This window comes from Triticum aestivum, chromosome 2B, assembly GCF_018294505.1.
Source record: "Triticum aestivum cultivar Chinese Spring chromosome 2B, IWGSC CS RefSeq v2.1, whole genome shotgun sequence".
Classification (NCBI taxonomy): Eukaryota; Viridiplantae; Streptophyta; class Magnoliopsida; order Poales; family Poaceae; genus Triticum; species Triticum aestivum.
Window position 1 is genome coordinate 646,783,776 of NC_057798.1, and position 72,089 is coordinate 646,855,864.

The following is a 72,089-nucleotide window of genomic DNA, read 5'->3' on the forward strand; positions in this document are numbered from 1 at the left end:
GAAGGGCTGCCTGGACGCGAGCATGCCACGTTATGAAGATCGTGCAATGCGATCGTGGGATGCCATCGTGGGAGCGGCCACTTCCTTTCTTTATTCTATTTCTTTTAATCGCTAGTCAACTGGCAACTTGCTTCTCGTTAGTTGATGTGGGCTTGGATTATTTTAAATCACTGTATGGGCCTTGGCATCACTAATCGCATGCATGCTGCCTTGTGAGAAGTACGGCCATGCATATGTGGCCATATTTTTTAATGGGTTAAGCATGATTAGCTATTAAATGGCTCATTAAGGCCTAGGGTCAGGGTGTGCATGTTAATTATTTTTGCATGCAACTCAAGGTTATGAGATGAATATTTGAACAAATACATCGCCTGTATATTTCATCGGGGTGATATTTTTTATCTGCCATTTAATTATTTCATTTTGTTGATGGAACAAAGTCGAACATTTATCATATAGTCGCCATTTTTGTGATAATAACGTCCCTCACGAAACAACTTTTTTTATTTTCGCCGTCTGTAGCGGCGCACATGCATGTGAGCCATGTGCCCTCTGTATTTTCTTCATAACAAAACCTGATGAGTTTCGTCGTATTTTAAAATTTTCAGTTTAATGTGTGCACTATCGACATTCAAAAATATATCATACGCCTATTTTGTCGGTCGTCACTTTGAGCAATTGATTATATTATTTCTTAATTGCTTCTTTTCGTTATAAAATGGATTTTTGACGTTTTGTAATTATATTTTATGTGTTTTATACAATTATTTTATCTTGGTCAAAATCTATGTCAACAAATATATCTCTCTCGTGTTCTTGAGATGGCACGATCTTGATGTATCACGGCCTTTGTTAATATAGTTGGATCATATGGGGTTTGTCCCTCTCTATTTTGTTGTGATGAATTGAGTTTTTCCTTTGTGATTTCTTTCTTATCGGATTGAATACTTTTATGGATTTGAGGGCACTTTATATATGTCTTGCATATGAATACCTGAGATGACATTGCGGTAATGTATGCATAAGAGTTGATGCATGTTTTCATCTTTTGTTTCTCCGGTAGAAATCTTGGGGCACTCTTTGAGGTTCTTTGTGTTGGATTGAGTATTATAAATCTGAAATTGCTTTGGTGTTATTTTAGTACGAACTCTTGATAGATCGATCGGAAAGAATAACTTGGTGTTATTTTAGTATGAACTCTTGATAGATCGACCGGAAAGAATAACTTCGTGTTATTTTAGTACGAACTCTTGGATAGATCGATCGGGAAGAATAGCTACAAACAATTTATTCTTATGTTCTCCGCTAGACAAGAACTTTGGAGTGATTCTTCATCACACTTTGAGGGATAGTTATACGTTCCAATTAGATTAGCATTGTTGAGAGATTGCACTAGGGAAAGTACGGACCCTAGGCCTCATTTTTAAGCATTGCAATACCATTTGTGCTCCGTTTTATCAATTGCTATCTTGCTGTCTTTTATTGTTCTTATCACAACAACCAATATCTCCTATACATATTACACTTGTATCACCATCTCTTTGCCGAACTAGTGCACCTATACAATTTACCATTGTATTTGGTGTGTTGGGGACACAGGAGACTTTTTATTATTTGGTTGCAGGGTTGTTTGAGAGAGACCATCTTCATCCTACACCTCCCACGGATTGATAAACCTTAGGTCATCCACTTGAGGGAAATTTTCTACTGTCCTACAAAACTCTGAGCTTGGAGGCCCAACACGAGTCTACAAGAACAAGTTGTGTAGTAGACATCAAGCTCTTTTCTGGCGTCATTGCCGGGGAGGTGAGTGCTTGAAGGTATATCTTTAGATCTTGTAATCGAATCTTTTAGTTTCTTGTTTTATCACTAGTTTGGTTTGTAAAAAAATATAAAAAATGGAATTGAGGTGGTCTCATATTGTTCATCTTTATAATGTTTTTCTTGAAAATGATGGATCGGAAAATTTTGCTTTGATAGAAGAAGAATTATATAAATTGTTTAGCATAAAATATTTGAATGGTGAGCATGATTGTAATGTTGTTAGTATGAATTCTTTGAATATTCATGATGCTAATGATGTGCAAAGCCATAAGCTTGGGGATGTTATATTCGATGAAGGTGATATTTTTAGTCCCCCAAGTTTTGATGAGAAAATTTAATGATGATTGCATGCCTCCTATTTATGATGATTATATTGATGAAAGTGGGCTTGGAAGAGTGTCAACTCTAGGTAATGATCCCACTATTTTGTAGGGTGTAGAATCTTATTAGAATAATTATGAAAGTGGATTTGGAGAGGTCATGACGTTATGTAGTGATGAATCCACTATTTTGGAAGAGGTTTCAATTGATTATGAAAACAAAGTTGTTACCTATGATGATTATGGTGATGACATGTATGCTATATTGAATAATGATAACCATGAAACTTTTCATCATGATTTTAATTTTCAGTCACATGATAGTTATTTTGTTGAGTTTGCTCCCACTACTATTCATGAGAATAAATTTGCTTATGTGGAGAGTAATAAATTTTCTATGCTTGTGGATCATGAAAATAATGCTTTATGTGATAGTTATATTGTTGAATTCATTCATGATGCTACTGAAAATTATTATGAGAGAGGAAACTTGTGATTCATGATGCTCTCTTTATGTTTCAATTATTTACTTCTATGCGAGCATCACTGAAATCATCATGCCTAGCTAAAAGGCATTAAAGAAAAGAGCTTGCTGGGAGACAACCCAACACTATTACCTATTGTTTTTGTGTGTTCACATGATTAAGCTATTGTAGTAATCATGTTTTATAGCTTTTGTTTCAATAAACTGCCAAGTAAATCCTTTGTGATAGTGTGGATGATAGTTGATTTGATTTTGTGCAAAAACTGGAACTTTTGCGCTCAGTTTAGGAATTTTCAAAATTCACTGGAACATGTTTTTGATCTGAATTTGTTAACAGATGATTTATATACAAATTCTCTATGTTGTCCTAATTTTTTAGAATTTTTGGAGTAGCCGAAGTATGATCTTTGTTTAGATTATTACACACTATTCTCTTTTTGACAGATTCTATTTTCAATGCATAGTTTGTGTGTTTCCTAGTTTCTATGGCTCATATTGTTCAATATAAATTGTGGGAATGATAAGGTATAGTAGGCATTGTATGATAAAAATTATTAATCTTGTCTTTGACAGTACCAAAGTGGATGATTTGTCTTTATCATACTAACATATCTCATGAAGTTCCGTTAAGTTTTGTGTGATTGAAGTTTTCAAGTTTTGGGTGAGATGTCGCTGTGAGGAGAATAAAGAGTGACAAGACCCTAAGATTGGGGATGACCAAGGCACCCCCAAGGTAATATTCAAGGAATATCCAAGCAACTAAGCTTGGGGATGCCCCGGAAGGCATCCCCTCTTTCGTCTCCAACATTATCGGTAACCTCACTTGGAGCCATATTTTCATTCGTCACATAATATTTGTTTTGCTTGGAGCGTCATTTTATTTTGTTAGGATGTGCTTGTTGTTATTTAGAATAATTTTTTGCATATTTTATTTCAATAAAAATGTCAATTATAGCCTTTGCCATGCTTATTATGCAAGTCTATATGTGGCTGTTTGAAAACACAAAGTTGCACGCTAGTGCATGAACTATAGAGAAAAGTCAGAATGTGATAAAATGTTGAAACTTTTTTCAAAATAAGATATGATAAATTTTCTATAGTGTGGAAATTTTTCAGAATTTTTGGAGTTACAGAAGTATGAATCTTCTTGCATTCTTTTACACACTATCCTGTTTAGACAGATTGTTGTTATGTTTGCATTGTTTGCATATGCTTGCTTGTTTAATGATTCTATTTGAGGATAGGAGTATTAAATATGCATAGGCATTTAGTATGAAATTTTAAACAATAATTTAGTGATTTGCTACAGTAGAGCATGATAAGGTTTTGCATTGATTTATACTAACTTATCTCACGAGTTCTTGTTGAGTTTTGTGTGGATGAAGTTCTTAAGATTTAGGGAAACCGTGATATAAAAGGAATTAAGGATACACAAAAGCTCAAGCTTGGGGATTCCCAAGGCATCCCAAGATAATATTTCAAAAAGTCTCAAGCATCTAAGCTTGGGGATGCCCTGGTAGGCATCCCACCTTTCTTCACCAACAAATTATCGGTTAGCCTCGGTTGAGCCTAAGTTTTTGCTTCTTCACATGAGTTGTGCTATTCTTGTAATGTCATTTAGTTTTTGTTTTGCTTGTTGTTTTAATAAAATACTTATATCTGAAAGTTTTTAAATAAGAAAGAGTCCTCACACAACTACCTATTTACTTAACTACTCATTTGATCTTCACTTATATCTTTTTGGAGTGGTTTGTGATTTACTCTCATGTTTCACTTAGATTATTTTGAGAGTTGAAATTTTTGAAGAAATACTTATGCTCTCGTGCTTCACTTAAATTTATTTGAGAGCTTGTTAGTAGCAATGGTAATATATACATTTAGTCCCAAAGTGATAGATATTCAAGAGGGATATAATAAAAACTTTCATGAAGATCATTGGATATGATAAGTTTGATTCCTTGCAATAGTTCTGCGATATGGATATAGTAATATGTGAGTCATGTTGGTGAGTAATTGTGCTTTAGTAAGAATATTGGTGTTAAGGTTTGTGATTCCCTATGCAAGCACGAAAGTCAATAATTATGCAATGAAGTTACATCCTACTTGTGGTGCATTATTCGTTGTTAGTTATGCTTAATGCTCATTTATGTGGATTTTTGTTTCTTGGTTGGTTGCTTCTCAACCTATTTTCTAGCCTCCATTTGTAATATGTGGGAATACTCAGGTCAAAAAAATATATGTGGGAATACTACTTGTGCATCCAAAATCCATAAACCCAGTTTTGCCACATGAGTCCACCATACCTACCTATATGCGGTATTTCCGCGTCGTTCTAAGTAAATTTGTATGTGTCATCTCTAATTTTCAAAATAAATTTCTTTTTTGTGTGCTTGTACCGCTCATGAAGCGGCAAGGGGTGGCTAATATTTTCCATGCTAGATGTGTTATTCTCAAGATGAGTGCTTATCCACTTGTCATTGCATGAGAGTGTGGCGGTAATAGGGATGCCCAGTCCCGAAAAGAAAAGAAATTTACTTTATGTTGTCAAATAATAAATTCTTTGTAAAGTGTTGGTATGGAAGGCACCCGTGGATACGGCTAGCCATGGATTGTGAAAGAATGGTGGAAAAAGGAATAAACTTTATTTTATGTTTGTGAACCGCCTATGATGTATCTAGCATGGAAAGTACTGGGAATTACTCGGTCTTTTCCGTTGACGAGAAAAGCATGCCTCTCAAAATATCTTCTCTCTCAATTTAAGCTTTGAGCTCTGGCACCTCTACAAATCTCTGCCTCCCTCTGCGAAGGGCCTATATATTTACCTTATGTAATTTTTATTTGAGTCTCCATCTTATCTTATAAGGCACCAACTAGGGAGCACTATTGTCATACTTGTGCATTGGTTGTAGCTAATATTTGAGTGTGTCTCATGAATGGATCAAAGATTGAGCATAATGGGCTAGGGATAGCTTTCTTTAGCATTGATATTTTGGAAGACATGGTTGCTTGTTAGTATGCTTGAGTATTGATGTCTTCATGTAAAATTATAGACTATTACTTTGAATCATTCAAGTCCAAATGTCCATGCTACAAAAGAAAGAGTATATGGTGAATATGATAGGTAGCATTCCACAACAAAAATTCCGCTTTGAATTGCTACTTTATCATGATGAGTTTTATGAGAAAGAGTTGATGTTATAATGCTAGGAAAAGTGATTGAAATTATCATTGATCAAACTTATGCACTATCCTAGCATTCACACTTCATAAATTATTTCTTTTATCATTTACCTACTCGAGGACGAGTAGGAATTAAGCTTGGGGATGCTGATATGTCTCCAACGTATCTATAATTTATGAAGTATTCATGCCATGTTTACAACAATTTTATATGGTTTTGGTATGATTTGCATGGAACTAACCCGGACTGACGTTGTTTTCAGCAGAACTATCGTGGTGTTGTTTTTTGTGCAAAAATCGAAGTTCTCCAAATGCAACGAAACTTTTTGACATTTTTTTGGAACCAAAGAGGCACTAGAAGCTTCTGGGAGGGCTAGAAGAGACACGAGGTGGGCACAACCACCAGGGCGCGCCAGGCCCCCAGGCGTGCCCTCGTGTCTTGTGCTCACCTCGAGGCCCATCTTCGTGTGAAACCAACGCCAAAAAATCTTATAAATACAGAAACCCCCAGAAATAACCCTAGATCAGAAGTTCCGCCGCCGCAAGCCTCTGTAGCCACGAAAAACCAATCTGGACCCTGTTCCGGCACTCTGCGGGAGGAGGAAATCATCACTGGAGGCCATCTTCATCATCCCGGTGGCCACCATGATGAGGAGGGAGTAGTCCATCCTCGGTGTTGAGGGTTTTTACCAGTAGTTATGTGTTGAATCTATCTCTATGTCGTGTTATTGACATGGCATGATCTTGATGTATCACAGCCTTTGTTAATATAGTTGTATCATATGGTGTTTCTCCCTCTCTATCTTGTTGTGATAAATTGAGTTTTCCCTTTGTGATTTCCTTCTTATCAGATTGAATACGTTTATGGATTTGAGAGCACTTGATATATGTCTTGCATATGAATACCCGAGGTGACATTGGGGTAATCTATGCATATGGGTTGATGCATGTTCTCGTCTTTTGTTTCTCTGGTAGAAATCTTGGGGCACTCTTTGAGGTTCTTTGTGTTAGATTGAGTATTATAAATCTGAATTTGTTTTGGTGTTTTTTTAGTACAAACTCTTGAGAGATCGATCGGAAAGAACAACTTGGTGTTATTTTAGTACGAACTCTTGATAGATCGGTCAGAAAGAATAACTTGGTGTTATTTTAGTACGAACTCTTGGATAGATCGATCGGAAAGAATAGCTACAAACAATTTCTTCTTGTGCTCTCCGCTAGATAAGTACTTTGGATTGATTCTTCTTCGCACTTTGAGGAATGGTTATATGATCCAATTAGATTAGCATTATGGAGATATTGCACTAGCGAAAGTATGGACCCTAGGCCTCATTTCAAGCATTGCAATACCATTTGTGCTCCGTTTTATCAATTGCTACCTTGCTGTTTTGTATTGTTCTTATTACAAAAACCAATATTTATTATCTATATTACACTTGTATCACCATCTCTTCGCTAAACTAGTGCACCTATACAATTTACCATTATATTTGGTGTGTTGGGGACACACGAGACTTTTTATTATTTGGTTGCAGGGTTGTTTGAGAGAGAGCATCTTCATCCTACGCCTCCCACGGATTGATAAACCTTAGGTCATCCACTTGAGGGAAATTTGCTACTGTTCTACAAAACTCTGCGCTTGGAGGCCCAACATGAGTCTACAAGAATAAGTTGTGTAGTAGACATCAAGCGTTAGATCTCCTCTCTTTGAGGAGTGTGATTGCTGCAGGAACATCTGCGACCATGGAGGTCAACGGTGATGACAAAGAGAAATGGGGAAAGTCTCTGAAGTTCTATGTGCATTCCCCTATTCGAGGTACGAGAGATCTCATGACTTCTCCTCCATCATCTCCTAATATCGAGCGCTAGTGAGCAAATCCTGATGAAAAAACTATCGCTCTGCATGTTGAACTACCATGATTTGTTGGTAACAACTTGAAGCTGTGGCCAACAAGTTGTGACGATTATTTCCATTTATGGGGAACCTTTCCTACCAAGTGGATTTCATATGCCCCAGCTCAGTTTGAAGGACCGGTAGCTAGGTGGCTAGAGTCTGTACTGCGACGAGCTCCGATGGTGAATAGGGGGCGGTCCTGTCAATTAGACGGGGCTAACAGGCGTGAGGCAAAGCCACCACAAAGAGGTGGCCCCAACCGTGCCCGCGGACCACCCGTCATGGAGCCCTGAGGAAAATAGGTCGAGTGTGACGCGTCTGTGAAGATTGGACTACCGCGAGGGTGCCCGGTTGGGGTGAGCAAAGCACCTCAGTCGGGGGCGAAGACGCTCACTCAAACCCGGTTGGCTCATCTCACGCGGGCAAGGCGTGAGAGGACGCATGTGGGCGTGAAGAAATCAACACATAGAGGTGCTCTCGGCGTGACCGCGACCCATGTGTCATGGACACCCAGAGGAAGATGGTTGGGGATGAGGCGTGCAGGTAGATGGGAGCGTCCCACGGAGCCAGCCATGTGAGGTCAGTGCCAACGGGACAGTGCGTAGGGCACTCTCGCGTGGTGAGGCTCCTAGGAGGCGGGTACTCTACCATCCTTTATAGGAGTAATGTTCCATGTATAGCACGTATATTTCCCATGTTGTACGAGGGTTTCCTGCATATTTATTTACCCCATCCCCACACGCATGAAAATGCAAATTGCATAGGCATCCCATCATTACATTCACTTATTCTCTCCATCTATGAAGATCTCGTCGTTCAAGCTCGAAAGTGTGCTTCTCTAGTCCCGAGCTCACATGCACATGTGTGGCATAAACGGTAAAATTAGAAAAAAATAAAAAACAAATTCCAAGAATTATGAATTTTTTTGACAACAAACATTGATTTGTGTTATGCCCGCGTGCAAATTTTCATAATAATGACATTTGTGGATGTGTGAAAAAAATGAGGGCCCCAAAATGCTATCAAAGATAGTCTTTTGCAGATTGATTTGTTTTTATGCGTAGACTTCCACAAACATTACTCCACCATGAAATTTTACATGCACATAAAACATTGTTCAATGCTTGTCTAAGAAAAATCAATGTTTTAATATTTTATTATTCTTCTGGGTCTATGGGCACCCGGTAGCAGAAACTCCATGTCATGTTCAAGCTGCAGTTTTTTCTATTTCTTTTCTTGTTTACTTGTATTGCTCATTGCCTACAAGCTGATTCTCTAGCTCTATGCATCTGTTGTTCATGGCTTTATCAAATTTAAAGCCAAGTGTAGTGCCTTTGATATTTAGTCTACACTATAACACAACGATGCATATGCATCTTCACCAATGACACGCGCACAACAATATAAACATGAAGTAGTAATTAATGTTTGATCTTTATTCTCTCACGCCAAGTAGAATAATCAAGGTCAGAGAGTAGATTCATCGGGAGTTGGAGTGGATCATGTATCACCGCATCCACCGCACCGGCCTTCTCCTCTTGGCAGCTAAATGCGTCTCCCTGGTAATAGAAAAAGTAGCATGTCTTGCATATGTTCCAGAACAATTCCTTGCAAGGCCTAGGCACGGCATCGTCCTCCTTAAGGACCAACCTTAGTAGGTCTCTTCTACACGTGTCTATGGGCTTCTGCAACTTCCTCCTGGCCTCTGGTATGGTCACGGAGCCATCACTATGAAGCACGAGCAGAGAGACACTGTTCAGTTTACCCTCTTTGTACTCCCTCTACAACAAAGGAGTTTGACAATTGCATCAGGAGAATTCAAGACATATTTATCTGAAGCTAAGTAATAAATAAATACATGTAAATTAAAATTCGGATATCTTGGGCAAGATACCTCGTAGGTTTGGACGTCATTGAGAAGACGGCCGCAAGTGCTCATCAACCTAAACAACTCACTGTACTCAGGATCTGTGACCATAGACTCAGTAATCTTTGGTCCAACAAAATACAATGCAGGAAGCACAATAGGGCCCAACGCAAATGTCACAACTGCATTATCTATGTACTCATCTAGAGTTGGAACGTATCCGGTCGTTCTCCATTCCACCTCGGTCATCATATTCCGTAGCAATTCTTGCCACTGCACAAGGCAACTGAGTGTGTCATCAGTCTTCGTAACAACAAAATAGCCTTCTACGAACATGAGACTGTGTATGATTAGACTAACGATTTCTACTAGGTGTCCGGTGACATCGCGACCTTGCACTGCGGAAGCCTTTGATCCAAGTTCGTTCACTGAGCTATAGATTGCACAGAACACGATCTTGACTTGTTCAGAGTAGTACTCGGTTTCCTCTTGCTTCTGCCACCTGCGACAACGTAGGATAAGTATAAGAAACCCAACTATGTTTCAGAAGAAAAATAACCGATGTAAATATTGTTACATCTCGACTAATGCAGTGAGGTTCTGCAATTCTTCTTTTGATCCCCCAACGTCAAAGAAGTCATCGACAACCGTTGTGAGCGCACCATTCTTGGCCCATAGGATGCGAGCATCAGATAGCTCTGGAGGGAACATGGTGCTGGCAGCTGAGAGGTAGAAATATGCCAACTTCTGTCGTGCGAAAGGTAGCCGGTTCAGCTTGCTCTCTTTCACCCAACTGTCACGAAAAGAAAAATATCTTAATAAGAAAAATGGTTGGTACATAGGAGAACATTAACTTCTTTTTTTGCGGAAAACTTTCAATATATTCATCTTCAATCATAGCAGTACATCGAACACCAGAAATAATAAAAAATTATATCCAGATTCATAGACCACCTAGCGATGACTACAAATACTGAATTAATTTCAATCAAAGTACCTGTCGAGATACTGATATTCTTCTTGGTATATAGATTGACTTGTACTGAAATCCATGACACCTAAAGCTAGAAGATCTTGATTTGTTTGCCAAGTCCTGGTTAAGAAATGCGATGATATGTTAGTATGATGGTAGTGTGTGTACATAGCACTTGATTTGCGAGAAAAAAGAAAAAAAACATACAGTTGTTGGATGGGATGCTCGATTACGTCAAATTGTTCGATGTTCCTCTTATGTTCCAGACGATCCAACATGGTGTAGAAGGGGCTATCAAGAACATGTTCTACCTAAGAACACAAAGGCACATGTAACAGCGAGCATACACGAAAAATTGATCTCCAATGGAGCTAGGGAAGTTAATTTCACGAACGAATTAATCATAGACAAGATCTTACACAAATATAAACCTAGTATATAGCAAAAGTGTTCATTCCTTAAGGCTATCTATAGAACATTCAAGAGGTACCTGCAGGTAGTTTTTTGGATGAAGTATATATTTACCTCTCTTAGGAGTAGGGTTCTTTGTGCATCATTAGATTTCAGTTGTTGCCTCAGTAGGTAACCTGACCAGGATCCTATAATATCCAGAATCAACTCATCGTCTGAAGTGCCAACTTGTGAAGCCTTGTACAATTCCAACAAAGATCTCGTGTCACTCAGATCGGTGGAGATATGTGACAGGCCATCTACATGCACAACGTTATAATTTCAGGTGGATAATCAGCGTGAGAAAGATATACACAGCCCGTATTAACTAAGAACTAAAAATAATAATATACTTTAAGCAAAATAACAACCAATTTTGTTTCCAAAACTTGAAAATGTATACCAGCTGATACGCTGTACCCATTCATCCGTAAGATGCGGAACGCCATGGCACATGTCTCTGCGTCCAGCATGATTTCATCTCTTTGTAACCAATATCTGTACAATTTGCTTTTGTCAGGCACACACATGAGACCGATACATTTTATTTATTTTTGAAAAGGAGGTTGAATCTAGTAAAATGTTAGTGTTTAAACTTTACACCTAAGTTGTCTTAGATTTTTCATTATGTCTAAGTCGATGGTGCTTGTCTCTCACTTTGGAAATATCATGCGGTTCAACACGTCAATTTAGACATAAAAGTCCTAAACAACTTAGATTTATTGAAGCCAAAAATATTAATCAAACAAATGATCTCTAACGTCTACCTAGTAGTGTGTACCTGTATGTAAAATCCAGGATACTCTTGATCTCACTGGCAAAATGCCGAGATATACCGATCTTTTGGAGCACATCCACCATGGAAAGTTGGAGATGTATACTTTCCTGATAAGTTGGCTCGTCTTGAGGTTTGTGGAGCTGCTTCTTTGTTCGAGTCTCTCTAGCCTTCTTCTCGACCTTGCAATATAGTGATCCTAACTGAAAAGTACATACGCTAGAAGAAGAGATAGCTAGCACCATTGCATGACTCTGCTACCGAAAAGAAAGATACTCCATCCGTTCTACTCCCTCCGTCCCATAATGTAAGACGTTTTTTGGCACTACACTTGTGTCAAAAAATGTCTTATATTATGGAACGGGGGGAGTAGGTGTCAGTCGAGTGAGACACGAATAAAAAAACTTAAAAAAATGTATGGATCTCAATGTAAGATCTCATCAATATAGCTTCGACTGAGACATGATAATCAAATCTCAATCGACTGAGATTTAGCGGAATATAAGGTGTATTAAAGTTGTAGGAGTTTGTAATTTGATATCATGGATGATGATTTTTTTTATATAAACTTGGTCAAACATAGACTTTTTTTGCGGGAAAAACATAGATATTTTTCGATACACATTATATTTTGGAATGAAGAAAGTATATACTATAATCAACAATAAATTATATAGCTCGCGACGTACCGGATTTGGCATGCTCGCAGCATTTCCTCCAACTTCCGGCCTGTTCTTGGCGACTGCTATAATAAGGAGCGTCACCAAACCGAGTGAAGACTGTTAGCGCTTAGCGATGGGGTACAATTAATTTGGTTCTCTCCAACGATAAAAGCTAAGCACAAGATTTTGCTTTGCATAAAAGAAAGAAGATGCATGAGCACGGCAAGCTACCTCTGGCGACGGCAGGCCGGGGATCTCTGGTCGATCGCATCGGCAGCACCCCGCATAGTAGGCCGCCGCCGGACGAGCAGCGAGCGGTCGGCCGCGTGAGAGAAGAACTGCCCGGCGGATTCACGACCTTCATTGTCGCCACCACACGATTGATCGATGTGCAGAAGAACTACAAGAGTCACCAATTAGCAACCAGAAGTGATGTAACTAACCTAGTGTGTGGTCGAGTGAGAGACTCGGAGTTCAGTTTATATAGGACGTCTCCGGACCTTCCTATCTGAGTTGCTGATATTTTATTCTAGTACTATTTGACAAGTCTGCAATGTCCCTCTGTTCCACTCACGGTTCTTGTGGACGAGGTGAGTCGCACATTTTTCACTCGCGAATCCTGAGGTTGGTTCAATTCTTCAAAAAGTGGGCATGCGTCGTGAGCCACCCGTGAACATATATATCTTCGTCTGGTCCATTAGAGTGTCGGCCTAATATGGGCACGTCCAACGAAGGCCGCGTCAAGCTATATATGAACATACCTCTTCCACATAGGCACATGTCGTGCTGAAGCTACCGTCCAAAACAAACACTCTCACCTCACGCTCATACTCAGATTCTTTAGGCAGAGGCCGGCCCGTCCGATCGGAGTAGATTCCTGTAGGCCGGTGCGGAGGCAGAAATGGACCACGTCGTTCCTGACCAGCTTGTCCACCAAGTAAGCTGCCACGTCGTTGCAACAAACGGTTCGAGTTTCTCACTTCGGCGAAATAAAAAAAATTAAGGGCGTATACGGTGGTTGATAAATGATGTTGGTCATTGTCTTCTCTTATGTCCAGTGGTTGGCAAAACAGAATTGGAGGCTGATGGAGAACCACGACTCCCTTTGCTCTGTTGTGCTTAGAGCAAAAAATATTATCCAAATGAAAATTTACTACAAGCAAAACTAAGTAGAGAGTAGAACATCATTTACTTGGCAGGGTATCATGTCAGGGTTAGAAGTTTTGAAGAGGGAGTATATCTAGCAAGTAGGTGATGGAACTCAGATTGATATATGGTCACCGTCTCATCCTGGTTTTCGTGTGCTTACGCCAAAAGAAGGTAATTTGATGCAGAAAGTAAATGACTTGATAAACCCAGTTTCAGGTGAGTGGGATGAGGATCTTGTTTGAGATGTATTTTGGTTACTATCAATCAATCCCTCTAGCGGATGACTATGAAGATTTTGTGGCAATGACATAACTTGAAGACAAACACACTTTATTTCAAATGAGTGTACTATGGGAGTGTCTCATAAGTTTAGACAAAGCTTCCTTCATCCGGATGCTATGGGTGGATCCATAAACCATGAGGTTTGGGCAGACATATCGAAAGCAAAGGTATATTCAAAAGTAAACAAAAATCAATTGGACAGTTATGAAGGAGTCAATACCTTGTGCGAGAATTCTAGCAAAAAGGCATGTGTCTGATTTGGGACCGTGTCCATTATGTCCGTTCGTCTTTGAGGATTTGAAACATATGCTATTTTGCTTGCACGAGAACTAAGCAAATTTGGAAAAAGCTAGGACTGAAAGATGAATCGGAGAAGGCTTATGTGCAAACCAAGACTACAGGAGTTGTTCAAGAATGTCCATGCAACACCCTTGTCCCCGCAGGTTAGTATTTGCGAGCTAGTTTTCAATACGGCTTGGTTCATATGGTGGGAATGTCGACAATTAACACATGGCGAAAAGGTGCAACCTATTATGCGGCTTGTAATGTCCATTAGTGCGCTTGTTGTTAATAATGTGAGGTGTACGAAGAAAACAGATGCTAAGCCGAGGGTGGGATGGAAGAAACCACCTGAGGGTATCTATATGGTGAACATAGATGCATCCTTTAATCATGAAAGGTATGAAGCTACATTAAGTGTGGCGATAATGGACTTGCCAGGAGGTTTCATTGTAGCTAGAGCTTCAAGCCTAATGTAGTAATGGAAGTCCTTATGGTGAAAGCTTATGCAACCCATGATGGTATTTGGTTGGCTCAACATATGGTCTATCCAGAGTAATTATTCATGGTGATGATTAGCAGGTCATGGCTACTCTTGGTGATGGGGGGCTCTCAGCTACATCTAGCTCGGCCACCGTGAGTGCATGCTCCAAGCCAGTGTGTTTGATGACGTATCGTATCAATTATGTCCAAGGGAAACCAATAGGGTGTCTCATGAGGTGGCTAAATCCATTTTGATTTTACCAGAATTCTATACCTGCATTGATGAACCCCCTAACTTTCTTATGAACTCTATCATTAACAATGTAACTTTGGTTGAGAATGAATATACCCCCTCCCCCAAACACATCACTCCAAGGGACAGAGGTGGCAGCTAACATTTTCGCTCCAAAGAATCAAAGAGGCACCGCACCTTCGCCCAATGCACCAGTCCCCTTTACACATATTACTCAAGTTTTTTTATTAGACAATCTCGCAAAGATTTTATTCAGTCGTCACAATGTTTAAAAAAACTAACAAAAGATCACCATGTTGACCTAATCAAATATGACGGTCAACCCTAATATAACCAGGCTTCGCTAAATTGCGAGCCTCGAAATTCGAGCTCTAAACTCATGAACGAAATTACACAAAATAAGAACACTATAATGCTCTATGATATATCCGGCGTAATCAGAGAGGCTACTTTTTTTAGTGCTGAAATAGTTTATTAACTCATTTTGAGGAATACAGATAATGTCTGGCCTATACAGCAACCACAAATGACGTTCAAAACCTAATGTGGTCACCGCCTTTGCCAGATTTTGAGCTTCTACTTTCCTACAGAAATTCTCCTGAACCCACACTCTTCATCTTCTCCTTTATTTCATTTTTTTAGCGTTCCAAGGTAATCCCCCTGCAAGTTATTTACCGTTCCCTGGCAATCGGTTGCAATAATAACATTGTTGCACATCAGGTCCATTGCCAGAGATAGAGATTCGTTCCTTGCCTTAAGGATCTCTGGCGAAATCAGATCATGAACTACAATCTCCGATGCACCAAGAAAACAACATGTTTCATCATAGAGGCTATGTTTTGTTTGAGATAACCTCACGAAGTTTTTTATTAACTCATCAGAATGTTTACATGCACGAAAGTAAGATCACCTGGATTGCCTAATGGCCACCCCAAGTGAGAGAGCATGCTTCACTAAATTATGAGCCTTGATATTCGAGCTACTAAATTCATGACTAATCCAAAAGGCCATGTATTACCGTGACCTCCTACGTATTACCGAGACCTCCTACATGGCGACCTACGCGTCAAAAACCAATAAAGCGCGCACTCCCTCGCCCCCCGCTCTCATGCTCGCCCTCATGAGCCGGCCCATGTGCGGGATGGGAAGCCCTTGGTTTTTTTGTCTTAACTTTTTTTTGTTTTTAAAAATCATTTGGAAATTCAAAAAGTTGCGAATTGTGAAAAAATGTTCATGATTTGAAAAATATCCGGGAAATGATAAATGCTCACGGATTCAAGAATTTTTTGTGATTTCAAAAAAATGTTCAACTATTCAAAAAAATCACAATTTCAAAAATGTGAATTGTTAAAAAATCATGAATTTTTATAAAATGATTACAATATTTAAAAAATCAGGAATACAAAAATGTTTCCAGAATTTCAAAAAATGTTTGCTGATTCAAAGAAATATTCGTTAAATCAAAAAAAATCGTCATAAACAAATATTATCTCTGAATTTCAAAAAATGATCGCCGGTTCAAGAAAAATGTTCACGAGTTCCAAAAAATGTACGCACCAAATGGGAGTGTCCCGTATTAACCCCTTTTTTACCCGAGTTTTGTTTTTATAAACCCTTTTTTACCTTTTTTTAGAAGAGAAGAACCCTTTTTTTACCTTTTCTTGGACAATCTGGCGAAGTTTTATTAATTCGATCCATAGCAGCAGTTCGGCCCAACGAACTTGGTATCTGCATCGCAGTTCGGGCCTGCTGGGGGGATATACGGCCCAGTCCCATCTCGCACAAGGCCTTGGTGCGACACGGTGAGACTCCCTGCCCTGCCCTATCGCCGCCGCCGGCCGCCATTGCCAGTAAACCTTCAACCGGTGACTCCCACCGCCCCCAAAGGCCAAAACCTACTCGCCCTACCGCCTCATCCCCACCCCGCCCCCCTTCGCCGCCGCCGCAGCAGCACGGGAACCTCGCCGCGGACGCCATGTGAGTGCCCGCCTTTCCGCGATAGCCGCGCAGCCGGCCGAGCTGCTCTGCGTCGTCTCGCTGCTGTGTTACCGCCTGGTGCTTGATTTGACATGGCTAATGCTGCGCAGGTCGTCGCGGCTGTGCGTGAAGAATCTGCCCAAGGGCGCCGACGAGAAGCGGCTGCGGGAGGTGTTCTCGCGGAAGGGCGAGGTGACCGACGCCAAGGTCATCCGAACCAAGTAAGCGCCTGGCCTGCCTTGGGCTCCTCTTGCTGCCTATGTGCCAAATCAACCATATTATGTGTCTATGTGGTTAGAATCGAACGACTAGATTTGTATCCCCTTTTACGGAACACATGATATTCCTCCGGAAGCATAAGATGAGCTGATGAGAAGCTAGTAGGGAAAATGGTAGCTTCAGTTGGACAAGAGAGTCAACATCTCACTTCTGTATCCTTGTTTTCTGCATCTTCAAACCTGGCCCGGCATCCATTGCACCTCATCACTCTGTAATGGGCAGGCACAGTGAACCTGACCTGAACCACACCATATGTGGCTGTCTGTTTGGAGTAAAGAAATTGCATTTGTAGCCTCAAGACTATATGTAAATTGATTCGTTTTGCGTGTTTATAGGGATGGAAAGAGCAGGCATCTTGCATTTATTGGTTTCAGAACCAATGAAGAGGCAGCGGAGGCCCTCAACTATTTCAACAATACATACATTGACACTTCTAAGATCACCTGTGAGGTACTCTCCTTTCTAAATGGGATTCAGCCTTTTTTTTGTCTTTTGTATACGTATTGGATGCACTGCTGTAACTTGTAGGCGATTGAATGATACTCTGTTGGGTTGAGATGGGGTGAATAAACATGTCTTATAAATATTCTGGTGTCTGACAGATTGCACGGAAGATTGGCGATCCTGATGCTCCTCGCCCTTGGAGTCGCCATTCTTTAAAGAAGCCAGAATATAATGCTAAAGACAAGACTAACAGTGGCGATGTTAATGCACCGCTGAAGAGTTCCAAGAGCCAAGGGAAGTCTGCTGATGTGGGAGCTTCTAAAGGCACTATAGCTAATGATCCCAAGTTCCAAGAGTTTCTTCAAGTTATGCAACCCCGATCTAAAGCAAAGATGTGGGCAAATGATACAACGGGTACCCTTGATGATGCTGCCAAAGATAGCACAGTAGCTACTGGATCCAAGAAGTCGCAGAAGAGCGAAAATGATTCATCGTCTGAAAATGATTCATCTTCTGACGATGATTTTGAGGAGAAAATAACAAATGATTTGCCCTCACAAGATGCTTCAGAGAAGCTGCAAACTGAAAGTAAACGAGACAGCAGTATGACAGATATGGACTTCTTTAAGAGTAAAATTAGAAAAGATTGGTCCGATTCTGAATCTGATGATGAAGATTCTGGTGATCAGTTGGGCAACAACACTGATGATGAAGAACCATCTGATGAATCGCTTGACACAAATGAAAAGGGTCAGATGGTGGATCAAAAGGGTAATCTAAACCAGAAAAATCATGAAGATAATAAAGCGCCTATGGAAGGTAGTGACATGCAAGAGGTGGAAGATTCTGACAACCAAGACAGTGAACATATTGACAGCCAACAAAAAGATGAAAATCATGCCAATCAAGAAACAGAAGATGTGGAAGCCGCTTCAACTACTGATGAAAAGAAGCTAGCACTGGAGACTGGCCGTTTATATATCTGCAACCTTCCATATGCAACTACGTATGTTTTTACTAGGTGTCATTACTTCAGATCAGCATTTATGTGTATATTCAAGATTTTAGCTGTTTGCCTTTTCTTACAAGGATATTGTTGCTTGTGGTTTCAGTGAAGAGGATCTGGTTCAGCTATGCAGCCAGTATGGCGATGTTGAACAGGCACATATTGTCGTCGATAAAACCACTAAGCTCTCAACAGGCAGAGGTTATGTCCTTTTTAGCCTTCCAGACTCAGCAGTCAGGTAAATATTTGGCTAGCAGCTTTGTTATCTCCGATGCAGAAGGATAGGCTTTTTTTTGACAGTTCAGCTTACAGGAGATTGTTTAATCTGCCACTGTGCAGGCTTACTTTCCTCCATGCATATTTGCATGATGCATGACAGCTTGATATGTGGTTTGCAGGGCACTTGATGAATTAGACAACTTAAGTTTTCAAGGGCGACTGCTACGTGTTAAGGCTGCTAAACCACTTAATAATAAGACATTCGAGTAAGAAAAGAAGTTCCTTTTGTGCTATTTCCTTTCTTTGGTTGGCTCTGCAAATAATGTGCTATTCATTTACTTTTAAATTGTCAAGGTCTAGTCATTTTGCTGTTGATGAGAAAATGAATCTCAAGGAGAGAAGGTTGGAACAAAAGAAAACATCTGAAATTGGTGGGGATACAAGAGCATGGAACAGCTTTTATATGCGTCAAGATACTGTATGGTTATCTTCTAGCCTTGACATTGAGTACTGGTTTTTGTTTGTGTCAACTCAACATGCTGTTCATGTTTTTGTTGAGACAATTGTCGTTTATCTACTTTTGTTGAAAAAATATTGTTGCAAATCACATGATATTGTTGTCAAACATTTCCTCGCTGTTCCTTTTTGAACAATCCTCGTATCTTTCATGTCAACTGATTGAAGCAATTGCGTTTGTATTTAGGTCGTTGAAAACATAGCAAGGAAGAATGGTATAAGTAAGAGTGAGTTACTTCATAGGGAAGCCGATGACCTTGCTGTTCGTATTGCTCTTGGTGAGACACATGTCATTGCGGAGACCAAAAAATATCTATCTAGGTCTGGAGTTAATGTTGATGCCTTGGAAGAACATACTTCCAAAAGAAACGAGAAGTTGAAACGAAGCAACCATGTGATATTGGTAAAAAACTTGCCATATAGTTCTTCTGAAGAAGATCTCGCTGCGATGTTTCAGAAACATGGAAGTTTGGATAAAATCATTCTCCCACCGACAAGAGTATTTGCCTTGGTATGTTCTACATTTTACTTGTGTTGTTCCACTGCTTGTTGTCATGCTGGTTGTGACATTGCCTTCTGGAACTATTTATGGGCGTATATCACGGTAATTGCCTTTGGCTCCTAGGTGCATATGCACCCATTGTCGAAATACACGTGAGCTGATAATGCCCCTCTTCACTTCTTATATTTTTCTGAGTTATTTCTTTTGGTGTCTCAGGTAGTCTTCGTTGAAGCAACTGAGGCTCGTCATGCTTTCAAAAAATTGCTATACACACGATACAAGTAAGTTTCTGCAGTGGTGCTAGTTAATTCATTGTTAATTAAAAATATTCCAGCTCACAAAGTTTGCACTCTGTATTAGTTACTTAATTGGGATCGGGTTCCATAGTGTAATTTCTTTGTTCAAGTAAAGTAATGCAACGAATGGTATATCTGACGTTCAATTAGGAAGGTTCTCTTTAGTTTGTATATTCTTAAAAACTCGTATAGATACTAGAGGCTGTAATTCTGCTATGGAGATATTTTAAGCCACTCTGCATCCTTTCATTTTAGTGTTGTTTAGTTTTGTTTGCCCATCGTATCTTCTGAAATTTCTGTCAGTTTTTATAACAATAGCTCTTAGCTTGGTTTATAGAAATCTACACTTCTGTATTTCATAATAACCTTGCTTTTGGATTGTAGGGATACTCCACTGTATTTGGAATGGGCACCTGAAAATATTTTATCTCCTACCTCAACAACCGTGGAAGAAGACGAAGCAAATACAGCTGGTGAGAGGATTATTACAAAAGCTATTGTAGATCAAACAAAGGAAGGAGTTAGTGCTGAAGAGATTGATCCTGATAGAGTGGAGGTTTGCAGCTTTCTCTAACTCTTGTTTTCTTGTTTGTTATGTCTCATGAGGAGCAGTTGTTATACCTGGCCTTCTCCATTGTACATATTATGAACTGAACAGTTATGTATTTTATTTTGGTTACCCCGATTATACTTGGGCTATTACAATCTTAGTAATGTACCATTATTCATTGCAGTCCCGATCTGTATTTGTCAAGAATTTGAATTTCAAGACTACAGATGAATCGTTAAAGCAGCATTTCAGTACAAAATTGAAGACCGGGAGCCTTAAAAGTGCAACGGTATGGACATGCTTATGAATATCAAATGAATTCCTGGATGTCCCACTATCTTAATTCTTTACCCATCCTTTTTCTGAGTCACTATTTAGGTGAAAAAACATATTAAGAAAGGCAAGAATGTTTCAATGGGATTTGGCTTCGCTGAGTTTGATTCGGTTGAAACTGCAACCAGTGTATGCAAGGATCTACAGGTATCCTCCATTCGACCTGCCTGTCAGGGTTCTCCTCCCCTCTGTATTTTTTTTTGTTTACATCATAATGTGCTCATATAGATATGCAGCATGCTAAATGAATTGTGTGTTAATAGGGAACGGTTTTGGATGGGCATGCTCTGATCTTACAACTATGCCATGGGAGAAAGGATGGTCAAACTACGAAGAAAAATGAGAAGGACAAGAGCTCAACTAAACTGCTTGTGCGAAATGTAGCGTTTGAAGCAACTGAAAAGGACCTGAGGCAATTATTTAGTCCATTTGGCCAGGTGAATGTCCTCCTTTTGTTGTCGAAATCTATTTGAAAACCCAGATGAAAACCAAGAACAGTCTCTAGGGATTTGGATTCAATTTCATTGAAAATTGCAATAATAAATAATATCATCATGAAGAAAGTTTCAACTCGCAACTAGAAAGTATTTAAACACAATTGGATTTTACTTTTAGATGGACCCAATAAAGAGTCCATGGCTTCTGGGTGGATGAAAATGCTATATTCTTCCTGAAGTCTAACGAGTTTACGTTGATGAAAACAATTTCAGATCAAAACCCTGAGGCTGCCCATGAAGTTTGGAAGTCACAGAGGTTTCGCGTTTGTCGAATTCGTGACGAAGCAAGAGGCACAGAACGCTCTTCAAGCCCTTGCAAGCACCCATCTCTATGGCCGACATCTGGTATGAACCTCTCATTCAAGATCACACCCCGTATGCTTCATGAACCAACTGCTGTATATTGACTTTGTTGCATTCACTTTCAGGTGATTGAGCGAGCCAAAGAGGGAGAGACCCTTGAAGAATTGCGAGCAAGAACTGCCGCTCAGTTTGTGGACGAACAGAGCGGTTTCCAGCGGATGTCCAAGAAGAGGAAACAGACTAGTCTGGTGGACGAAGGCTCTGTTAAGTTTTCAAGGATAGTAGAATGATAATCTCCTGGAGGTAACAGCAGGCAGCAAAATTTTGACCATGTAGTATGATATGATAGCACCACTCATCTAAGGCGAGTCTCTTTTATCTTCTCTTGTATTTTTGGGTTGTCCAAGTTTTTGCTTTTATCTTGCCGTGCTGTGTGTTGGCGCTGGAAGAAAGAGAATGCAGCAACTCGTATATGGAAAATGAAATACACGGTGTTCCCAAAAAATGCCATTACAAGAAGTCAAAATGATCTACTAGTTGAAGACACATTGATGCCACAAAACCGGGGAATGCCTAGTATTCTGCTTGTTGAGCTCTATAACAAATCTGTTTCACTACCAGCAGCTATTCTTGTCCACTGCAGATTCATAACTGCTATGCCCAACCTTATCTGCTACTCCCTCGGTTCACTTTTGTAAGACGTTTTAGACATTTAAGACAACACCTAAAACAATTCAATTTCAGCTGTCTAAAACGTCTTACAAAAGTGAACAGAGGGAGTATGTAAAATCACAAAATTTGTACAGCAATGTGCAGATTCATAACTGCTATGTGCAACCTTATCTCTGTTCCGTGTGTCGTCTCGAAATCTATCTGGCACAATTCTTATCTACAAAAGCAACAAGCAGAAAATGCTAGAGTTCCTGCCTGTCAGGTAAAGCTATAAGCAACTTCTTCCATATGCGCCATGGTGGTATTCATCACTTGTGGGAAATCTATCTTGAACTCTCAGAGCTGCCTGTAAATATGAAAAATAATAATTATCAATTAAATCAAGCAAACAACACTAATGGTGAACACCTCTGAAATCACCACCTAAGAGATTTATGATGCCAAAACCAGAGATGACATTCATTCATTACCTGGCCACCTATGCTGCTTCCACGGCCTCCTCCCTCAGCGGCCGGTTCTCGCCGGTCGTGCTCTGGCTTTCCAGAGGCATGTACTGCGACATGATCGCCGCCACTTCCGAGTCCATGTACCGCTGCAACAGATTTTTCATTTGATTGTCAGCCAAGGAAGATCCAGTGTTTGCACTGTTGCCAGGGGCACCCTTTTCGAGATGGAGGAGGCTGCCTCTGCTTTTCAGCTCTCATCCTTACCCTGAGCCTGTACTTGTAGAAGGCGAACCCGGCGAGCCCGGCGCCGGCGAGGCACGACAGCACCAGCGCCGTCACAAGCCACCCCGCCGCCGCCGCGCTTTTCCCCACGCAGGTGTCCTCGGCCTGGATGTACACCTGGTTGCCGTCGCCGCCGCACCGGCAGTGGTACCCGCCCCAGGTGTTCCTGCAGGAGCAGCCGGGGCAGGTGCACGCCGCCTTCTCGCTGCACTCGTCCACGTCTGCGATGGCCACGAGAACACACCGTTTTGTCAGAAATTGCAGATGCGGTGAGGCCGAGGCGAACTAGTGAGCAAGTCACGCGCACGCACCTTCGCAGGTGAGCCCGTCTCCCCTGAACCCCGGCGGGCACTCACACCCGCTCAGCGACCCCGACCCCTTGCAGGCGGAGAAGGTCTTGCCGTGCCTCGTCTCCTTCCAGCACCCGCCGTTGTTGGCGGCGCACCGGCCGGGGCCGACGGGCTTGCACTCCTTGTACCCGTTGCCCTCGTACTGGACGCCGTCCACCGCCGGGCACTCGCACACCCTTCCCCTGTACGTGTCCTGCAGTATACAACGTGTTCGAAATCGTACTCCTTGTTGTTTCATCTGTCTGAACTATGAATGTCGGATTGGAAGATACTACCTTGCAGGCGGTGATGTTAGTCTTTTCATCGCGCCAACAGCCGCCATTGTTGTGCAGGCACTCGTCCGTCTCCATATCTGCAAGTAAATCGTAGAGATTGCGAATTTGTGATCGATTTAGCAGTGAACAGAAACAGTGAAATGAAGCGATCCACGATCAGGAAAACAGCAAGTGTGATGAGGTTGTAAATGCAAACCTTGTGTCATGCAGACACGCGGCTCCGTGGTCTCCTTGAAACCGGCGCAGATCGCCTTGAGGACGGCCGTGCTCTCCAGCTTCCCTGCAAAACAGAAACGAAACCACGATCAGTTCCTTTCAGACAAATTCAGCAATCGTGTTGAAATCAGGAGAAGCCACCAAGCTCGATCGTATTCGCACCCCGGTACTGCACGTTGTTGATGACGAGCGTGGGCAGGATGGTGACGTCGCCGCGGTTGCCCTGCCCGACCTGGACGATCTGCTCCGTCCGGAGCACGTCGTTGTCGGCGTCGGCGTCGGGGTCGCCCATGCACTTGTCGATCAGCTCCGCCGGCAGGCCCAGCGACGCCACCACCTCCTCGGCGCACCCGCGGGAGTACTTCTTCTCCCGCATGGAGCACCGCACGCGGTAGTCGGCCACGAAGTCCCACCACGCCCACGACGCGTTCCGGGCGTTGGCCACCCGGTGCACGCACAGCTGCCGGAGGTTCTCCAGCACCACGTCCCGGCCCTGGTAGCCGGCGCCCAGGTCCCCCTCCGGGTCCGGCGCGCAATAGCGGCCGCGGTTGATGCACTGCGACGCGCACTGCCGCGTGCCGCGGTACTCGTCGGGGCAGAACCAGGTGATGTAGTGCGGCGTGAAGAGCGCGTCGCCGGCTTTCTCCAGCAGCTGCGCGTGGCCCCGGAACGCCGCCACGAACGCTGCCTGCTCGTCGCACCGCGGCCCGCACTCGTCGTTGCTGTTGGTCCAGAACTCGTACTCCACCCGCGCGTCCGGGTTCGGCATCGACTCGCGCCAGTCGAGCCGGACCACCACCTCGGCGGCGGAGGAGTCGCCGGACGCCGCGGCGCGGAGGGCGTCGCCGAAGGGCTTGGAGACGAGCGCGGAGGGGGCGGTGATGTTGGCCAGGAAGGCCATGTCGGGGGTCTCCTCCTCCGGGGTGTCCATGGTCAGCAGCGGCTCGTCCACGCTGTCGGCGACCAGCACCGCCGCCACGCCCGCCTGCTGCGCGTTCCACGTCTTGAGCGCGAAGTAGCAGCCGCCGCGGTCCACCAGGAGCACCACCGGCCGGCCGGACCGCGACTTGAACGCCGTCGCCCCGAACGGCTTGCACCCGTTGGCCTGCTTCGCGTCCGCCGGGTACAGCACCACGCCGGTCAGCATGCCGCCGTAGTCCGGGACGCCGTAGTTGGCGATCGCGGCCTCGTGGCGGCCCCGGAGCCAGTGCGGCGACAGCACCTTGATGCTGTTCTTCTCCACCACGAACCGGGCCGACGCCACGCTCGCCGTGGCCACCACGACGAGCCACAGCGCCGCCGCGAGCCTACCCCTCTTCGCATGCCCGTGGAGCGCCATCGCCATGCCTCTCGGTCCGGTCTAAGTCTAACTCTGCTTCCTCCTCGTTCTTGTAGAAAATTTCGTGGCTGGGTTGGTTAAAACGGGAGACCACGTAGTGGAGACGACATGGAAGTTTGCCAGGGAGGAGACTCGTCAGATTACGAGTTTTTCATAGGAAAATTGTACTGGGAGAATAAAAACATTTTGGGGGACGGGAATTGGTCCGTAGACTGCAAATTGGAGTCTAAAAATTCAAAGATTGAATTTTTCTTCGTTATGTCGCTATACAAGATGATGTAACAACTTTGTAATTTTGCATTGACCAGCTGCGAGTCTGCTAAAAAGTTCTTTTTTTCTAGGAAATGAGCACTATATGATATACTCAGATGTGACATTGCTTGCTTCGCACAGCAACACACCGTGACGTGATAATTAGGCTCTGACCAATTCCATTCTTTTGGCGATCCATGCCCCTTCTCCATGAGAGTCGTGACACATGGTTGGGGTCAGTCGTTGCCATTGGGGATGCCCTAACCAACCAGCTCAAGGTTGGGGTCAGTCAGCGGGTGAGGGCAATCATGGCAACTGGCCTTGTGGGATACATCAGGTAGACGTGCCAAGAACAACTCAACCCTATTTCCTACTCCTACTACTACACATCAGATCCGATCCGTTTAATTCAAACAAATAACACAACAACCCAAGCCATGATAATTAAATGGCGTTCTGGTGGCTGCTTAATAAGGCCACTAATTGATGCTTACATGAGAGATCATATTCGAGCACATCATCTGACATGACAAAAAACTATGAAGAACTGAGTTCATGAAAGGTTCAAATAGGTTACGCAAAATTCAGTGTCAGTGTGTTTGGATAATATTCTTCCAGTCTGGATACAAGTCAACTGGTGTTATTTTGTTTCTAGCATAATCTGTTGTGCACATGAGTAGATGATGGTGAATTGGATTCATTCATTCCAGGATCTGCATCACACAGTTTCCATATGCTACCTAACAGAACATGCTCTCATGAGAATCCGAAATTCTTTATGATCCGCAGGCATGTGACAAGGCTGGAACTAGAGCCGCTTCGAGATAAGTCATGCAACATGAGAGACGAATGGTAAGAACTCTTACAGAGATATGACAAGATACTATTGCATTAACAATTGCAATATACCTCTCCGTCCCATAATATAAGCTAAAACTGCTGGCATCCCATAATATAAGCTAAAACTGCTGGCAAAACGATCTTACATTATGGGATGGAGGGAGTAGTTCACAATGGCGTACCTCGTAATCAGGTGAGCTCAAGTTTAGAGAAGGGGGAAAAACAGATGAACATGGCGACACTATTTTCGTTTGGGGTGCTCATTGAGATATTTTTCAGTACATTGTTGACCACCCTAGGATTAACACTTGGGTTCACAAGCAGAATTACCGTTACATGCGTTGTTCAAACTAACGAAACAAGATTGCATGATACATAACACAGCAGCTCGCACATCTAGTAACTCTTCTTCCCAGAATTTCCCTTCTTCCTAGCTTTTCTCTTGTCTTTCTTGATCTTCAAGTGAAGCTGTACCTTCTTCTTGCTAATGGTGCCCATTGGCTTCAGAAAGGATGTCGACTTCTTGCTTCCTCCATCAACCTCTGTATACATGAGAGAGAGGGCATGACTCAACAAAAACATAGAAGGGTGACGTAGAACTAAATTAAAGAACCTAATAGGCTGGCACAACCCAGATTGAGTTATCTCTCTAACATTGATTGAAGCACAACCCAGAAGCCAACAATTTCTCAAGAGAAGATACAAGCAATGGCATATTTACTCTAGAAGTTACAGCCTGAAGCAACAAACTGAAGCTATGCGATGCACTAGGTGAGACAAACTGGCGTAATTCAAACAAACAATAAAACTCTATTGCTCACCCAATCCAGACATCAGAAAGCAACTCAAACACACGTAAGCAATATAAGCAGCTAAGATGCAAGTTGGGGCCAAAACCTTCAGTTAAAAGGAGCAATTCAGATATTGCCCAGTAATTTGGGAGGGCCAAGGCTTGATAAAACCACTGGCCGCAAATCATTTTCAAATCATGCATTAACCAGACAACTCTACTGTAGTACACTCCAAAGACAGTTCAAACCAAACATCAAGACAGCCCCCATAGGCCTTTTCGACCATCTTCAGAAGAAAAGGACCGAACTAAGCAGCTAACTCTTGTCACTTAGACAAACTCTACAGTTCAGACGAAGTTGGTAGATGCAGCTCCTGACAGGCAATCTGCGGATGCACCAAACCTTCACCGTAATCACCGCAGGGTCACAGCTGAAAGCTTACTACGAGCTATTTCCCTCTGTCTATTACTACCTGACGAATTGAGTCACTTTATGTACTAACAAATAATTCGAGCGCGAATTCAGGCCCGATGAAGTAATGTTCTCAGCAACACCGAGCACCCCGTGGTAAACTGGCAAGGAAAGAGGGGGCTCACCCATGGCAGAGGCCCGGCTGGCGGCGGCGGCAGCGGCGGCGGCGAGGGACTCCTCGTACGCCGGGTGCACGCGGACGGGGAGCTTGGGGGCCTCGAGGGCGGCGGCCTGCGCGGCCTGCTTGGCGGCCTCCTTCTTGTCGTAGAAGGGCTCCGCGATCTCCCGCCGGAGAGTCCGCAGCCGCTTCTCCCGCTTGGAGCGCAGAGACTTGGCCATCTCTCTCTCTCTCTCTCTCTCTCTCTCTCTCTGTCGCCGCCGCAACGATGGGAGGGGAGGGGGAGCTAGGAGGTAGGGTTTGGGAGTGGGCGAAGCAAAGGGACGGGGCAAAAGCGGGCCTTGTTTCGGTTCTTGTAGGAACGGTCGCCGTCTTTCCTTGGGCCGGGCTTAGTTGGGACTTGCGAGGTGCTGCTGGGTTTAAACTTTGGGCTAAGCCCGCCATCGAAAGAAACTTTGGGCTAAGCCCATACATAATTGCAAGGCTGTAAGGCCTTCGATTGGAAGGATGCGCGCATTATTTATTTTTATTCGCTGCTGACACTGCTCAATGTCTTTTTATTCGCTGCTGACAAAGTCTCGAAAAAACGTAAGAACTGATTTTCCACTATCAATTTAAGGATTCAGGAACTTGCTGCTGCTTCTAAACATCATCCATCACGGCGACACACACATGGTGAACAAAAAATTTAGCACGCACAACTGGAAAAGTGCAATGGCCTCCGATGCAAGCACGAAAACATGTGAATTGTCTGTTGGAAATATTAGCATTTTTTCGACTAATCTTAATTCACGAGAAACAGTAAAATGGCAAATACGGTATGCATCTCGTACCGATACCCAAGCATGCTAGCACGTACAGTACATAGAACCGAAACATCTATGAACAACATATATACGAGCAAAAAGGGGGTGAACGAGTCATACCCTCCGGTTGACCAGGCCAACGCGGCGGCGACAGCAGCAGCCGCGGCATCAGCCAAGGCCTTCTTCTTGGCGACTTCGTCGTTAGCCATGGAGTCGATGTAGAGGAAGCAGAGACGGACGAAGACGGGGACGGATCGGGAGCAGTCACGTCGAGACGCTCCTCAAAAACCTTATTGTCGTTCTCCCGGGCAGGATCTCGAACGACAGGGTTCAGAAGCACCTACTCTTCCAACCAACCGTGCACGCGGTCGTCGGGAGCAGCACAGAGAGAGGAACAATAGATGATGATTAGGGTTGTGCGAGAGGGAGTGAGTGAACTTAGTTAGGGTTCACTCCACTGGTCAGCGCCTTCTTATATAGGCCGTCAGGTTGACGTGTCAGGGCTCAGGCCCACGAGCAAGTCCACGAACAGCCCACGGTCCAACGTCTCAGACAGTGGTACTTCCGTAAGCGACACGTTAATTAATCCGAGATTAATTAACCATTTCTGACCGGCAAAAATAAGCTTCGGCTCGGCTCATTCCGGCAACCCCCACACGCGTGTGCAGCTCCTATTCCCAAGCTTCCAATAGCAAGTGGTGGAGCAGCCCTTATAAAGAGGTAGCACTCTTTTTACTATAGAAGTATCGTATTAAACTTCCCGCACTTCCCACCACTTGTCGTACACACTAATGGGCCTTAAAGATTAACTAGGGATTATTGTCTTATATGGGCCTAAGCCCATCCATAATCCAACAATCCCCCGCCAGATCTCGAGGCACATAAGTTTGTCAATTGTTCCAAACAATGTTTGATATACCAAAATTTTCAGCGGAGACTGTTAAGTTGAACTTCCACCTAGAGCAATAGGATTAGATTTCTTCACAACTGAAGAATGGACTATGCCTTGAATTGTCAGTTTGGTGTGCAGAAGTTTGGCCTATTGTCAATTGATATGTGGCTGCCGAAGGCTAAACCCCACAGGTGGAGCTTATTAGTCATATTCCGTACCTTCTCATGAGCTTTCTAGAGATCACCCAAACTCATAGACTGTGACCAGCAGTCGGACTCACATATGTGTGTTCCTCCAAAGAATGCTTTGTAGGTTAGCATCTTTCTTAAATAAGTTTTGGAACACATTAAGACAAAAATTAGCCTGCCTTATAGAATTGAGAGTATTATTGCATCTCCAATGGAGTGAGTTAATTAAGGATACTCTCCTCAATTGACCGCTGGATTGTTTTCCCAGGTGCTAATTCACGGGATCTCCGATCACATAGGTTGGGTTACCCCCATGGCAACTTACATGGGTCTCATACCCATCTCACTCGATGCATTTTCTATCACAATCTGTGATAACCATTTCGTAAAAGGGTCTGCCTGATTTTTAGCCGTCTGGATATAAACCAACGCTATCACTCCAGAGTTTCTTGATTTTCTGACAGATTTTAATCTTCTTCTTATGTGCTTTGTGGATTTCATGTTGTCCTTTGAACTCTTAGCCTTGGCAATCACAGTTTGATTGTCACAGTTTATAAGGACAGCTGGGACTGGTTTATCAACCACCAGCAAATCCATCAAAAGCTCTTGAAGCCATTCCGCTTCGACGCATGACACTACAAAAAAATACACTTTCGTGATGATACGTGTTTGTCACAGTAGTCGTGCTTTTTGTCATGCATGTACATCCATGACGATTTTATGACAGAATCAAGATAGTCATACCTGTGTTGTCGTAGAAGTGTTTCCATGAGATTATCAAATTATCATCACGGAAGTGTCCACTTTCAATGACGATAAATCGCGCGTCATAGAAATGCTTTCGTCAAGGGTAACCGACACGTGGCATCCACCATAACGGGACACCGTTAAGCTATCGGGTCCGGTTTTTGGATCCGATAACCCGCTAACAGCCACGACCAATGCCGATTTCCACGTGTAAAATTCTCATTGGCTGACGGATCCACGCGTCAGCTCCGCGTTGGCACAGGTGTCACTCATCCAACGGTCGAGATGGGCCTATGATATGTTGACACGTGGACCGGCCCAAAAGTGGCCCATAAAGTTTAAATGGGCCGGCCCAACCGAAGGCCCATAAGATTTAGCGGACCATAATGGGCCGGCCCAGCTAAAGGCCCACAAGATTTTGCAGACCATAATGGGCCGGCCCAGCTAAAGGCCCACAAAATTTAGTGTACCATAATGGGCCAGCCCAACTAAAGGCCCACACGATTTTGCATACCATAATGGGCTGGCCCGGCTAAAGGCCCACAAGATTTTGCGGACCACAATGGACCGGCCCAACTAAAGGCCCACAAGATTCTGCAGACCATAATGTGCCGGCCCAGCTAAAGGCCCAACATTCTCTGTCAAATCGGCCCGTCAACGGCCTGTCCTACACTTGTCATCAACGCGGCCATGGTCACTTCTGGCCCGTTAACAGTCCGCTAAGTAATTGGGCCGAATTACGGCTCGGTGTATTTCCGGCCTGTAAAGGTCCTGCTTCATTTGGGCCCATTTACAGGCATCAAATTTCGCCCATAAACGACCGTGAAGGATTGGGTCATATTCGGCCATGTCTGACATTCGGCCTGTTAGAGGCCCACTATAGATTTGGGCCACTTTCGGCCTGTTGTCATTTTTGGCCATGTTAACGCGGACGAAAACCATGGGCCATATGTGGCCCAACGTCATATTGGGCCCATTAAATCCCATATAAAAATGACGATAATCTAGCCCGACCGAAGTTCCGGCCTGTTAAAGGCCCGTGTATTAGGTCGGCGCATTTACGGCCCGTCCGAATTTTCGGCCTGTCAAAGATCCGCATCGTAAATGGGCCACCATTTCGGCCTGCTAAGACCAGTGGGTTATTTGGCACAATCAGGGACCAATCTCACTTTCGGTCTATTAAAGGCCCATGTTTTTATGGGCTCGAGATATTTACACCTGTAAACGGCCTATTTTTACTGAGGGCCCAAATTATGTTTAGGCCTGTTAAAGGCCCACTATGGGCACAGGCCTACCAGAAAAATATGAAAGCTTATGTTGATTTAGGCCCAGATATTTTTAGTGGAGCTACATGCCAAATTTCGGCCCGTAATCGTTTTTAGCCCAATTGGAATGGGCCCGACGAATGTTGGCATGTTGGGCTCCTATGAAGCTTTCGGCCGAATACATTACTAAGATAAACCTACACTATACAAAAATAGCGTCGTAATTACTGCAGCCTGTGGCAGCATCATAAATGTTGTATCACAACAAAATAAATTCCAACCATACAACAAAAGGCCTGTTGGCATAAAGTTTACAGTCCTTCCAGATAAAAGCCACCATCAGATGTATAGAAGCACAGATCATTTGACCTGAGTGCTAATGTTTCAGGCTGTAGAATCTGATGGAGCAGCACGATCTTCACTTTTTCCGCCACTACTCTTGAACAACGAAGCGAATGTCTGATAGTCTGGTTTCAAAACCATTCATATCTTGACGACATTTGTCAACCACTATTCTTGTTTCCGAAACAACGTCCATTAGGGATTGGACTTGTGTCTGGAGCACAGATATATCACTCTGTCTAGCAGGAAGATTTTGTTCAGTAGGCGATTTGGACAGGTTACCTTGACAACCAACCAAGAATTACGCAGGAAGGTGCTTTTTGCACTGTAGTGGAGAGATACTGATGCACTGCAGCAAGAGGTGACATTGTGCCTGTGGCAGCCTCGTCACCTTCAGGTGGTTGTGGCTGTTCAATCATTTGTTCCATAGCTTCCTAAAAGTTTGAACTTGTAGATTAGTGTACTAGATAAGTTACTAATGAGACAAAAACAAACAAATAGGTTAAACGTTTATACATAACTTATTTTGGTGAACTACTGTAATACATTAGCATGTATTGTAGTGCCAACTACATAATAAAATCACTTTCGGAACATATGTCCATGTAGCATGCCTACTGTATTGTCTATTTCCTCACATTCGTTGACATCTAAGGATAAAGAGACATGGTTTAAAGTAGGATGAACATAGTTTGACATCATTCATATCATGGGCAAACAGATATAAAACAAACAGGCTATTTTATCATTGTGTGCGCACGTGAACATAACAACTAGATTACAGATCAAGACCAAAAGAATATCCTTCATCTCTTTTAAACCATGTAAGGTGAAATGATACGTTAAGACAACTGTGTATTAAAGTGAACAGAGTAACTGACATTGGCTGCAAACCAAGTAGTTAAATGAACACATCACAGTACCAATCAGTTCAAGGCAGGAGGAGTAAGGACTTACAACAGCGGCTTGAACTCGTGTGCTCATGCCCTTCATCTTGCTGGTGTGGCAATCCTTGAAGATTGCACTGCATTCGGTTCAGGTTCTTTTTGGTCCGCACGGGCTTTCCTCTGTATTTGGAACAAGTCAATATAGATACGATAATATGGCACAAAAAAAGAAGGAAGTAGCAGCTATTTACAAGAGCCTCGCAGTGTGCAATATAGCTACGAGATCCTGTTGTCTGTTGGAATTTCACTTTAGAACGGTTGGTTTTGTTCTTCAAACAGTTAGCCTAGAAGAAGATACACTTGTAAGGCACATACATAAATACAAGTTCAATATGTGGTCTGATCAAATACATATAGCCTACCTGATACTTTGGATCAGACCAGTGTTTAACGAGGGCTGTCCAGTCTTCATCTGTAATATATTCCACTGGAGATGTTTGGGCGATTTCATTGTTAGCCTTGCCTTCAAAGTGAGATTTTCTAAGGTGGTACCGATACTGTCGCAGAGCAGACTGAAAAACATGAGTGCATGCTTGTTTAGTTGCATCATCTTTCGGATCCAACTTGAACCTCATCTATTGAAAAAAGAATGTGAGTCTTATTAGGAGGAAGCTAGAAAGTATGGGACAGAGCAAGACAATATTACTAATTGCATGAATAACATTACTTACGGATAAATGGTCAAGGAAGGTGTTAAACTGGGTATTGTCTTTCTCATTCCTGTATTGGATCCACGTTGGGAGGATACGTGCATGACACCTAACGGCAACGGCTGCCTCTGATACTAACTTGGCTGACTCTGTAGCATCACGTGGCCTTTTAAACCTGCCTCAAAATGGATCTCCATTCTTCCTCCTTTAGATTTTGTTAATCTGTCAAGCATTATCCCTGATGTCTTTTCCGCTTGCGCCGTGGTGCTAGTTCAACAAACGAATATGGAAAGTGTTAGTGTACATCAAACTGTGAGAGTACATATAAAGGAGCATGCAACTGCAACTTGACTCGGTCAGGTACCGTCTTGGTGTTGATGCTCATGAGGTTCGTCTAATCTTGCCAAGTCCTGTTGTGTCAGCAGTGCTTCGGAAGTAGTGTTAGGTGTGAAGGCAGCTTGGGAACTGGCCAGTTCTGGAGCAAATGAACGAGTAACTCGTTGAGATGCTGGTACAGTTGAAGCGGATGCTGCAGCTGGTGGAGCAGGTGATACTGTGTTTGTAGACTTAGCCGGTGGACTTGGACCTTCTACTGTACTATAAGTACTAGCAGAATCTCGACGACAGATCCTTTTCCGTTTCACCCGACGAGTAACGACACTCCCTACTATATTATTTTCCTTACTCTTTTTTGACTTTGCCATGTCAAGCTGTACCCACAACACAAAAGAATAAAATCACTCTTCAGAACTCATTGGTGCATGATACAGACAAGCAATACTTTGATGTAAGACAACCGTATGAGGATGGAATATGTAAGAAAAACAGGACGGCATGACATATTCACAGCTACGATGTGCAAACTAAGCAGAAGGATTTTCAAGAAAATAGAAGTAATGCAAGCTAGACACCATATGAAAGATGCAACCATATTACTCTGCCAAGTTAAAAGTGTCTTGTCATAAGTGGCAATTCGAAAATTAGAAGCAGTACAATGTAGAAATCAATGCAAGATGCAACCACTATCAAACTGCCATGTTAAAAGCGTCCAATCATGAGTGACTGATGCGGGATACACAACAGCAGTACTTTGATGTAAGAACATGGTATGATAGATAGATGCAGTGTATTCTAGACACAGAAAGCCATGTCATATGCACATGTATAACGTATAAACTCAGCAGGTGCAATTTAATCAAAATAGAAGAAATACAGGCTAGACAACATATGCAACATGAAACCAATTATCACACTGTCAACTTAGAGCAAGCACCTGCGATGGTGGAGTACGGGAGATGAACTCATCATGTAGACATGGGACTTCAACTTCATTAGCAGTAGCAGTGGCAAATCTAGAGAGTCTCTGTTTGCGTCGGTGCGGAGGACCACCAACATCCCCTAACTTACTCTTTTCCTTCCTATTTTCTGATATTGCCTTATGAAGTCAAACCACAAGAAGATGAATAAAATTAGCTCTGCATAACTGGTTGATGCATGATATAGACGAACACTACTTTGATGTAAGGCAAGCGCAGGATAGGAGGATGGAATATATACAAAAAAGACAGCATTTCATATTCACATGTACGATAGGAGGATGGAATATGTATGAAAAAACAGTAAGCGGAAGGCATTTCAACAAAATTAGAAGAAATGAAAGCTAGGCACCATATGAACATGCAACCAATATTCACTCTATCAGGTAAAAAGTGTCTCGTCGTAAGTGCCATTTCAAGAAATTAGAAGCAGTACAAGCTAGAAGACAATGCAAGATGCAACCTACATCACAGTCCCAAGTTAAATGTGTCTTATGGGTAAGTGATCATTGCAGGTATAAGTTGTAAGCTACGCAGATGCAATTCAACATAATCAGAAGCAATACAAACTAGACATCATACGGAAAACGCAAACCACATATAACAGTTCCAAGTAAGAGCAAGCACCTGTGATGGTGGAGTAGGGGAGATGTGCTCATCATGTACACGTATATTCTAGAAACAGGAACACGTGTCATATTCACAGGCATTATGTGTAAAGTAAGCAGATGCAATTCAAAGTTAGAAGCAATACAAGCTAGACATCATACGCAACATGCAACCACATATAATAGTGCCAAGTTAGAGCAAGCACCTGTGATGGTGGAGTAGGGGAGATGTGCTCATCATCTACACAGCTACGTTGACTGTCCTAGCCTTGTGTTGTCTTGCGAATCTTGTTGGGAGGATGGCGGAGTAGAATCTGTAGAGACCCCTGTTTCAGTTGCTCGAAGGACCACCATCATCCATGCCTGCCTAATTTCCTTCAGCTTTAATGATTTTGCATTGTGAAGTCAAACCGACAAGAAAAAGGAATAAAATTCGCTCTTCAGAACTCATTCATGCATGATACTGACGAACACTACTCTGATGAAAGGCAAAGTCATGATACGAGGATGGAATATGTATGAAAAAAGGATGGCTTGACATATTCACACCTATGATGTGGTAACTAAGCAGAAGGCATTTCAACAAATTAGAAGCACTGCAAAGCTAGACACCATATGAAAGAATGCCACATGATAGGAGGATGGAATATGTATGAAAAACAGGACGGCGTGACATATTGACATGTATGATGTATAAAGTGTAAACTAAGCACAAGGTGCTTGAACTTGTTAGAATCAATGCAAGCTAGAAACCATATGAAAGATGAAACCAATATCACTCTGCCAAATTAAAAGGGTGCCCTAACAAATGTATTTGACCAAATTAGAAGCAATACATGGCAACAGGCTAGAAATAATATGCAATATGCAACGAATAAAGGTGACTCATCGTAAGTGATTGATGCAGGATACAGAAGAGAGGTAGTTTCATGTAAGAACAAGGTTAACACATAGAGATAGTGTGTACAAAATAGGAAGGCATGTCATATTCACAGGTATAGTGTGTAAACTAAGCAGATGCAATTTACCCTAATTAGAAGCATTACAAGCTAGACACCGTATGCAACATGCAACCACATATCACACTGCGAAGTTAGAGCAACCTGTGATGGTGGTATGGGGAAGTGCGGTCTTCAAGTACAGAGCTACGTTCAATATCTTCATTTAGGCTTGCTGTTTCTTGAGAATCTTGTGGAGAGGATGAAATTGCATTCTTTATAAGAGTATCACGTCTCATATTAACCCATGCGTCTGACTGTCTCATCATAAGCGATAGATGCAGGATACACAAGAACAGTAGTTTGATGTAAGAACATGGTGTGATAGGCAGATGTAGTATGTACCAAAAACAGGAAGCCGTGTCATATTCACATGTATAATGTGTAAGATAAGGAGATGCAATTTAACAAATTAGGAACAATACAAGCTAGGCACCATATGCAACATGCAACCAGATATCACACTTCCATGTTAGAGCAAGCACCTTGGGTTGTGGAGTAGGGGAGATGAGATTTGGAACTAGCACTGCAGTACAAGTAGCAAGAGAATCTGCAGAGATCATCTGTCTCGGTTGCTCCAGAGGACCACCATCATTCCGTGCCTTCGTCCTTTCAGATTTTGCCTTGTCAAGTAAACACACAAGAAAAAGGAATGAAATTCGCACTTCCAAATTCGTTGATGCATGATACTGACGAACTCAACTTTTATGTATGGCAACCACATTGTAGGAGGATGGAATATGTATGAAAAATGCTAAGCAGAAGGCATTTCAACAAATTGGAAGCAATGCAATCTAGACACCATATGAAAGATCCAACCAAAATCACTCTACCAAGTTAGATGTATCTCATTATAAGTGGCACTTCAAAAAATTAGAGGCAATAAATGTTTGAAATGATATGCAAGATGCAACCAATATTACACTGTCAACTTGAAGGTGTATCGTCAGAAGTGATTGATGAGGGATACACAAGAAAAGTAGTTTGATGTAAGAACATGGTTAATAGAAAGACGTAGTATGTACCAAAAACAGGAAGGCATGTCATATTCACAGGTATAATGTGTTAACTAAGCAGATGCAATTTACCCTAATTAGAAGCATTACAAGGTAGACACCATATGCAACATGCAACCACATATCACACTGCCAAGTAAGAGCAAGCACCTGCGATGGTGGTGTGGGGGAATTGTGGTGATCAACTAGAGAGCTACGTTGACTATCTTCATTTAGCCTTGCTGTTTCTTGAGAATCATGTGGGGAGGATGACACTGCACTCTTTAAACGAGTAGGGCGTCTCACAGTAACCCACTCGGGTGACTGTCTCATCATAAGTGATTGACGAGGGATACAAAAGAGCATTAGTTTGATGTACGAACATGGTTAATAGACATATGTAGTATGTATCAAAAACAGGAAGGCATGTCATTATCAAAGGTATAATGTGTAAAGTAAGCAGATGCAATTTAACCAAATTGGAAGCAATACAAGCTAGACACCATATGCAACATGCAACCATATTTCACAACGCGAAGTTAAAGCAAGCACTTGGGATGGTTGTGTGTGGCAATTGAGATCATCAACTGCAGAGCTACGTTTAATGTCTCCAACTGCTGACACTGCACCCATTAGAGCGCTGAAACGCTTAGTGCTTATCTACGAATTACACTGGAGCGACTTCTGTCTTTTCTTTTCTACATTCATCAACACTGCGTCAGAGTCTGAAATACCCATGCATAAAAAACAATAGTGTGAGTATGGGTGAAGTGTGTGCACAATTAGTACAGTGTAAAGGTAGCAGATAGCAGGTCGGTGAGAAATAAATGACGGGAGACATATGATAGCTCTACAACATGCATGGCACACTAAATTACTACAGGATTCTATGAAAATAACAGTCGACAAGCAAATAGGTCAGTTCATTTTTTCTGCACTATCCGATGTACAAAGAACGGGCAGATCCCCTTCATCTACCTCCAGCCAGTCAGTGTTGACCTCGAAACGCCAGCGACCATCGGCCCAGTATTCCTCCCCTGCCCGCGCCCTCCCCTCAACCTCACCGCACTGCCGTGCTTGGCACCGCCCCCGGCCATCCATTCAAGCCCCGCCGACCTCCAGATCGGGCGCAAGCAGCTCCTGCGCCCCACACCCCTATGATAGACACGGATGCGCCGCTTCCCGGGCGAACAGGCGGACTAGGTGCTCCGCGCGCCTAAGCGGGTGCTGCTTCTTTTAATTGTGGTTCGACTGACCCTGAATTGAAATCCAGGCGGGCTATTGACCTCTAGCAAAGGTGGAATAGTAAAGGGAGGAAACCTTGTGCATTTAGTATCATGAAGAAGATGCAGTAAGAAGCGCTCAACTAGTTTCTTTCGTGGGATGAATACGGTGTGAGCAGAGACATAAGATTTGCATGAATAAGGGAAGAGGAGTACCTCTTTCTGCCGGCAGTGCTGTGTCCTCCTTCTGTTTTTCCAACGATCTTCTTGTGGTTCACTGGAAACAAGAAGTTGTGGAGGATGGTGGATCCTTGGACGAACCCATGGCCAAGTTGTTGAGTGTGGTGCGGTGGCCGTCTGTTGGCGGCAGGGAACTAGATCCGAGGCGGCGAACGACAACGTAGCGGGAACAACTCTGGTGCGGTGGACGGTTGCGACAGTGGAGCGGAAGTAGTGAGGCACAGGACGGCATGGTCGGAGTGGTTCTGGTACGGTGCACGTCGACGTCGGCGTCGTGGAGGCAGCTCTGCCTCGGCTTCAGCTGCTAAGTCCTTGAGGGCGTTGCGGTTGCGGTTGCATTGGACGACAATGTCGGGGTACCGGCTCCGGCGTGATGGAGGAGGGCGGCGGTGGATTGGCCGCTATGGGGTGGAGGACGGAGGAGGCTGGGGTTTCGTGGCTGGTGGAGAGGGTGTTTTGGCGCCCACGGAGTATGAATGGGGAAACAGAGGGAAGCAGGGAACTAAGGGGGAACAATGTTTCAGTTTGAGACGCGCTTGTTTGAAATTTGGGGAAAGTTACAAACTTTGCCCCCATCTAAAATTTCGGACATATTTCGGGTTGGGGATAGGACAGTAATCTCAGGTGTCCCAAATGTGGGCGGGATAGATTTCGGCCGAGCGCATGGGTGTTTAGGCGCCCACGGCGTATGAATGCTTCTCGGAGGCGGTTGAGACTGGCGTCTTGGTGAAGTTACAAACCTACCCCGGTTTAGACCTTTGGACATCGGGCCGACAGGCTACATGGGCCAGAGTCAGGACAGTAATTTTCTACCACCAAACATTAGTCTCGCGTGGTTTCGGGTGACCATAGGCCTATTTGGCGCTTCGTTCAATATTTGGGAGCAGAAGCATTAACATTTTCGGTTCTCTTTAATTGAACTTTCAGGATTTGTCAACCTTCACAAATCTTTACTCTTGAAAATCCTAAAGCTACGATTATTTTGGAATGGAGGGGGTACATTTGAATATACATTGTACACAAGTATATATTAAAAAATATGCAACTTACCTCAGTTCATGCATGGTTCCAGATATAATCTCCTTGGTTGCAAAAAAAAGTTAGATATGCGTATGAATATATATAGCATGTTCAAACTCACAACAAAGATTGATGCCCCCTTTTACATCTGATTTACAAATGCCATTATCTCGGGTTCAAATAGATGAATGCACTTCCTATGAATTCGAATCTTCGAAACCCCCTTTATGTTGAATTCGACATGTATTCTATTTCGTAGCTAGCAATTTGGAATGTATCCATGCAAGTGACAAATGTATAAAGTGCTTCACACTAACAACATGGAGTGCACTAATTAATGTTTATATATGAATTGCAAAAGCATCCATTGCCTGTATTTCAAACCGCTCTCATTCTATGGATCGATAATATGAAATAAACACATGCACATGCTAGAATTCAATAGAGTATGGGTGTCTGATAGACCGATTTTCGTCCATACGCAATTTGCAAAATTCATGATCTCATCCAAAAATAATAATGCCATTTATATTTTAATTTATGCATAGAACCGCCTTTTACACGTAGATGCACTATGCCTCGGCCCATTCTCACAAACACGTTATATCTCTCTCTATCTAACGCATAAGTGCACACACTTTATATGCATCGGCATTTCTCTTTCACACGTGCTCACAATCTCTCTCAGGGTGTCGGGGTGTCTCACGCACATGCTCTCTCTGTTTCTCTCTCTCTCTCTCTTTCTGACTACTATGTACCACTCTTTTCACTAATCTCAGTTGGAAAACACTATTTCTCTCACATGCATATATACACACGCACGGTCTCTACTAGCTCTCTATATGCACATATATGTGCCTACGTGTCTCTCGCACGCACATTATCTTTAGGCCTCTCTCGCACACATTGCCCCCCCCCCCCAGACACACCTCTCTGTTAGTAGTTGGTAGATATGATTTCATCATATCATTCGGTAGGATATCCCTGGCTGTTAGGCTGGATGGTAATATGAGGCAAAGTTTTACCCTAGTTTGGACCCTTGTAGTTGAAGAAAGAGCCTACTCCTGGTACTGTATATTAGTGATAGGGGCGTGTACAAAGTACACGTGAATACCAGGCATAGTGCGTGTGTGTATACTATCGATGAACTAGCCCCCAAGCTTCTGTAACACACTGGGGGCCTAGGGTTACAAATCATATATAGTCGGCTTATCACCAGTGGGGATAGAGTCCTCCGCGACTCTGGTAGCTTTGTGTTGTACGCCGAGTCCTCCACATGGGTCTTCATATAACGCGTCTCGGTCCAACCTATATGTGGTGCAGGATGGAACCGACCCATGAGTCTCCATGTTGACCCACCACAACTAGAAATGATGTGCCCACCACACCACACATGCAATCAGCCACTAAGAAAATAAGCATATACAATAGTACAACGGTATCTAGCTCACGATACGTCTCCATATTTTGTTGATGGCACTGACGGACTTTGCATTTGATGTGTGCTCCGTATTTTGTTGGCAACACTTACGGTCATTGTATTTGAAGCGAAAGCACGATATGGTCACTGGACTTCAGAATAAGCTCATCACGGTCACCACATACATTTTGTCGTGCTAACCAACATGTGGTTGGATGGTTAGGAGGACAATGGTTTCTTGAGCCCACCAAGGTTAAAGTCCCTGTGCTCGCATTTATCTTGTGTTAATTTCAGTATTTTCCGGTGATGTGCGTTCAGTGGAGGAGACGTTCCACTCGACTACGAGGCACCTATGGTGACTTTGTAAAATCTCAAGATCAGATATGTTGGCCCACTCTCTCGAAGGTGCTCATAGGGGTAGGGTCCGCATGTGTGCGCTTATAGCGGTGAGTGCTTGCACATATATACGAGCCCTTGCGTCTATACCATGTCAAACAAATACATGTCATGATTATACGGTCACTGGCTCACCCGTACAACTTCGTATTTTGTTGATGACACAATCAATTGACCAGTCAAACGTTCAATGCGGCGCATTTAGTGTTGCACCATCGGGGTGCGTAACCGTGGGGGGCACCTGTTAGCCCGTATATGAAAGAAAGAAAATGGTAGTTTGAGTCTATACTGTGTTAATAAAATAGGAGTACATTTTAGGGTGATCATACGGTCACTGGCTCACCATACAGCTCTGTAAATTGTTGATAACACGGTCAATTGACCAGTCAAACGGTCCACATTCAGCAGCACACATTACCATAGGGCCCACCCATCAGCGCGTATATGAAGGACAGAAATGGTAATGAATTAGTGGTCAGTGGGTATTTGAAGTCGTGAGACCTCTGGTTGGGGGGAGCGGGCGTTGATTGCACGGTGGGGTGGGGATCACCGGAGAAAAAGCTCGGCGTGGGGGGGGGGGGCTAGAGGGATGGCCAGTGCGGCGGTGGACCGGCGGTGGGGAGTGGTTTCGGGGAGGGCGGGGCAGCGTAGCGGCACGGGACGGCGGTTCGGCCGGTGGCGGCTGGCGGCTCAGGGGGGGGGGTGGAGTTTGATGATAAACTAGAGGCCATTGATTTCGTATCCAACGGCTGGAAAATCTAATGACCAGAGATTAAAAAGTCAGTCAACTGACGTGTAGCCTCACCCCGCACGTACACATGCACGCATGCAAGACATGTACACATGCTGGCGTGCAACACTGACACGTACACATGCACTCATGAACACACACACGTACGCACCCATGCATGCAACACTGAAACGTACCCTTGCACGCACACAACACTCGCACGCCTGCATGCACACATCACACGACGCAAGACACACGCTCAACCTATACGTGCATGCACCCTTTGTTAAGGACATGGATTGTTACGGGTATTAATCAATCTTATCTGTGATAAGCAGAACATTGATGTTTGTAGCGGTCTTTATGAATCACAACGTATCGAACGGGCTATCAACATAGTAGGCTTATCTACATGAAAAAGATGACATCACACTCAATGAACAATCATCGGTTTATGAAATGCCCGCTTCTGACCGCCCTGGCCCACCAAAGGTTCCTCTGTTGTGCGCTGCCTGCGTTGGGTCACTGACATGCAGGCCATGTACCCAAAGAGCCCACACGTCAGTGGAAGAACGGCGTGGTGTCCTAGGTCAGAGTCGAGGGCGCCACTCGCTGCACACCCGGCTGAACACGCCTCCTTGCCGCATTTAAACGCCTCCATGAAACCTGCCCATGTGGAAGCCGAGAAACCCACTCTGGACACACGTACTTTCATGACCGGGCCGGCATTAAAAACAACGTCGGCCGAGCTCCTCCCGTCCGCCGTCTATTTAATCTCCTATTTAAACGAGGCCAAACGCCGGCCAAGAATCGCACATCTCCGCCGCTCCCCTATCTCCTCCTTCACCATTTTGTCCACTCTTACAATGGCTTACAAAGAGTAGTTATTCCGCATCCAAGCCAGCTGGGTAGCCTGCCGGATACGAGCTATGCAGCTCGCTGATCCACCTCCCTCTCCTTGCCCGACGGAGCCAGTTGCCGCCCCAAGCCGACGCACGGTTCAGCAACTCGCCGCTCCAGGCCAGCTCGACGAGGAGCGGCACACGAGCGTTGTTGCTGCCGTCCACGCTGCCGCCTCGTACCACGTCTCCTGTTTCTATGAGTGAGGCTCCCATGCCGGCGGCTGCGCCATGCAAGTAGCGATAGAAGCCGGGTGCATGAAGAGCGACGAGTCGGTGGCTAGCACCTCCGCGTCCGCTGCCATCATCGAGGAGAAGTAGAACACGGGAGGCCGCCGCCGCTTGGGTCCCATGAAGGCCACCGTGGAGGGGACGCCGGCGTACACAGCAGGTGTCTTGCCGGATCCTTTTGTTGCGAGGACCTTCGTCGACCCCGCATGGGCTCCACAAAAGAGGGGAATGTTAGGATGAACTCGAGCCCGTGCCGGCCATGGCGAAGTAGTGGCCGGTGATGAACTCAAACCGGTGCTGGCCACCATCATCTTCGGCATCAGCCAATGATATCAGTTGGGCAGTGGGAAACCGAGCCATCCTTTGCGCTGAAGCATATACCTCCGGGGCTCCCGGCAGTCCGGTGATCGTGCTGCCAGACATGAGGAACACAAATCGATTGGCGGGCGACCATTTAGGCCAGGTATTATATACCTGTGCTGTCCAGAACTAGCACCGCGTAGTTCATTTGTATGTAATGAAATCCGTCATGTTTGTGTGAAAATCCAGTATTTTATATGATTTCTGTCGTTGTTATATGAAATATCAGTTTGTCTACGTGTTTGCATGAATTTCGTCCGGTTGGTTGAGTTGCTGTCATAATGTGTGCAGCTACGGTTGGATGGCATAATTTGCGGGTCACCGGTCGGTCTGCGGGCGGCTCGGGCGGCGTTGTGGGACAAAAAAACACAGCTCGTGCGAGCTCATCTCCAACTTGCGCGCTGGAGGATGCATGAGCACCTAAGCCGTTCCTCGTTCATCGGTGGCAAAGGCACCGGTGGACAAAAGGGTCACCAATATTTTGGCTACCCCGGGCAAGATCCAAACAACCCTTCCCAACAGATTCAAATCCCTCGTTAGCCGTGGAATTTTGCCATGTGTTGTAGTCATGGACTAGCAAGATGCCCGTGCATTGCACGGAACATCAAGATGCATTTTTTACAAACTCCCGCATGCATGCAAGGGATAATTAATGTCCTCCTTTGCTAGTACCACGAGGCAAACACCATTAATATTGCATCGATTAGTGTTAGTGGCCTTGTATATCTGCAAATTGTAATTTTGATAGTGACCCCTTGTATATAAAAATGGAGGGAGAAAGATGAGAGATAAGGTGAGGAGGAGTGGGGCGTGGTGGTGACTGGTGGTCGGACTGGGCGGAGGCATGGGGATCGACGGTGCATTATGTCTAGGTTTGTATCTCTCTCACACACACCCACGTAGGTGGGGGACGTGCACGGAGAGAAGAGGTGCACACACGGCGCACGTACTCCCGTCTCTTTCCCAACCACACCTGCACGGGTACACGGTGGAGCTCATTTCTGTATGAAAAGGCAGCCCACATGGTAATTTGACACGTGTATTGGTTGTCCACTTGGTGGAGGGAGGATTGTCTACCACGGGTGAACAAACAAATTGCGACTTGATGTGTTATGTTAAAAAAGAGGCAAACCATGTGGGGCCTACCTTAGAGGCAAGGCTCTATACACTAGAATACTTTTGATGTGTCCCGTCAACTCGCAGAATGAGGAGAAGCTTGCTTAGTACTCCATCTCCCCCGCCCACGGGCGCGGTGGCTCGCAGGATGAGGTGAAGCTTGCTTACGAGTAGTAGTATTATTGTACGCCTTACGCCCGCTCCCTCACCCACGCGCGCGGTGGCTCGCAGCACGAGGAGAAAATTTTACTACTCCCTCCGTTTACTTCTCGTCCCTACTACGTACCTTGGTTAGAGAGATTATCATATTGTTTGGAATATATACGCCCTCCGTTTATTTTTAGTCTGCATATAAGGTTTGGTCAAAGTCAAGCTTTGCATAGTTTGACTAACTTTATATCAAAAAATATCAACATTTCAATATGAAATCAACATTTTTAGATGCACCATGAAATGTATTTTTATATTATATAATTTAAGTATTGTAGATGTTCATATTTTTTAATATAAATTTGGTCAAACTTTGTGTAGTTTGACTTTGACCAAAACTTATACGCAGAGTAAAAAGAAACGGAGGGAGTATGTCTTTAGAACTCCCTCCATTTACTTATACAAGGCCACTATAAAAAAATACATTTTGCATCTATACAAGGCCACAAATAGTAATCGAGACAGAAGTTACTACTCCCTCCTTTTCAGTTTATGGCTCAATTTCAAAATCTCTCCAACCAAGGTAGACGGTGAGTGGTCGAATTAATTTCGTAGTTTGCACAAGTAATTAGTACGCTCATTTTTCTCAAGAAGTTATGTTTACCGAGGCATTAATTAGAACGAATGCATGAATGACCACTAAATTTCCATGAACTTCTACATGCATTAGTGAGTTTCCTCTTGACACTGCTTGCATCGGGTGATCTAATGCACCTCGAAATCCAACATGTAATGGTACTACTACTAGTAGTAGAATTGAGACTTATCAAACGGAAAAATGAATGTTTTTTAGATGAGCCCTATAAACCCTAGTGCGTACATACTCCATAAAAACAGAATTTTCCAAAACTAAGTCGCTCCCTTTCATGAATTTTGTACTTCCTGTCGCCGACATGTGGGACATATAGCAACTGGGTCAACGTGTCAAGCACCAAATAACAGTGCAGAACAGCAGGGAGGACGCACCCCACTCGTACCAGCCCAGTAGTATTAATGAGCAATGAGACGTCAAATCACAATGCCGCACCTTCCTAGACGGACGAAGCAACCATTATTTCACACTACGGTTCGCCATCATCTCAAACCACGTAGTATTGCTTCTGCCTCAAGAGGGACACGCGCATCGCCTTGGTACATCATGACACGTGGGACCACATGACAGGCCATGCTCCCCCGCCGATCGCTCGATAAAATCACCTCATTTTTACTATACTTCCTCCGTATCGGTTTATTACATGGCATGCACGTCGTTCTAGGTTGAGAATTTAACTGGCTATATATGTGATGAACAATACTCTAGCCTTTTAAAAAATGTATACTTTTGTACAGTAGTAGTATCGATGGATTGCGCCATGGAGCAAAAATTGAAATTAAAAAATAGGTGGTACATATAGAGAGCGCTCGTCGCCAAAATATGCATATAGTACTATTAAAAAAGCTAGTACGTGCTTAATTGGGGTGCTAAGTTCTATTAAAGAAATACTAGTAGTATGTACATAGTGAAGAGTTAAAGTAATGAGAAGAAACATAACATAGTTCTGTTGGGGGCTCAGCACAACACACCCCTCAAATTAAACTAAGCACGCCTGAAATTAAACTATGCAACTAATCCGGTAGACACTGCATTAGAACCACCATGAGAAACGATACTGACACCTTACTCACTCGGAGTCCTCGTCCACGTCCTCGACTTCGTCCTTGTCCCTCTTCCTCTTGGCTGATACTTCTTTGCTTGAACCGCACACTTGGCTCTTGCTCTTCATTCAACCCTTACAGATATTGGAACAAAGGTAGCCATCCATTGCAGCGTAGTGGATGTGGTATATATCTAGTACATTCCGCTGCCATGCATGACGATGAAACGTGTAATGAGGTTTCTCCAGTTTACGGTACGAAAGATGAACCATGGCTCCTGCCAGGGTCAGCATTGAATGATGACGAGAGGACACCAGCCGATTCTTCTGGAGGTCGAAGGGGCTGCCTACAACGAGGCCTATCCGACCCAGGACTTCTTTGTCGTTCCTAAAGTCTATAGTAGCAAATTTGACTAGGTTGCTCTTGAGGAAGTTCTTAAAATCCAGGCATTCAACATCGACATGGCATATGTGGTAGACCAAGCATAAGTCATGCATGCAAACCTAGATCATGGCGGGCTTCTTCCTCTCTTCGTCCTTTAGATCCTTCTCTCATCCCAGGACTGTGGTATACTCAACATCTAGCCCGACGACCCACTCATCATTTGAGTTTTCAAATATGCGTCTGAAGCGAGAAAGGCATCCTTTCACCGTCGCGGAAGAACGGGTGTAGATGACGTCGAACTCATCGCCGGTGATGGTTCTAACCTTGTACTCAGTGCCGATCATGGAGATTTGGGACGCCATGGATTTGGGAGGAGGGTTAGGATTAGTGGAACTGTCGTAATGTGAAAAGGACGGGACGACTAGGAGCGAACCGCCGTAGTATTAAAGGACATGCGGGGACGAGTAGGAGCGAACTGCCAGCGTGCGAACGGCAGGGTAGTGGCTTTCCATTCTCCCATGATACAGGCTTCTGAGAGCCCTTGGATCTGATATCGAATGGTTGCATGGCGTGATTCTAGACCTATGGGTGAATATCCTATCTCAGAGGGTTATTCTGCAAATTTTCAGCAACTTAGCATGCGACCGTTTGATCTCAGATCCAAGGGTTGCCAGCAGCCCGCATCATGGTCACGCCTACCATGACCGTCGCTTCGCACGCGCGGTCGCGCCCTTGGAGATTTAACACGGTGCGTTAGGCTATCTGATGTTGGCATGTCATACATAGTCATCACTTAGTCACTCATACTACAACAAGGTTAGCTATAAGGTTGGCTATAAGTGTACTTTTTTTACTTCTCTCTATCTCTTTCTTTGTACTCCCTTCGTCCCAGTACCAAAAACCTTATTATATTATGGGACACAAAGAGTACTAGTATTTATTGCATTTGCCAAGGAGTGACCTCTTCCAATGAAATGGTGTGCTTATTAGTTTTTTGTTGCTAAGTTTGCTTCATTTAATTATCTATAGACTCAAAATTGTCTTTTCACCTAGGTACACGTGCTTACGTTTCTTCCTTGGGTCACCAAACTAGTCTCTCTCTTCTTGATTAACTTGCCACATCAGACTTTATGCCTATGTGGCAAGCTTAGCACCTATAGGAGCAAGTAAGTACAATAGTGCGCTTTACATGGCATTTTTGCATATGTGGAGGAAAGAGAGGCAAGGAAAAAGTGGAGAAGTGGGCTCTCATGCAAGAGCCAACCTCTACTATAGTCTACATGGTGGAGCATTGGGAGAGGCACGTGTATGGAGGTGGTCAGGAATCGGGAGACTCACGCCGGTCGTAGCGCCGCAGTTAGAATGATAATGGCAAGTCAAATCACGGGGCCCCACCTGTCCAACTATAACTCGCTGTCAAATATCACAACCCTACATTTGCAGCAGCCTACTCCCTCGTCTTCTCGCATCTCTGTCGAACCGACTACGCGAAACTGCCCTGCCTACCGCGCAGGAAAAGCCGCGCCCTCGACTTTTAAATACAACTACATCCGCTTAAGAGCAAGTACAATAGAGCTGAGTCAGCGGGCTGTAAGGAATAAACTAGTATATTTCTGCTTAGTTGGAGGAAAGAGAAAAGGAGAGAGAAGGTAAGCGGGCTCTTCATGAAGAGCCAGCTCTAGCACGTGCTCGTAGGCACTTTGTGAGAATGAAAGGTGGGCCATATAATAAAAAAGTAATATACTTTTTTGATCTACTATTGTACATGTTGACTATAAGATATGTTGTAGATGACATGGCACTGGCTTATAGCCAGCAGCTGGCTATACTATTAACCATGCTCTAAGAATCCAATGATATACTTTTTGTGACATAGTAACTCATATTTAGTTAGTCAAATGGATGACCTAGAACTACGTGCATGCCCTATAAACCGAGACGCCTAAAAATAAAAAACCGAGACGGAGAGGGTAGTTCAACACGTATCTTTTTAGATCAATATAGTCGGGATTCACCAAGGAGCAAAACCAAGTGGTAGGCTGCTCCTGTCGTGTTGGCGTAGCAATTCAAGCAGGGTCAGTCCACACACGAAATGGCGACACACTTAACAGGACCCCTTTGGCCGACATGTGGCTCATCCACCGTCTTGTTCCACGTGCGATGCACCAAATTACAGTTTGGAGCAGCGGTTGGAATTGGAGGCACCCCGGTCGTAACGCTGCAGTAGTAGAAAATGAGCGACGAGGGGTCAAATCACAAAGCCCCACCTTTCCCGCATTAAGCTGGACAGACGAAGCAACCACCATTTCACTCTAGGGCACAAGAGCATAAAGAAAATAGAAAACAATGATGCGTGTGGCAGCTACCTAGGGCATCCTAGGGTAGGGGTGTCCACTATAGATCCTTTTTTTTGAAAACGCCTCCACTACAAATCGGCTTCTCCTTCGTCCTCTTGAAGAAAACCGATGATGAGTGCGGTGGTAGGGTTTGTAGGAGTACTACGGCGTGCGGGGCCACGTCGTAGTAAACGGGTTCGAGTCGATGCCTTAAATATGTGTGAGCCGCTTGGTTTTACGGGAACGAGGCAACATTTTGGGTTCGGGGACTAGTGGAGATATAATATACGTACAAAAAATTGTGGACGTAGGTTCGACCGAAAGGCAATGATGCATGGGCCCTGCATTTCGATATAGCCGGGGTTGCATGAAATTTGCTACTCTACTCAAAACTAGTAAGGTACACATGCATTGAATGCATGAGATTTCGAAACCAAATTGTGAATAAATACACACTATAGCATGTAAAGCTTTGAGTCATATATGCATGATGTAGATGTTCGTTTAGTTCTTATAGTTCATCTCATTCAAAATCAATTAGTTTTATAAAAATGTTAAGATTCATGGGGTTGTGCATTGTAAAGCATAAAGTAAAAAACAAATAATGGCAATTCATTTAGAAAAAAAAATCAATTATGATACAGAAGATTCTAGAACAAAGGAGAAGTGCTTGTGTTTTGAGGTTTGTGCATTATGCTTAAGTTCAACCATGGAGTCTTCTAAATTGTACATGTGGCAGATCTGGTGGAATGTTGATGATATCCAACGGCCAGTAGTGCTCGGATTTGCCATCTCTGCACTGTCGGATTAGCTTCATCCAACGACCATCTTTCAAAGTTATTGGCACACTCTATAGTTCTTGTGCCATAGTTGCATGTTTTGGAAAAAAACTACTAGTGGGTTGTACTATCTATTTAGGAATAGAAGATGTATACATGGAAGTTGTAGGGAAAGAGATGACATGGAGCATCTCAATTCCTATGAGTAGGGATTGGAAAAGAGGTGTCATTTGGTTCACATCATAGGAACTTTTCTATTGAATCTAGAGATGACATGTATCTCAATTCCTATGAGGAGGGATTAGAAAAGAGGTGTAATTTGGTTCATATCATAGGAACTTCTCTATTGAATATACGCTAATGTTTATTTTCCTTTGAAATTAAGGGAGTATAGGAATCCATTCATATGAACCAAGTGGCTCTAAAGCTATAGAAATGATATCATGTTTATTTCCTTTGAAATGTGGAGTATATGAACCTATTCCTATGAACCAATTGGCTCTAAAGGAAAAAATCCTATAAAAATCATATCATATAGAGTTCCTATGATATTCCTCGACACTAAAGGATGGTTGAAATTGTTGTGGGTGATACGATGGCCTTTCTTTGTAGACTCCTCACCCATCTTTATAGTTACCTCTCGAAGATGAATGAAATGATATATACAGGGTATTCTACATGTGCAATTTGGTAGACAAAAACTCGGTAAAAGTTTGCGAGGTTCGAATTTTCAATAAAGCTATATGCACTGCATTTCGGAACAGAGGGAGCATACGGCAGTTGCTAACACTCACATGGAAGATTTGTGTGTAGGAGGAGTGGCTGTTCTGTTAAATGATATGGCAAAACTGACACTGTCGGATGCCGATCTAACGGTTCTTACCACGTTCGTCAGGAAAAGGCTTGTGGCGAACGTTTGTCGGATAATGATTTATGGACACATGCCTTGCATTGATACGTGCCCCCCTCTCTCTCACGCACACGCACCCTCACGAGTCACGACTCTCCCGAGTCCTCTCGCACGTCGCACCCACCGTCTATCTGCAGGTAGACGTCACGCACATATGTGCTCTTCACACCCTACCCTCAGAACTTCTAAAAAACAAAAGTCATCACGCACATTTTATTTTAGCTCACACGTCACACACTTATTATATTACTCTTGCGGCAAACGTTCTTTGGGCATAGTATATTGTACTCTCACGAAGAGAAGCGGTGCACACACGCACTAGTTCTCTCACACCCACTCGCGGGTACACGTAGGAGTGCAGTTTTGGAAGCTGGTACAACAAAATCACTCCAATATATATATATATATATATATATATATATATATATATATATATAAGCAGGAGCCTTAGCGCTTGCTTTACTAGGGTTCCTCTCGTTCACTCTCTCATGCTCTCCAGATCTAAGCAAGACATAGGTGGCCACACTCTCTCTCAGCTCACGACTGGTCACAAATCCGATCGGACAACCTCGACCGGGGCAGGGGTGTAGGTGCATCGTTCACGCTGTCGTTAGCGGCGAGGGAGGAGACCAACGGCTGCCCGCGCATCCCGATCGGCGGCCGTGCCGTTCTCTCCGAGAGAGCACCGACTCGGGAGGGCCTCTTACCCCTTCTTCCTCCCTGCGGTATCGTGGCAAAGATGCGGCCTCCCAATGCCGTCTTTGCCACATGCTGACGACTCTCAGGTATATATTCCTTCGAAACCTGCCTTGCTCTACTGCCCCAGCTCCCTTTGTGTGGATCTTTTTCTACTTCCGTCCGCTGTTCCAAAGCCACCTAGACTTTTACTATTATTAAAGGTAAAGCTAGTTCATACAATCGACCCTAAGCATTGGTTCAAACAAGAAAGAAAGTGGGAAAGATGTAGCATGAATCTAGGACTTGGTTCTAAGAGGAAACGGGGGAATGTAGTAGATACTGGCTACCCAACCGGTCTCTTGGCTGAAAAGACGAAGAAAGCATGGTGGATGGCGAAGGGTGGGGGGAAGTGGACCTATCTCTTGGTTGAAAAAGGAAAGAAGTGACATGTGTTGGGGGACAACGCAAATGAGAATGAGCAGGTCTAGATTTCCTGTGCTCACATAGGAAAATGTTGCCGAGGAGATAAAAAATGGGACAAATGCAGACATGCTGCCTGAGTGTTTGCCGCTCTCGGCGGCCACATCTGCATCACCACTTTATGCCCCTGCTATCCCTACGCCCATATCGCTGCCGTTAATGTAAAATCACATGAAGCATTAAGCAATGCCACCTAATGTCACCATAAGTAATGGTCTAGTGTCGTTGATAAATTGAAGCAATGCCACCACCATTTTATGAAGTGCTTCCATCTTACTTTATTTCCCATGAATTGTGTTTTTGCAGTTACACTTAAATCTCACACCGCTAACATTACTTCATCCCAGTGGAACTGCACAAATTTGATTGCACATTTACTGACCATGTGCTACTCTCATGATAGTAATACTAATGCTATTGTTCTGCATGTTAATCTAGTGGCATTGTTGATGTGATGTGATGCTACTTACTTAAGGACTCTTCATACTGTCAATCTAGTGCCAATTATAACACAATAGATGCTACTGTTAATCATACACCACTGCAAATATCTGTCACTGTTTAAATAACTGTATTTCGTATTTGCGCAAACAGGGATGTCTGCCTACGTATCGTTTCTATCTGCGCAATCAAAAGCACACACCTCAGTTTTAGTACAACTGCGCAAAATGAGATGACTATCCCTCGTAGCCGTCGTCTAACCTCCCGTCTTCAAGGTATTCCTACATTGGTAGTAACTAAGGAAGAATGACCAACACAATCTAAAATAAGCTGATTCGTACGTTTTACTTCCCGATTACAGTGCAGGGACAAGCGAAAACAACTGCATCCTAGTCCGGAATGCACTTTTTACCAGTGCATCCATGGACCGAGGACTAGCTAGAACGGCTGCACAGTGGTTTTTGGACAGGTGCACGGACAAGAGGCATTGTGGTCTACTTATTTCTGCAAATATCGGTGGTTAAATTTAGTGAAATGCACAAGAATTTGACCTGGTCAGTACAATGCATGGTTCAGTTCAGCATTCCAGCTGAGACCACAATTATAATTAGTTACTTTGGAATGAGAGAACCTAACCCTCGATGGTGGCAACAAGAAAAAATCAGAGTGAACTCCAGGAAATTTAAGCCTGCTAGGAGGCCCTTTGCTCAGAGAAGCCTTGCTTGTTTTTTCCTGATTTGTAAACCTTCTCACAACTTTGTCTTTTGTTGTGAACTAGTATATGTTTGTTATGTTCTATGAATCATTGAGATGTATAAAATTGCTTAACTTATGCTTTTCAAGTTTTTTATGAAGACGAGTTTAATGTGAGTGTTCCACATGAGCGCTGGACTAGTGTGTGAACGTTTGTAATTTATTACATTGTGGCCTCAGTTAACTGCATGAACCACTGTAACAAGATACATAGTTTCTTATATGTCAAACATCAGATTGTTGATTGTTAGCTGGTCGATAGCCTAGTGTTGAAGCGAGTTGAGCCAATGTGCCGTGTTTTGCACAACTGCTTACAAGTGGGGTAGCACCAATAGTGTTTACAAGTACTTATGTATACGTCGGTGCACAGTTCTCGAACGAGTGCTCTATTTCATCAAAACACACATTGCTCGTATGATAAACCGTGACAACTTATGTCTTACCATGCCATATTCATGAAAAAACTAGCGAGGACGCATCTGTTTCGGCAACAATTACGATGGTTCTCACATGATTCACGGGCACCCAAAAGTAGCAGCAGTTCCCATAGACGGATTCAAACAGAGTACTAGCCCCAAAGGGGTCGATAACATGCAAGGTTTGGATAATTAGACACAATCCAAACTACTATTAAACACTAGCTGGGGAAACTATTTCATGCCTCGATCTAATTTGGGCTGGACACAAGACGGACCTTTCCATGAACATCATCGAGGACGACCCGCAGCAGCTCAATCCTGTGAACCTTCATGAAGACAACCTTGTGTCCTTGCCACTAATAAACTTGTTTGTGGAGACATGCCACGTCATCTTCCTACGTAAGCTTGACAAGAATAGTATGCCTCACAAACGAAGGAGTAGCTTTGAAATTCTTGTGCTTCAGTACACCCCAGACAACACGCTTGACAACAGCGAGGCTAGAATACAACTCTTCATTAGTATAACCGCAAATGGCTTCCAGGATCCAACAGCCTAAGAACTCTTTTTTCCCAGTGCGTATATTCAGGTCATCTGCCTCATAGCGAGTGACATGTACAACCACACAATCCTTGTCTGCATCAGGGCTCTAACTGAAACAGAAACACATTCTGAATTACTTTTCAGTATAAGAAACACAAGTTATTTAAACCACTATGTATAGCATGGAATCGAAGCTAATAAAATTTTGCATTATTAATCACCACATACTTAGATGAAAAACCACAATCGAGATCGCCAAAGAAGAAAATCACCTTGGGCAGCTCAGCGGGGGGGAGGGGGGGCACATCCTCGAAGGGGGAAAACTGCTCCTGTAGTGCCACGGGGACTGTAACCTCAAACGGGGCATTGACCATCTCAGTAGTGGCCATGAGCATATCTGGGGTCGGCTCGGTGGCTGCCTCTATCTTCTTGGAGCTCTCTATCTCGTGGGGATCAGCCTCCCGCGTCTGCTCCAATATCGGCAGATCTTTGCCTGGTTCTCCTTGGTCCATCATGAAACTGACAAATACTAGGAGACCACTGAAAGGAAACACAATCGCAATGACAGTGAAACAGAAAAGAGAGTGAGGATCGATTAGTGCTTTGCAAAAGTTCTTTTTTTTTCTCTGAACGAAAATATACCAACATCACGGATCCGCTTACCTTCCCTTCGTTGGGAGAGAAGAACAGTGGCAGATGCGAGTGTTGCCTTTCTTGAATACGGTGAGGGAGAAGGGGATTCAGCAAAGAGTGAAATGATGATTGCTATGTCCGTCAAACTTAGACTGCGGGGAGGTGGGGTTTTGTGATAGGATGGCTCGTTACTGCCGCGCTATGACAGGGGTGACTCTCCACCTGCATACTATCTTCTAATTTGGTGGATGGCATTTGGACCCGTGCGCTGCATGGCCCGCATGTCGGTGAACAAAAGTATAACGGCATTCAGTAGAGGGAGACGTTTCAATGACCTAGGAGGAGCCAGAAGCGGTAGAATGTCTCCACTGTACTAGTAGTAATTGTTTTTCTGGGTAGCTGTAGAGTGTCTCCACTGTACTAGTAGTAATTGTTTCTCTAGACCCAAGACAAAACAGCCCATCCACACTAGTAAATAGTAAAATCAATTTAAAAGCCCGTATATTTATTGAATGAGAGGCGCTACCCACACCCAGCACCCCCCCCCAAAACCTGGGTGCTCTCCTTCCTCCTCGCTCCCACCCACCTCACGTCAGCTCGCTCCACTCGTACCCCCAAATTCCTCACCTCACTCCTACAGAAAACCCCAGCTCCCCTTCTTCCTCACTCCTACAGAAACCCCCCCAGCTCCCCTTCTTCTTCACTCGCACTACGCCTAGGCTCGTCATTCGTTACTCTTCTCAAATCCATGAGCGCGACGCGATGCCCTCGAGGAAAATGGAGTTGGCTGACCCCAGCGCCAACAAGATGAGGCTCCTGCCAGCGGCAACGCCTGTTGTAGATCCCGCACCCGGCAGCGCGGGGAGAAGCGGCGACCTCGCCCCCACCGGATCCCAGGAACATGTAGAATCTCGGGTGGACCACATCAGCGATCTCCCAGACGTCGTCCTTGGGGAGATCATCTCGCTTCTCCCCACCAAGTATTGCTACCGCACCCAAGTCCTCTCAATTCGGTGGCGCCCTCTATGGCGCGTCGTGCCCCTTAATCTCGACTGTCGTCAGCTATCTCTCTTCATTGATTTTGAAATCCCCAGAGCCATCATCTCCTCCCACTAGGGCTCCGTTCAAAGCCTGTATCCCGTCATGCTACCTGAGCAAGCATACCATGCCCTACACGGTGGACGCCTGGCTGGAATCCCCTGAATTCACAGAACTACAGTTGCTTGAGTTCTACTATTCCTCTGGAAATCACACACCACATATTGAATGCCATGAACTTGTGCCCTCAGCACCGATGTCCATCTCGCGGTTTTCCTCCTCTCTCCACACCACCACCTTTGCGCTGTGCTACCTACCAGACAATCTGGTACTAAACCTTCGACTCCCATTTCTCAAGGAACTTTCACTTGTGCGGGTTCGTAACGGAGGCCTCATTACACAGCATCATCCGCTCTAGTTGCCCTGCCCTGGAGTGCTTGGTGCTTGTTTTCACAGTTAGAATCGGTTGTCTCCAAATAAAGTCGCCTAACCTTGTAAGAATTGGAATTTCTTTTGACGAAAGGCAGCTCATCATCCAAGATGCCCCTTCACTTCAAAGGTTGATCCTTGATTCTAGTTATTCACCGTTGCAAATAACCGTCCTCTCTGTGCCTAAACTGGAGACCTTGGGTGTAATACATGATCTCTGTGCTCATTTCAATATGGTGTTTGGCTCCACAGTTCTTCAGGTACTTTATATTATCATCTACACTTGTAACCATAAGCTGCATTTTAAATTTCTGCGCATAAGTTATATATCATCTTGGAGTACACATTTTGTACTAATATTATGTTCTATGCTCAGTGAAGAGTTTCTCCATGAATGGCCTATCAATGGTGCTGGATTCTGTCAAGATCTTATATATCCAAATGAATAGTTTTGATCTGAACAAGATTATTGGCTTGCTGCAATGCTTTCCATGTCTGGAGAAGTTGTATATAAAGGTGATAATTTCACGCACATTGGAAGCCCGCATATAGTGTACTAGAATTAACCGTTCAGCTGTTGCTCTTTTGACACTCTTCTTTTAGACCTTAACTGTTTTCAATCTTCATGTCTATTTAGGCAACAAGACGGGGTAAGAAAGTTATAACCAATCGGTGGATTCGTAAGCATCGGGATTTTCTCACTTCTCATGAGATTCAATTGAAGACAATAACGCTAGAACGATAAGTAGCCAACCGTGCAAACACTAGATTTGTCACATTCTTCCTGCTGAATGCGAGGTTACTATTCTCCATCAGGCTTAAGTTTATCAGCAGCATGGTTTTGATGGATGGGTATGTCGAAGAGCAAAAAAGGAGTTTCAGGTGGGCAAAAGAGCTTCTGAACGTGTCAGGCTTCTGTTTATAACATATTGTGGTCATAATCCAGTAAATTTTACGACCCATGATGTTCATTCTATGGACCTGACCGATCCATTTGACTGTGACTGCCGAAAACAGTGCTGGAGTTAGATGTTGTTGCCCTTTTTTAACTTGGGTTTTTTTGTAAACCTGATGAACAATTAACCCTCGTGCTTTTGTATAGTTGTAAGCTGGAGATAGATGTTCCTGCCCTTTTCAACTCGGCTGTGACTGTCATATTTTCTTTGAAACAAGGCAAATGGCTTGCCATTCGTTTAATTTAGAGTGAAATATTGTAAAAAATCCCAACCAAGGGAAATAACATCACTCTCGCCGGCTGCTTGAGCTCACTGTGCATTACAGAAGCCAAGTGATTAGCCCCCACCAGCACCCACAAACTTATTTCGAACTAGCACATCAAATGGGCTGTAAATTTTCATAGGAAAGGCTGCATGACCGTGACAGATTTGGATTCTGACATTTGGGACCCGCGAGGAAATAGCCTATCCAAGGTGGTGTCGACTTACTAACCAGTCAACAAACAATTCTACCTACCAGCCGTTGGATTGGCATCCAACATCTGTCGTGTATCTTCTATCTCTTGTCTTCTTCTTCCTCCAGCCGCCCAAACCAAACCACCCCGTTGGCTTCGCCTGCTCCCGCCTCCCATGGTTGGCTGCGCCTCCGCCGCCCTACCGTACGTACCCTCCAACGTTGGCCAGTCCCTCCCTCTATTCCCCCACATGTCCTGTTATTCTCCGGCAACGTCAGCCCCAACACGCACCCGCACCCGAACCAGTCAACCCTCGTACTCCCCTCCGCCTGCGACTAGACCGGCGCATCTTCCACTGCTCCTGTTCGTTCCGTCCGAGGCCTCGCCGTCGTCCTCCGCCTTGCGGCCTTGGTTCGCTCGCTGTGCGCCGCCCTCTTGTGTTGTCAACGTCGTCAACAACCAAGAGGAACAAGGAGATGAATGTACGTGGAGAGGATGACAGTAGGGACCCACCAGCGTCATGGCAGTACGCAAGCAAGTGCCTCTATATTACAAGCCCAAAAATATGGTTCCTCCTAATGGTTGGACATCTGGGGCTCACGCCATTGTCAACGTAGTCAATAAACGAGAGAATTACACTACGAGCGGCTGACACCAAGGACCCAGCAGGTCGCACGTTTTTTTTGAGGAACAAGCAGTTGTCATTTATACTAGTTTTAGCGATGGATCAGGGTAACAACGGGGCTGTGCGGGGGCTGTGGCCCGTCTAGCCAGGGTTTTATTTATGTTTACAACATCTTGAGCCCAGTTGTGTTTTTCTTCTTCCTGAAAATGGCTAGCCCAGTTCTATTTTTTAAAAGAAATACCCAAACAAGGCCTACTTGCTTTATCGGCCCTCCTGGGCTGCAAATCTTTCAAGACGAGGAGAGTTTCATTCGGTTTGCCTAGAAATGGGCTGTACATTTTTAAAACACATCAAACCGGGAATTAGTTTCATTTTTTTTTCATTACAAGATTTTAAATTCCATTGATTTTTATGCGTGGACAATTATTTGGATTTTATATTTATATAAATTATTTTTCAAAATAGTTTGAATGTGAATCAATATTTCTGGATTAAAAACAATTGACCACACCGAAATATGCAAAATTTCATATACTTTTTGACCGTGGCCACAATATGGGGTGTAATGCTAACAAAAATAAGATGGGCTCCAAAAAAATTCTTAAGAATTAGCAAATGGGTTGTACATTATTAGAAATAATGGCAGATGGGCTGTATGCTGTTTTCCACAGATTTGAGGCTGACTTGTGCACCTACTACAGGTTGACACGTATGCTTTCAGAAAAAAAGGTTGACGCACACGCAACGCCCTGTCAACTTAGTCAACACACGAGAGCAGTGACTATTGGATGTCCATCCAACGACTGTCGTGCTTCTTCAATCTCTGCTCTTCATGCTCCAGCCGCTCAAACAAGCGATAGCGGGGCTGCCTGCTCCCTCCTCCCGCGGCCGGCTATGCTGCCATGCAGGCCTCATGGCCCCATCGTACTCCCATCGCTGGCCTAGCCATCCCTCTACTCACCCACACCTGCTGTTATTCTCCAGGGACGACAGACAAACCAGTAAACCCTCATACTCCTCCGTGTGGGAAACAACTGTCGAGTATTCCCTGGCTCCGTGTCGTTCCCTTCCTAGGCCTCGCCGTCATCCACCGCCCTAGTGCTCTCGGCGCGGCCTGGTCAACGTGGTACTGTACATGGAGAGGCTGACAGCTGGGTCCACGGCCGCACGCAAGGAAATGCCTCCTTATTATGCCAAAATAATGATTCCTCCACCTGACAGCTAGGACCCACAAGAAGAGCCTCTGTATTTAGTGAAAAAAATGTTCCCCCCATTGACAGGTCGGACCCACCAGCTATATCTTCGCACGCAAGGAAGTGCCTCCTTATTATGCCCAAAAAAATGAATACCCCCTGCTAGCTGGGACCCACCATATTATTGGTCTAACTTGTGGGCCTACTAAGTTCACGGGGACGGAGGGCTTTGTCAACTTAGTCAATACTCTAGTGACCGTATGATGTCCATCCAACAACCATAGTGCTTCTTCAACCTCTGGTCTTCTTGCTCCAGCCGCCCAAAGCAGCGCCGGTCGTGCCGCCTGCTCCTACCTCCTGTGGCCGGCTGTGCTACCGCGGAGGCCTCACCGCCCCCATACTACTCCCACCACTGGCCATGCCATCCCTCCACTCACCCACACCCCCTGTTATTCTGCGGCCATGGCAGCCTCACACCACAGTCGAACCAGTGAACCCTCGTACTCCTCTCCGCGTGGGCATCCACTGCCGTGACTTCCCCGGCTCCGCATCGTCCCCTTCCTAGGCCTCACCCTCATCCACCGCTGTGGTGCTCTTGGCGCGGCGTGGTCAATGTGGTCAACGACCGACTTCCATCGGAAGAGTACTGTACATGGAGTGGCGAAAGCTGGGTCCACGACAGCCGCAAGGAAGTGCCTCCTTATTACGTGGAAAATAATTATTCCTCCACCTGACAGCGGGGACCCACCGGACGGGCCACCAGTATTTCGTGAAAAAAAAATGTTTGCCCCTGACTGCTGGGACCCATCGGACGGGCCATCGTATTTCGTGAAAAAAACGTTCCCCCCGCTGTCAGCTCGGACCCACCGAAAGTGCCTCCTTATTATGCACAAAAAAATGAATATTCCCCCTGCTAGCTGGGACCCACCTTGGTGGGAGGCTGACTTGTGGGCCTACTAAGTTGACGGGGACAGAGGGCTTTGTCAACTTAGTCAATATGAACGATTCTAGCTCTAGTGACCGTACGATGTCCATCGAAAGGCCGTAGTGCTTCTTCAACCTCAGGTCTTCTTGCTCCAGCCGCCCAAAGCAGCACCGGTCGTGCCGCATGCTCCTGCCTCCCGTGGTCGGCTGTGCTGCCGCGGAGGCCTCACCGCCCCCTACTATTCCCACCGCTGGCCAGGCCCTGCGGTGACGGCAGCCTCACACTACAGCCGAACCAGTGAACCCTCGTATTCCTCTCCGTGCGGGCTTGCACTGCCGCGTCTTCCCCGGCTCCGTGTTGTCCCCTTCCTAGGCCTCGCTGTCATCCACCACCCTGGTGCTCTCGGTGCGGCGTGGTCAAAGTGGTCAAGGAACGACTTCTATCAGACGTGGACTGTACGTGGAGAGGCTGACAGCTGGGTCCATGGCCGCAGCAAGGAAGTGCCTCCTTATTACACGGAAAATAATGATTCCTCCACCTAACAGCAGGGACCCGCCAGATGGGCCACCATACTTCGTGAAAAAAATGTTTCCCCCTGACTGCTGGGACCCACCAGCTACACCTTCGCATGCAAGGAAGTGCATCCGGGCAAAAAAACGATTTGCCCCCCTGACTGTTGGGACCCACTAGCTACATCTTCGCACGCAAGTGCGTCCGAGCAAAAAAAAATGATTCGCCCCTTGACTGCTGGGACCCACCAGCTACATCTTCGCACGCAAGGAAGTGCATCCGGGCAAAAAAAAAATGATTCGCCCCCTGGCTGCTGGGACCCACCAGCTACATCTTCGCACGCAAGGAAGTGCCTGACAGTCGGGACCCACCTGGTCGAAGCGTACATAGCGTTGTCATTCTGGTCGCGAACGTGTACGTACATACTGGTGGATGTAGAGGTGCGCACGTGTTGTAGTAGAGGCGCACACATAGCATGTACACGTACGTACAGCGGCCAGTGTGCAAGAAAGAAAATACGGCCACGTATATGTACATACGGGCGGGGTCTCGAACGCCTACTCGCGCATACGTACGGCCAGGGCTTGTGTACATGGGTGGGTCGGAACGGAGAAACAACGTCATCGTCGTGTTCATGGGGAGCCAACCGGCTGGGTCGGAACAGAATGCGTCATCATGTTCATCGGGAGGGCTTGGACGGAACAGGCGATGGAAACGAGGCCTGGTGTACCGCAGAACGGAGGAAACAACCTTGTGTTTGACCGGCCACGTTCAAAATGAGATCCTGTTCATTGGGAGGTGTCTGGCGTACCACAAAACGGAGGAAATGGACCTCCTACAGTCGAAACGGGGGTCCTGTTGATCGGGAGGGGTGTGGCGTACCGCAAAACGGACGAAACGGACTTGTGTTGGAGCACTACGGTCAAAACGGGGGTCCTGTTCATCGGGAGGGATGTGGCGTACCGGAAAACGTGACTCCATGGGATACTGTCCATCTCCACCATCGACCTCCTCCAGCCTCCATGGGCTACTGTTCATCCAGCCTCCACCGTGCGCTACTCCACCGGCTACAGTTCAACCACCCCTCCACGGGATCCTGTTCAACCACCCCTCCACGGGCTACTGTTCATCCACCCCTCCACCATCTACTGTTCATCCAGCCCTCCACGGGGTTGTCCTGTTCATCCAGCCCTCCATGGGGTCCTGTTCATCCAGCCCCAACCGGCTCGATTAATTGGGGTCCTGTTCATCCAGAGGCAACGCCACGGGGTCCTGTTCATCCACCCCCACCGCTCACTGTTCATCCAAACCCCCCGCAACACTCACTGTTCATCCAGAGGCAGCATCGATCGGCTTTAGTTAGCAGCAGTAGTGAAGGAATCACTCGATCGGGTTCAGTTAACAGCCATCAATCGATCGCTCGGGTTCAGTAACGCGTAGCCTGCAGTGCAATCGCTCGGGTTTAGTTAGAGCCCAACACATCGCTCGGGTTTAGTTAGAGCCAACGCCTCGCACACACACGCGTACAAGTATGAGAGAAACGCGCATTGCTCGACCCCCGACCACCCACCGTAACCGGGAACTCCCCGAAATTTTCCTCGCCCTCGCTTCTACCACGGTTTTTTGCGTCATGGACAGCCCAAATAATGTCATGCAGCTGCGTCTTCGGCCCACCCAGGACGAAAAGCCCATTTTCTGTCATGATTTTTTGTCATAGAAGTAGGATCCCACCACATATATGATGATACCGGGTTTTGTCACAATTATCATCATAGAAGTGTCACATACCGTTAAGGAAAGTTGTCTTAAGGTCAATCTGATGAATGAGAAGACCATGCGAGGCAGCCAAAAGCGAGTAACACTCAAATGGTTGTCAGTCTAGCCACGGGTGAGTAAGTATAGAAGAAATCCTCTTCTTATTTTTTGGTATAACCCTTGGCCACAAACCTAGCCTTGTACTTCTCAACAGTACCATCGGGTCTAAGCTTCCTCTTGAACACCCACTTACATCCCAATGGATGGCAACCATAAGGATGACCAGTGATCTCCCATGTCCTGTTAGCCATGATGGAACCCATCTTGCTATAGACCGCATCCTTCCAGTAGTCAGCATCCAGAGATGCATAAGCTTCTGAAATGGAACTAGGAGTGTCGTCATCCACGAGGTACACGAGGAAATCATCACCAAAAGACTTTGCAGCCCTTTGTCTCTTGCTCCTAACATGAGCTTCCTCGTCATCCTCTGATGAACTTTCATCACTTTTGTATTCATAATATTCCATCGAAATTGCAGGTTCAGGAGTCTCATCAGATTCCAGTCTAGATCTGCTTTGCATATCTCTCATGTGGAAAATATCCTCAAAGAATGTAGCATCCTTAGACTCTATAATTGTACCGACCTTCTAGTCAGGTACCTCAGATTTGACTACTACAAATCTATAGCTAACACTATTTTTAGCGTAGCCCAAATTAACGCAGTCCACGGTCTTCGGACCAAGCTTACACTTTTTGGGGATCGAAACATGCATTGACTTTCGCCAAATAGCCCCAAGTGCGCAAGTAAGAGAGTGTAGTTCTTTTCTTTTCCCATTGCTCGTATTCTTTGCGGGAACATTATTCAGGACATGACATGATGTCAATACAGCCTCCCCCCACCATGCCTTGGATAAACCCGATGTATCTAATATGGCGTTAACCAAATTTGTTCGAGTACGATTTTTTTGTTTGGCAACCCCATTTGCTTGGGGTGAATAGGGAGGCATCCTCTCATGAATAATACCATGTCCCGCACAAAATAAAGCAAACTCACTAGAAATGTACTCTCCACCACGACCAGACCGGGCTTGTTTTATTTTCTTCTCAAGTTGGTTCTCAACTTCAGCCTTATAGATTTTAAAGTAGTGTATAGCCTCATCCTTTGTATTTAACAAATACACATTACATAATCTAGTGGAATCATCAATCAAAGTCATGAAGTACTTCTTTCCACCTTTAGTCGACACACCATTCATCTCACAGAGATCTGAATGTATGAGCTCTTGTGGTGTCAGGTGTCTCTCCTTCACAGGATTGTGAGGCTTACAAGGTTGCTTTGCTTGCACACACGCATGGCACTTAGAGCCTTTGGCAGAATTAAATCCACCTTAGCCAGCCGCATCATACAACTGAAATTTATGTGACAAAGATGTGAATGCCAAGCCTCAGATTTGTTCACATTGGAATGAATTTGGTTCACGACTTTATTATAGAAATCCTCCAGAGAAAGGCGGAACAAACCACCACAATCATATCCTTTTCCAACAAATAGCCCATATCAAGATACGACTACTTTGTTGGACTCAAATACTAACTTAAACCCTTATTTACATAAAAGAGAGCCACTAATGAGATTCTTCTTGATGGCGGGGACATGCTGCACGTTCTTTAGTTGCACGATCTTTCCCGAAGTAAACTTCAGATCTACCATGCCAACACCATGAACAGAAGCATGCGAGCCATTCCCCATCAGGACGGAACAATCTCGTGCGACCTGGTAAGAAGAAAACAAAGACACATAAGGACATGAATATTGGCCCCAGTGTCAACACACCAATCGGTGTACTGACAAACTGAAAGTATGGTAAATAGATTACCATACCCAGATGCCCCATCATTGTTTCTCAGAGTGACATTGACAGACTTGGCGTACTATCTTGGTTTCTTATACTTGTTTGGGCACTTGTTTGCCCAATGTTCCTCTGAACCACAAGTAAAGCAACCATCTCTCATTTTGTCTTTCTTCTTACCCTTCTTCTTGAAGGTAGTATTCTGATGGACAAAGTTCTTTCCCTTGAACTTTGGAAATTCTCCTGCACCACATTGGCGCTAGAAGAACCCTCTGCCCCTTTCACGTGTGAGTCCTTTGCTCTCGAGTTCCGCTCAACACTTAGATGATCGATGACGTCCTCAATAGACAATTCACGTCTCAAGTTCTTGAGAGAAGTAGCAAAGTGTTGGAAATATGCCCTAGAGGCAATAATAAAATGGTTATTATTATATTTCCTTGTTCATGATAATTGTCTACTATTCATGCCATAATTGTATTAACCGGAAACCATGATACATGTGTGAATACGTAGACCACAACATGTCCCTAGTAAGCCTCTAGTTGACTAGCTCGTTGATCAACAGATGGTCATGGTTTCCTGACTATGGACATTGGATGTCATTGATAACGAGATCACATCATTAGGAGAATGATGTGATGGACAAGACCCAATCCTAAGCACAACACAAGATCGTGTAGTTCGTTTGCTAAAGCTTTTCTAATGTCAAGTATCATTTCCTTAGACCATGAGATTGTGTAACTCCCGGATACCTTAGGAGTGCTTTGGGTGTACCAAACGTCACAACATAACTTGGTGACTATAAAGGTGCACTACAGGTATCTCTGAAAGTGTCTGTTGGGTTGGCACAAATCGAGATTGGGATTTGTCACTCTGTATGACGGAGAGGTATCTATGGGCCCACTCGGTGATGCATCATCATAATGAGCTCAATGTGACTAAGTGGTTAGTAACGGGATCATGCATTACAGAACGAGTAAAGTGACTTGTCGGTAATGATATTGAATGAGGTATTGGGATACCAACGATCGAATCTCGGGCAAGTAATGTACCGATTGACAAAGGGAATTGTATATGGGATTGCTTGAATCCTCGACATCGTGGTTCATCCAATGAGATCATCGTGAAACATGTGGGAGACAACATGGGTATCCAGATCCTGCTGTTGGTTATTGGCCAAAGAGCTGTCTCGGTCATGTCTGCATGATTCCCGAACCCGTAGGGTCTACACACTTAAGGTTCAATGACGCTAGGGTTATAGGGAAGATTGTGTGTGATTACCGAATGTTGTTCGGAGTCCTGGATGAGATCCCGGACGTCACGAGGAGTTCCGGAATGGTCCGGAGGTGAAGATTTATATATGGGAAGTCATCATACGGTCACCGGAAATATTCAGGGGTATACCGGTATTGTACCAGGACCACCGGAGGGGTTCCGGGGGTCCACCGGGAGGGTCCACCTGCCGCGGAGGGCCTTATGGGCTGTAGGTGGAAGGGAACCAGCCCCTAAGTGGGCTGGGCGCCATTTCCCCCTAGGGCCCATGCGCCTAGGGTTGGGGGGGGGAACCCTAAAGGGGGCGCCCCCCTTGCTTGGGGGGCAAGCCCCCTCCTCCTTGGCTGCCGCCCCCCTCTACATCTCATCTAGAGGGGCCGGCCCCCTTCCTCCTTCTCCCTGTAAATAGAGGGGTGAAGGGAGGGCTGCAGCACCACATCTAGGGCGCAGCCCCTCCCCTCCCCAACACCTCTCCTCCTCCGCGCGAGCTTGGCAAAGCCTTGCCGGAGAATTGCCACTCCATCACCACCACGCCGTCGTGCTGCTGCTGGAGCCATCTTCCTCAACCTCTCCCTCCTCCTGGCTGGATCAAGGTGCGGGATACATCTCCGGTCATGCGGAGGTGCCATTGTTTGGCGCTAAGATCGGAATCCACCACGATCCGAATCGCTACAAGTACGACTCCTTCATCCGCGTTCTTGCAACACTTCTGTCTCGCGATCTTCAAGGGTATGAAGATGCACCCCCCCTCTCTCGTTGCTAGTTACTCCATAGATTGATCTTGGTGATGTGTAGAATTTGTTTTAATTTCTACAACGATCCCCAACAGTGGCATCATGAGCTAGGTCTATGCGTAGTTTCTATACACAAGTAGAACACAAGTTTGTTGTGGGCGTCGATTTTGTCAATTTACTTGCCACTACTAGTCTTATCTTGTTTCAGCGGCATCGTGGGATGAAGCGGCCCAGACCGACCTTACACGTACGCTTACGTGAGACAGGTTCCATCGATTGACATGCACTAGTTGCATAAGGTGGCTAGCGGGTGTCTGTCTCTCCCACTTTAGTCAGATCGGATTCGATGAAAAGAGTCCTTATGGAGGGTAAATAGCAATTGGCATATCACGTTGTGGTTTTTGGCGTAGGTAAGAAACATTCTTGCTACAAACCTATAGCAGCCACGTAAAAACTTGCAACAACAATTAGAGGACGTCTAACTTGTTTTTGCAGCATATACAGTGTGATGTGATATGGCCAAAAAGGATGTGATGAATGAAATATATGTGATGTATGAGATTGATCATGTTCTTGTAATAGGAATCACGACTTGCATGTCGATGAGTATGACAACCGGTGGGAGCCATAGGAATTGTCTTGATTTATTGTATGACCTGCGTTCATTGAATAACGCCATGTAATTACTTTACTTTATTGCTAAACCGTTAGCCATAGTAGTAGAAGTAATAGTTGGCGAGACAACTTCATGAAGACACGATGATGGAGATCATGATGATGGAGATCATGGTGTCATGCTGGTGACGATGATGATCATGGCGCCCCGAAGATGGAGATCAAAAGGAGCAAAATGATATTGACCATATCATGTCACTATTTGATTGCATGTGATGTTTATCATGTTTTTGCATCTTATTTGCTTAGAACGACGGTAGCATAAATAAGATGATCCCTCATAAAATTTCAAGAAAGTGTTCTCCCTAACTGTGTGCTGTTGTGAAAGTTCGTTATTTCGAAGCACCACGTGATGATCGGGTGTGATAGATTCTAACATTCACATACAACGGGTGTAAGCCAGATTTACACATGCAAAACACTTAGGTTGACTTGACGAGCCTAGAATGTACAGACATGGCCTGGAACACAAGAGACCGAAAGGTCGAACATGAGTCGTATAGAAGATACGATCAACATGAAGATGTTCACCGATGATGACTAGTCCATCTCACGTGATGATCGCACACGGCCTACTTGACTCGGATCATGTATCACTTAGATGACCGGAGGGATGTCTATCTGAGTGGGAGTTCATTAGATAATTTGATTAGATGAACTTAATTATCATGAACTTAGTCTAAAATCTTTGCAATATGTCTTGTAGATCAAATGGCCCATGCTAATGTTGCCCTCAACTTCAACACATTCCTAGAGAAAACCAAGATGAAAGACGATGGTAGCAACTATACGGACTAGGTCCGGAACTTGAGGATCATCCTCATAGCTGCCAAAAGAGCATATGTCCTAGATGCACCGCTAGGTGAAGCACCCGTTTTCCTAGCAACTCAAGACGTTATGAACGCCTGGCAGTCGTGTAGTGATGATTATTCCCTGGTTCAGTGCGGCATGCTTTACAGCTTAGAACCTGGGCTCCAAAAGCGTTTTGAGCAGCACGGAGCATATGAGATGTTCCAAGAGCTGAAAATGGTTTTCCAAGCTCATGCTCGGGTCGAGAGATATGAAGTCTCTGACAAGTTCTACAGTTGTAAGATGGAGGAAAATGGTTCTGTCAGCGAGCACATACTCAAAATGTCTGGGTTGCACAACCGCTTGCCTCAGCTGGGAGTTAACCTCCCGGATGATGCGGTCATTGACAGAATCCTTCAGTCGCTCCCACCTAGCTACAAGAGCTTTGTGATGAATTACAATATGCAGGGGATGGTGAAAACCATTCCTGAGGTATTTTCGATGCTGAAATCAGCAGAGGTGGAGATCAAAAAGGAACATCAAGTGTTGATGGTCAATAAAACCACTAGTTTCAAGAAAGGCAAGGGTAAGAAGAACTTCAAGAAGGACGACAAGGGAGTTGCCGCGCCCGGTAAGCCAGTTGCCGGGAAGAAGCCAAAGCATGGACCCAAACCTGAGACTAAGTGCTTTTATTGCAAGGGAAATAGTCACTGGAAGCGGAACTGCCCCAAGTACTTAGCGGACAAGAAGGCCGGCAACACTAAAGGTATATGTGATATACATGTTATTGATGTGTACCTTACCAGTACTCGTAGTAGCTCCTGGGTATTTGATACCGGTGTGGTTGCTCATATTTGTAACTCAAAATAGGAGCTGCGGAATAAGCGGAGACTGGTGAAGGACGAGGTGACGATGCGCGTCGGGAATGGTTCCAAGGTCGATGTGATCGCCGTCGGCACGCTACCTCTACATTTACCTATGGGATTAGTTTTAAACCTCAATAATTGTTATTTAGTGCCAGCTTTGAGCTTGAACATTGTATCCGGATCTCGTTTAATACGAGATGGCTACTCATTTAAATCCGAGAATAATGGTTGTTCTATTTATATGAGAGATATGTTTTATAGTCATGCCCCGCTGGTCAATGGTTTATTCTTAATGAATCTCGAATGTGATGTTACACATATTCATAGTGTGAATACCAAAAGATATAAGGTTGATAACGATAGTCCCACATACTTGTGGCACTGCCGCCTTGGTCACATTGGTTTCAAACGCATGAAGAAGCTCCATGCAGATGGACTTTTGGAGTCTCTTGATTACGAATCATTTGACACATGCGAACCCTGCCACATGGGCAAAATGACCAAGACTCCGTTCTCCGGAATAATGGAGCGAGCAAACAACTTGTTGGAAATCATACATACTGATGTGTGCGGTCCAATGAGCATTGAGGCTCGCAGAGGCTATCGTTATGTTCTCACCCTCACTGATGACTTAAGTAGATATGGGTATGTCTACTTGATGAAACACAAGTCTGAGACCTTTGAAAAGTTCAAGGAATTTCAGAGTGAGGTAGAGAATCAACATGACAGAAAAATAAAGTTCTTATGATCAGATCGTGGGGGAGAATATTTAAGTCACGAATTTGGTACGCACTTAAGGAAATGTGGAATTGTTTCACAACTCACGCCGCCTGGAACACCTCAGCAAGACGGTGTGTCTGAACATCGTAATCGCACTCTATTGGATATGGTGCAATCTATGATGTCTCTCACCGATTTACCGCTATCATTTTGGGGATACGCTCTGGAGATAGCTACATTCACTTTAAATAAGGCACCATCTAAATCCATTGAGATGACACCTTATGAATTATAGTTTGGGAAGAAACCTAAGCTGTTGTTTCTAAAAGTTTGGGGATGCGATGCTTATGTCAAGAAACTTCAACCTGAAAAGCTCGAACCCAAGTCGGAAAAATGCTTCTTCATAGGATACCCTAAGGAAACCATTGGGTATACCTTCTACCTCAGATCCGAAGGCAAGATCTTTGTTGCCAAGAATGGGTCCTTTCTGGAGAAAGAGTTTCTCTCGAAAGAAGTAAGTGGGAGGAAAGTAGAACTTGATGAAGTACTGCCTCTTGAAGCATAAAGTAGCGCAGCTCAGGAAGATGTTTCTGTGGTGCCTGCACCGACTAGAGAGGAAGTTAATGATGATGATCAAGGTACTTCGGATCAAGTTGCTACTGAACTTCGTAGGTTCACAAGGACACGTTCCACACCAGAATGGTATGGAAACCCTGTCCTGGAAATCATGTCGTTAGACAACGGTGAACCTTCGAACTATGAAGAAGCGATGGCGGGCCCATATACCAACAAATGGCTTGAAGCCATGCAATCCAAGATAGGATCCATGTATGAAAACAAAGTATGGACTTTGACAGACTTGCCCGATGATCGGCGAGCGATAGAAAATAAATGGATCTTTAAGAAGAAGACGGACACAGATGGTAATGTTACCATCTATAAGGCTCGGCTTGTCGCTAGGGGTTATCGACAAGGTAAAGGGGTTGACTACGATGAGACCTTCTCACCCGTAGCGAAGCTGAAGTCCGTCCGAATCATGTTAGCAATTGCCGCATTCTACGATTATGAGATATGGCAAATGGATGTCAAAACGGCATTCCTCAACGGCTTCCTAAAGGAAGAATTGTATATGATGCAGCTGGAAGGTTTTGTCGATCCTAAGAATGCTAACAAGGCATGCAAGCTCCAGCGCTCCATATATGGGTTGCTGCAAGCATCTCGGAGTTGGAACATTCGCTTTGATGAAATGATCAAAGCGTTTGGGTTTATGCAGACTTATGGAGAAGCCTGCGTTTACAAGAAAGTGAGTGGGAGCTCTGTAGCATTTCTCATATTATATGTGGATGACATACTATTGATGGGAAATGATATAGAACTTTTGGAAAGCATAAAGGCCTACTTGAATAAGTGTTTTTCAATGAAGGACCTTGGAGAAGCTGCTTACATATTAGGCATCAAGATCTATAGAGATAGATCAAGACGCCTCATAGTTCTTTCACAAAGCACATACCTTGATAAGATATTGAAGAAGTTCAATATGGATCAGTCCAAGAAAGGGTTCTTGCCTGTATTGCGAGGTGTGAAATTGAGCTCGGCTCAAAGCCCGACCACGACAGAAGATAGAGAAAAGATGAGTGTCATCCCCTATGCCTCAGCCATAGGGTCTATTATGTATGCCATGCTGTGTACCAGACCTGATGTAAACCTTGCCGTAAGTTTGGTAGGAAGGTACCAAAGTAATCCCGGCATGGAACACTGGACACCGGTCAAGAATATCCTGAAGTACCTTAAAAGGACTAAGGATATGTTTCTCGTTTATGGAGGTGACGAAGAGCTCGTCGTAAAGGGTTACGCCGATGC

At 44.5% G+C, this 72,089-nt stretch overlaps 3 protein-coding genes and 1 pseudogene across 10 annotated transcripts; 1 reads left to right on the forward strand and 3 right to left on the reverse strand.

The window, feature by feature from the left end:
- Positions 1-9,067: 9,067 nt before the first annotated feature.
- Positions 9,068-12,927, reverse strand: LOC123041883 (acyclic sesquiterpene synthase). Of its 7 annotated transcripts, none has more exons than XM_044464439.1 (11): positions 12,661-12,888; positions 12,457-12,512; positions 11,774-11,970; positions 11,396-11,490; positions 11,068-11,252; positions 10,750-10,853; positions 10,567-10,662; positions 10,147-10,362; positions 9,930-10,071; positions 9,597-9,842; positions 9,072-9,483 (listed from the first exon to the last, which is right to left on the reverse strand). In XM_044464439.1, exons 1-11 carry the CDS (start codon positions 12,791-12,793, stop codon positions 9,124-9,126), a joined length of 1,830 nt encoding a protein of 609 aa, XP_044320374.1. In that variant the 5' UTR covers positions 12,794-12,888; the 3' UTR covers positions 9,072-9,123. The 7 variants fall into 7 exon arrangements, with proteins under 7 accessions (XP_044320370.1, XP_044320373.1, XP_044320372.1 ...); XM_044464440.1 differs by having other exon boundaries at positions 9,074-9,483; positions 12,457-12,509; positions 12,661-12,927; XM_044464435.1 differs by having other exon boundaries at positions 9,068-9,483; positions 10,567-10,853; positions 12,661-12,897.
- A 2,999-nt stretch (positions 12,928-15,926) lies between these two features.
- LOC123039363 (multiple RNA-binding domain-containing protein 1-like) lies at positions 15,927-22,316 on the forward strand (annotated as a pseudogene). Its single transcript, XR_006417946.1, has 16 exons — positions 15,927-16,030; positions 16,576-16,852; positions 16,963-17,073; positions 17,467-17,581; positions 17,734-18,581; positions 18,688-18,819; positions 18,980-19,066; positions 19,155-19,278; positions 19,504-19,827; positions 20,035-20,099; positions 20,499-20,670; positions 20,849-20,953; positions 21,043-21,144; positions 21,261-21,434; positions 21,708-21,839; positions 21,923-22,316. The product of XR_006417946.1 is annotated as a multiple RNA-binding domain-containing protein 1-like (transcript).
- On the reverse strand, positions 22,308-25,463 carry LOC123046478 (vacuolar-sorting receptor 7). The gene is made up of 7 exons (XM_044469858.1): positions 24,201-25,463; positions 24,019-24,102; positions 23,823-23,899; positions 23,509-23,740; positions 23,180-23,418; positions 22,940-23,061; positions 22,308-22,815 (listed from the first exon to the last, which is right to left on the reverse strand). The coding sequence occupies exons 1-6, from the start codon at positions 25,381-25,383 to the stop codon at positions 22,948-22,950; spliced, it is 1,929 nt and encodes a 642-aa protein (XP_044325793.1). The 5' UTR covers positions 25,384-25,463; the 3' UTR covers positions 22,308-22,815; positions 22,940-22,947.
- Positions 25,464-26,696: 1,233 nt separating this feature from the next.
- Positions 26,697-28,179, reverse strand: LOC123046480 (uncharacterized). The gene is made up of 2 exons (XM_044469860.1): positions 27,857-28,179; positions 26,697-27,011 (listed from the first exon to the last, which is right to left on the reverse strand). The coding sequence occupies exons 1-2, from the start codon at positions 28,068-28,070 to the stop codon at positions 26,866-26,868; spliced, it is 360 nt and encodes a 119-aa protein (XP_044325795.1). The 5' UTR covers positions 28,071-28,179; the 3' UTR covers positions 26,697-26,865.
- Between the last annotated feature and the right edge of the window lie 43,910 nt (positions 28,180-72,089).

Bases quoted from the DNA above. Each gene is read 5' to 3' on its own strand.
- LOC123046478 (XM_044469858.1), bottom strand. From the start codon at position 25,383: ATGGCGATGGCGCTCCACGGGCATGCGAAGAGGGGTAGGCTCGCGGCG. The intron at 23,900-24,018 runs GTTTGCATTTAC...ATTTACTTGCAG, and splicing joins GCGTGTCTGCATGACACAAG to ATATGGAGACGGACGAGTGC. The intron at 23,062-23,179 runs GTAAGGATGAGA...AATCTGTTGCAG, and splicing joins TCTACAAGTACAGGCTCAGG to CGGTACATGGACTCGGAAGT.
- LOC123041883 (XM_044464435.1), bottom strand. From the start codon at position 12,793: ATGAAGGTCGTGAATCCGCCGGGCAGTTCTTCTCTCACGCGGCCGACC. The intron at 12,513-12,660 runs GTAGCTTGCCGT...TCCTTATTATAG, and splicing joins CCGGCCTGCCGTCGCCAGAG to CAGTCGCCAAGAACAGGCCG. The intron at 11,491-11,773 runs GTACACACTACT...CAAATTGTACAG, and splicing joins ATCCTGGATTTTACATACAG to ATATTGGTTACAAAGAGATG.
- LOC123046480 (XM_044469860.1), bottom strand. From the start codon at position 28,070: ATGGCCAAGTCTCTGCGCTCCAAGCGGGAGAAGCGGCTGCGGACTCTC. The intron at 27,012-27,856 runs GTGAGCCCCCTC...TCATGTATACAG, and splicing joins CAGCCGGGCCTCTGCCATGG to AGGTTGATGGAGGAAGCAAG.